At 40.5% G+C, this 72,089-nt stretch overlaps 2 protein-coding genes across 3 annotated transcripts; one reads left to right on the top strand and one right to left on the bottom strand.

Annotated features, from left to right (window-relative positions):
• Nucleotides 1–7,407: 7,407 nt before the first annotated feature.
• On the top strand, nt 7,408–11,336 carry LOC134674839 (uncharacterized). The gene is made up of 2 exons (XM_063532992.1): nt 7,408–7,530; nt 9,816–11,336. The coding sequence occupies exons 1-2, from the start codon at nt 7,408–7,410 to the stop codon at nt 11,334–11,336; spliced, it is 1,644 nt and encodes a 547-aa protein (XP_063389062.1).
• Nucleotides 11,337–21,745: 10,409 nt separating this feature from the next.
• LOC134674673 (uncharacterized) lies at nt 21,746–64,608 on the bottom strand. 2 transcript variants are annotated; one of them, XM_063532797.1, is made up of 2 exons: nt 64,456–64,608; nt 21,746–23,862 (listed from the first exon to the last, which is right to left on the bottom strand). In XM_063532797.1, the coding sequence occupies exon 2, from the start codon at nt 23,857–23,859 to the stop codon at nt 22,234–22,236; it is 1,626 nt and encodes a 541-aa protein (XP_063388867.1). In that variant the 5' UTR covers nt 23,860–23,862; nt 64,456–64,608; the 3' UTR covers nt 21,746–22,233. The 2 variants fall into 2 exon arrangements, with proteins under 2 accessions (XP_063388867.1, XP_063388868.1); XM_063532798.1 differs by lacking the exon at nt 64,456–64,608 and adding an exon at nt 24,254–24,440.
• Between the last annotated feature and the right edge of the window lie 7,481 nt (nt 64,609–72,089).

The raw sequence follows: 72,089 nt of genomic DNA, 5'->3' as shown, positions 1-72,089 counted from the left end.
GACCCCCGAGAAAACGAACTGTTGCCAGAAAAGTGGGTTAGGTTACGTTAGAACTGCGATCCCACGAAAACAAACTGTTGCCAGAAAAGTGGGTTAGGTTAGGTTAGAACTGCGACCCCACGAAAACAAACTGTTACCTGAAAGGTGGGTTAGGTTAGGTTAGAACTGCGACCCCCGAGAAAACGAACTGTTGCCAGAAAAGTGGGTTAGGTTAGGTTAGAACTGCGACCCCACGAAAACAAACTGTTACCTGAAAGGTGGGTTAGGTTAGGTTAGAACTGCGACCCCCGAGAAAACGAACTGTTGCCAGAAAAGTGGGTTAGGTTAGGTTAGAACTGCGACCCCACGAAAACAAACTGTTGCCTGAAAGGTGGGTTAGGTTAGAACTGCGACCCCCAAGAAAACGAACTGTTGCCAGAAAAGTGGGTTAGGTTAGGTTAGAACTGCAACCCCGAAGAAAACGAACTGTTGCCAGAAAAGTGGCTTAGGTTAGGTTAGAACTGCGTCCCCACGAAAACAAACTGTTGCCTGAAAGGTGGGTTAGGTTAGATTAGAACTGCGACCCCCAAGAAAACGAACTGTTGGCAGAAAAGTGGGTTAGGTTAGGTTAGAACTGCGACCCTACGAAAACAAACTGTTGCCTGAAAGGTGGGTTAGGTTAGGTTAGAACTGCCACCCCCAAGAAAACGAACTGTTGCCAGAAAAGTGGGTTAGGTTAGATTAGAACTGCAACCCCCAAGAAAACGAACTGTTGCCAGAAAAGTGGGTTAGGTTAGGTTAGAACAGCAACCCCCAAGAAAATGAGCTGTTGCCAGAAAAGTGGGTTAGGTTAGGTCAGAACTGCGACCCCACGAAAACAAACTGTTGCCTGAAAGGTGGGTTAGGTTAGGTTAGAACTGCGACCCCCAAGAAAACGAACTGTTGCCAGAAAAGTGGGTTAGGTTAGGTAAGAATTGCGACCCCACGAAAACAAACTGTTGCCAGAAATGTAGTAAACAAAATTACTACCTCCATCATTGAACTGCACATCTCGAAAAAACTACCTACGTAACGAAATAAAATGCTACTGTAATTTGTACCATGAGTAGTTGAGTACTATATTATTAGGGTATTTAGTAGTATGCATCACAATATTAGGCGAAAAATAATTTATGCCTATCAATACATTCGACATAACAATAAAAGACATTTTGAAACATGACCAACTAAATATTTTGCCATACAATAATATTGTAAATAATCATTTGCGACATGTTATATATGCGAAACATTGGTTTGCCATCTGATAGTTTTGCCAAATGATACTATGGGAAAAATAGTTTGGGAAGTGATAATTTGCCATACAATTTTCGGCCACATATTAGTAAACCAAATAATAAATAAATAATTTGATAGTGTCCCAGACAGAATATAAGCTGAAGATCATGCCTAAATTAATTCAGATTTATTGAACAGTAAATTCAATCAATTACTGCCCCGGACACGTAAAAACGGCCCTCCTGAGAAATGCCCATAAAATAGATTTGTTTCAAAAAGCAACGATCTGATTTGAATTTTCCCGTCTTCTATTGCCCGTAATAGTACAGTCACCTGCAATAATATGTTATCTTGCATGGCCGCAAAAATATGTGACACATTCTTATGGTCAAACTTAGAATAAAATAAGTAAGTTCAGTTCAAAAGATTTTCGATGGCCTCAAATATGAATGCGGAAATGTTCCGTTTTACTACAGAATAAGTACTTAATACTTGTAAACAAACAATTAATAAGAGATAACGAAGGTAGCTCGTATCCGGGAGCATCTTCACATCGCGCACTTGCCATTGCACATAACGAGTAATAATTATGTCAACTAAACACATTAGAGATAACCGTGGAATGATATCGGCCACAAAGTCCGCAGGCCACGCAAACAAACATCAACTATCCCAATAATTACGAGTGCTAGCTCGATAGCTCGCCAATATCAAGGACGTATATCTATTAGTTCTAGCGCGGAAAATGCCAGGCTTTTTGGCTCTACTTGTAGTTTAGTAGGAGTACAATTCCATTGGCTTAGGAAACTTACTTTCATGTTTCACGTAAGTATTGTATTAGACAAGTACAACAACCTACATATCTTAGCCCCAGGAAAAATATTTTGATACGCGGTACCTATGTAGTATGTCAAGCCAAGTTTAAGAAAAAGGACTTCACGTCACAGCAGCCTTGTTTACTTATTGTGCGCATAAAGGGAAAAATACAACGTTCGGGGTTGAATGTGTTCAAGAAACAGGTGCTAACTACAAGTAGGTAATCCAAAAGGGATACCTGCAGCACAAAGCCCCTGACATCGGGGAATTTAGGGATTAGGAGCGCCAGGTAGGTACCTACCGTAATACGGTAATTTAACGTTCAATACGTTCAATACTGAAATAAAAAGGCTATGTCCTGAGACAAAAGAAGAAACTGCTTACTATTCTAAATTAACACCTTTGATTCGTGGGGTTCCACAAGGGAGCATCCTAGGCCCGTTGCTTTTCTTAGTTTATATAAACGACTTGCCAACACACGTTCAACATCCCATGATACTATTCGCAGATGACAGCACAGTTTTAATAAAATCAAACGACCCGACTACATATGAATCTGACATAAACAATACACTTAAGACTATCATCAACTGGCTGGAAACGAACAGACTAAAAATAAACATTGATAAAACAAAAATTATGCAATTTCATCAATCAAAATCAAAACCATTACATCTTGACGTAAAATATAATGATCATAATGTTGAACACACAGACGTAACTAAGTTTCTAGGCATTGACATAGATAATCATATAAGCTGGAAAACGCATACCTTAACGTTATGTAAGCGATTAAATAGTTTTGTATTTGCCCTTAAAAGAATCGCTAAAATTTCGGATCGAAAAACTGCGTTATTAGCCTATCATGGATATGTTGGATCAATTCTTCGTTATGGTATGGTTTTCTGGGGCAACTCTACAAACAAAAAACTAGTTTTCGGTGCTCAAAAAAATTGTGTTCGCGCCATCTGTGGTGTAAAACGAACTGAAAGCTGTAGACCTTATTTCAAAGATCTTAATATAATGTCAATGACCGGTCTTTATATTTATGAAGTGTCAGTTTTTGTTAAATCAAACCCCGATTTATTCCCATTAGTATCAGAAAACTCCAGGAACAGGCGTTTCAAGTACAAAATTAACCCAGTAGCTGGCAAAACTGCGTTATTGCGAAACGGCATACTGGGTATGGCCTCTAAAGTATATAATCATTTACCAGAAGAGTTAAAAGAGTTACACCTAAATCTATTTAAAAGAAAATTAAAGGCAGAGCTAATTGAAAAAACATATTATAAAATAGAACATTTTTTTAATGATAAATTTTAATGTAATCCTATTTAAAATAATAATTCAATAATGTATTATAACGACATGTAAGATGGAAGTCTATTTTGTATTAACTCTCTTCCTGTTTCATTATTTTTTTTTTTGACTATATAACATTATGCCTAATTATTTTTATTACTTATTTAAATCAGTAATAATATGCATGCACTAGATTAAGTAGTTAACTAGGTTAAACATACTCTAATTTTCACATGCCTAACGGCCGAATGTATTAAGGTTCAATATCATTATTGTAACATCTCATGTACCATATGTTCTTGTGAATAAATGACAATTCAATTCAATTCAATTCAATTCAATTCAATTCAATTCAATTCAATAGAGGTAAGCTTTTGGGAAATCCCGTCCAGGTTGGTCGGGATTCAAAGTGTTTACCTGCGTAGGTACCTTTTGTTCTTAAACAAAAATAGAAATAGTGGTATATCGAGCCAAGAGATGCTGCTTGAGGTGCTTATATATAAGCTAGGTACAGTCAGCATCAAAAATACACATGCCCTTGTATAATCTGTATAGGTACATATATCAATTGAAGTATTGCAAATACTTTTATTTAAAAAAATATTAAATGCGAACTGTTGAGCATAATATACATATATTAGCTCAGCAGTTCGCATTCTATTCTAAAATGAAAAGTATTCGAGGGTGACAGATAGGTCCTTTTGTTGCCTTGTTTCATAGGCCACAACATTGAAGGCATTATTAAGGTGTCTGAATGTGATGCATGAAAGGTGGACACATTATTACAGATAAAGCAATGTTACCTGCGAGTGATGCGAGAGGCGACGCGGCAGCGAACTGCCGGACCGCGGCCCGCGGCCACGGGGCCGGCCGGGCGCCGCGCGGCGCGGGCCCATTGTCTGCCAAATACAGACTCAAACAAGTACATTGTCGCTAGGGCTGCCGATGCACCATCTCTATATGTTTACTATATTTGCATGACCCTTTAAATGCCATCTTCTCAATATATCGGGTGGAACAGAATGAAAGACTTTTATGAAAATGGGGAATTGTTTACTACGTTACGACTTATCAACTTAAACTTATTTATCAATGTGTAAACTTTTGTTCATTTGAGTAAATAGGTAAATGTGATAAGCCTGTGTTGCCTAAGGGGGTGCGTCTATTTTAAACAAAATAAGTGTACAATAAGATGTGATATATAGATAGATACATTGAAAATATATGCATGATAACTGCAATTATAGCCCGAGAAACAGGATATCACCCCTAGCTATAACTTTAATTGACATTAGAAATTCCGCTGTCTGCCTCTCTACCTATCTCTCGCATATTATATATCATACATAGTGATAATTGTCAACGTGCAGTTTACCTACCAAAGTATGGTTGGCAGTAAAAATACAGATCTGCTCCTCTACAGGGGGCTTAGCCAAAATTACAATCGTTTGCACTACGACAACGAAACGCTTTCTGTATCTCTATCACGCTTTCATATTAGTGAGATGGAGAGTTTCGTTTCGTTGTCGTAGCGCAAAGCGCAAACGATTGGCATCTTGGCTAGACCACAGAATAGATAATAGTACTAGGTACAGAAGTACGCGTCTGTTACGATCAGCACAGATATGGCCGCTAGGTGGCGACAGCGTCTTGCGCGGCTTTTGGCCGGACTGGAACTCTATTTTCAACTCCTTTTGCTTCTAATATTAGTTGTAAATTGTTGTTCAATTCAATTTTTGCGGGTCGCCACTCGAGAGACATATTATCTAGTATCGAGTAGCGGTACTGATAATTCCGCTACTCGATGCTAGATGTCGACTATGAAAATACTAATATTTTTGGTACCAAAACTGATGTATGGAGTGAGCACTCTATTATATATACGGACGGGAGACAGCCGGCCCTGTCCTGCGCCTGCGACCTACAACAGCTGATGTCAATGTCGGAGCATTAGTGAATCACTGGAGCCGTGCATTGGTACACAATTAAGCACTACCGGGTGTTTATGTGTGAAGCCACTGGCATAACAAAGCGCAGGGGCACGGCTTAAGTACGCCAAGAACACCAGTCTCGAACTCTCGACGGAATACCTAATATTAATTATGAAATAAGCATAATTGTTTTTAGATATCACTCCACGGTTCCTACCTGTATAGTCAGCATCAAATAGATATTAGTGACGGCCAAAGTGGCTAAATACAGGGTGGAATTTTTAAGTGGGACACTGAGGGTACTGTCTTAGGAAACCTTCCCTCTCTTTTTAATTGACATTTTCTTTTTTGACATTTTTACATTTTGGAAAAAAATTACAGTGCAATAATGTGTTGACTGCTTAATTAACATTACATATTATATTCATTCATGGTCATTACTATTAGTTGTGTTCCTTGTAAGTAGATCGATAGATAGAATACTCTTTACTGGTTCTGTAACAAAGGAAATCCTATCTAAGGACCCATAGACATGTATGTATGTATAATGTACCTACATATTTTCTACTAGGTAATGAATATTTATATTCCCATTTCTACAGTCAGCAAGGAAATCTTTAATGTTGACATTATTTGTTAGATGCCAATCGATTCCATTTCTGATCAACTAGCTGCACAACCCGTATTTCGCAACTCATTCTTATTTCTTTGGTAAAAAAGGTGTGTTAAAATATATTTGGCCACTTTAGTCACTATTTATTTGCCACTGACTGTAAATGTACTTATCTGTGTAGGAATGCTACGTACTGTGAACTTGGCCGGCAGCTCTACCCGGCGCCCCACAGTGTGCGTGACAATGGTTTTCCTGCTGCCAAACATTATTTAATGTAGGTACTTACGTTGTGTGTAGGTACGTACAATGTATGCTTATGTGTCTACCACAACCAAATACGTATGTGAAGTACAGTCAGGATCAGTAGTTAATATTAGTTATTGTGACATTTGTGACCTTTCATTGAGACATTGTCGTTTGCGTACTTTTGCTGCTGACTTTATCTATATTTGGCTTATAGTCTGTTCTAGGTACGGAAAACGGTGAAAAATATTTTATTTTATTTTATTTTATTTTATTTTATTTTATTCGGGATGCTTACTGCCTAATATACATAGGTTAATAGACTTATCTACTATATGCAAATTACAAGCTTCCATATAGATAATACTCCTAAAAATACGTGTGATACCTCATTAGATTCGTAATGATGTCTAGAAAAATGTATTCGAAGCGTGTTTTAGCACACAAAAAATTACAAAAGTTAATAACAAAAAAAGGGAGAAAAAAGTAGATTTGTCTTATTTCCCAAATATCTCAAAAAGTATTAATATTTAAGAAACCAAAATTAATATTATAAAAGAGGAGGATATTTCCAATCAAACATTCTATACTTGCAGAACTGTATCTCCATTATTTATACTTGTTTTTCAACGCTGAACACAGCCCTCCGCGCCTCATTTTCGGGAAACGCGCGCGGCGTGGAAAAGCGATTACGTAACATTAAATATAATTTTAAAGGTATTAAATATTCATTGAAAAATTTAAAAAAAATATGGTGTATTTAAAATATGTCAACAATTGTAATACTAGTAGAAATGTATCTTAAAGTTATTTTTTCAACAAGTTAGGCAATTGTTAATGAACAAAATTTTCTCGAAATTCCTTCTTCATTGAAAACGAAAAAAAAAATGTATAAATAACTATTGTAAAATTTTGTGACTTTCTAGAGCCCTTCTCATATACATGCTTAATAAGATTACCTATTTAATGAACCTCTACCAGGCGTGGCTCACTCCGCGATTTCGTCGCTTTGCTACAGGTAGCTAAAAGTACATCCGTTCGACCCCAATTTTGGGGTTTGCCATAAGCCGCGTGTGGCGCTGTCGCCACCTATTAGCGGCCATATCTCTCGAAACGTTCTTATGCTGCTACTGCTGCTAAGCCGCCTGCTGTGTCCAAGCCTAAGCAGCGGCCGAAGAAAGGGGTGCAGAGCCTTCTTGAACCTGTTCACAAGGACCAATCACAGCCGACTCTAAGGGAGTCGCGATGCGACGCGGACGGTTTCAAGAAGGTGGAGAAGAGAAGAAAACCGGCTCGTCAGAATCAGTGTGGTACCGCACCGACTGGACCCAACCATTTGCTGCGTCCTGCAACACCGTCGACGCTGCTGTATGTGTCCCGTCTACATTACCTTACGAAGGTCGACGACATCGTAAAGTATGTGAAAACGAAGACCGGCTTCATCCTGAGGGTCGCGAAGTTGGAATCTCGACACAATGCGAATTTTAATTCGTTTGTGGTGAGCGTTCCGACTGATCATCTAGCGACCTTCACCAAGGAGGAGTTTTGGCCGAAGGGTGTCAGTCAAGTTTCGGCGGTTCCGCGGCTGGCTTCCTGACACTGCGGGGTTGCGTAATGCATCGCAGCCATAATGTGATTTGTAGTGTTTAGTTTTAAAATATATTTTTATAATATGTATGCTAGTTTTAAGGTATTTATGTATGGGCCACTAGTTGCCTGAAATAAAGATTTCATTCTTTCATTCATTCATTCATATCTGTGCTGATCGTCACAGCCGCGTTTTGTTAGAGAGTGAGTCTTCTGTACCTAGTACTATTATTTATTCTGTGCCTCTACTTAAGATATATATAGAATATGTGCTCTAAGCACCTCTACCCCTAGCCAATATGCCAATAGTTTACGCTCCGTAGCGTAGCGTAGCATAACTCATAAGTAGTCATCTCAGTGCGACAGTAGAGACATTGGAATGTTGTTCGCTACGGAGCGTATTAAATGATCTTGGCTACGCACCTTGCTCCGTCTACGCTAAGTTTGGCAGTGACAATGTATGGCAATGCTATACTTGGCAAAACGTAGCTTGTTCATAATGTACTTACTTTAGTGGTTGATCGGATATAGCTGCCGACTTGCGTATAGTACTGTAGGTAGGTGCTATTTACGCCAAGCGCCTGCGACTGCACGGCGGCAATGCGATCGGACGGCGGAGCCGAGCCGGCCCGCGGCATGCAGACGCAGCGCGCGAACGGCGTACGAGGAGTTCAGTGGTATACAGCATGGAGTATATATACCTTTACCTTCCAATCTCCATAGGGTACAGGGTGAATCAATTTTGTTTTATTCTGTCCCGTCACGGTCAGCGAGTCCAGCAACTATACATTTTGGCTAGTAAAGTTACATTTTTTATTAGGTACCTAATTGAGATGCTTGTTTACAATTACTTTCTTCGACATTAAACTAGTTAAATATTGTGAATAAAGCCCCCTCCCCACTCTTACTTTACTCTTTGAGTTAGTCCAAAAAAAGTCTGCAGAGATTTTGATAGCCAACGCAGCAGTGCAACTGTTATTATCAAAGAGCATATAATCACTTGGTTCTTATGGAAGTTTGACGTTTAAAATAACATTTTACATAATACATCCGTGTTCGGGACCATTTCGTGGTAAACAACTATTTATTTATTTTATGTTTTACTTTCTTTGTTCTTCTGTACTTGTGTGTAAATAAACTCTATATCACGAATAAATGCGATGATGATGATGATTTGCACTGCGTGGGCAAAATCGCTGCAGACTTTCCTTGGTGTAACTTAAGTGTAACTCTAAAATTATACTCATTGGTTTGAAGTATTCCGGGCCTCTTTAAATAGTAAAACTTTTTTTACGGGGCTTGACACTTTACTGACATGTACCTAATGTACGCCGGACAAAGAGAATATAATCGCCCAGTCTTGACGCCTTACGATACGCCATCCATGTGTAGTTGATTCTAAGTTCTAGTGTGATGTCACATTCGAATGAAAACAGAGTACTTTTCCCTGAATTCCTTACTGCCGAAGTGTCCACGACATCTCGAGTACTCTGAGTGAGCTGTAACACTCCAGACCTCCGACACCGAGCATATACTTATATGTATTCGCTGTCGAGGGCGCGGGTCCACTGCGAATCGAACAACTTCAGAACTTCACCTCGGTATTCATCACTTTTATTTTAACTAGTAGGCGTGTATAATACTGTGTAAAGTGACTGTGAGGAGATCTAATGTGCCCTACTAAGTAGTGAACGTTTAGTACCTAGTTATGAAGTCCTCAAATATTTATTTTACCGCTCTTGGGATATAGCTTGGCAGAGGTGGGGTGATGGAGCAAACTAGGGTTGAGTGGGGTGTCGGAGGCCAAGAAAAGCCCGCGCGGTTTATGAGGTAAGCAGTGGTAGTTGGGCTAGGCCAGGCCGTGTCACTGAACATTTCTGAAAGGTTTACATTCAACTGATTCGTGTGGAAGATTAACAAAAGTAGAACAGTTATAACCTACTAAGATTCTCAATTGATACGGTTGATTTGTTAGATAATTATATATACTTATAATATCAGTCCGAAGCTTGTCTGTAATAACTTAGGTATATATATGTATTGTGATTCACATTATCATGATGTAGGTGATGGTGCGAGCAGGCGGGCTCCGGGGGCGGCTGAGGCACCTATGCTGCGTGCGCGCGCTGCTGCTCGTGAGCTGGAGCGCGCTGTGCATGCTGTGGGTGCCGCGCATGCGCGCTCCGCCCGCCGCGCGCCCCTCGCCGTCCACGCCCGCCGCCGCCGCCGCCGACCTCAGCCAGCCGTACGCCGACACCGAGCGCCAGCTTCCATCCCTCCCCCTCGCCTACTTCTACAAGCGCCGAAACGATACTAACAAATTCTACAAGACGAAAGACTGTGCGCCGTTGCCTTCAGTGTTCGAGCTCGAGTACTGCAGCACTTATTGGCAGACGTTGCGTTCGAGCCGAGGCGTATTCCACCTGTACGGCGCTTATCTTGATATCCGCAGTGCGTCCCAAATCGGCCCCGCCGTGCGGCTTCTGGTCGTGCACGACCGCCTCGAGCCCGGCAAGGCGCACTGCCAGCTCTGGTTCGAGGAGCGCCCCGGCCCCATCGTCGTGCGCGTGCTCCAGTACACGTACGTGTGGAGACGCGATTGGGGCAACAACGTCGACGGCATGCTGCAGCCGTACCTGCTGGCGTGCGCGCTGCCGGCGGACGTGCGCGCGCTGCGGCCCGCCGCCGTGTCGCTGGTGGAGAAGCCGTGCGACCGCGCCACCAACTGCCTGCGCGTGCACTTCGACGAGCCGCCCGACCGCGCGCAGAAGGAGTTCGCCGTCTGCGTCAAGGGGCTCGACTTCCAGCACGAGGACCTGTCCGTGCGCCTCGTCGAGTGGATCGAGCTCGTGCGGCTGCTCGGCGCCGACAAGGTGTTCTTCTACGAGCTTCAAGTTCACCCCAACATCAGCAAGGTTCTCGCGTACTACCGCGCGCGGGGGATAGTGGAGAGCACGCCCATCACGCTGCCGGGCGGGCAGCCCAACCTGCCGGGCCTGCAGCACGTGTACTTGAAGAAGAGATTCCGTAACAAGCGGCATATGGAGCTGGTGCCGTACAACGACTGCCTGTACCGGCACATGTACCAGTACCGCTGGATAACGTTGCTGGACATAGACGAGGTGATCGTGCCGATGGAAGATCCCGATTGGAGCTCGCTGCTCAAGCGCCAGCCACCGCACATCACCTACTACGCGCAAAACATATACTACCTAGACGAGCCGGCCAGCCGGAAGCCGGGCGCGCCGCGCTACATGTATATGCTTCAACACGTGCACCGCGCGCCCAACTTCTCCATGCTCTACTGGAACGTTAAGGCCTTCCACGAGACGGGGCGCGTGCTGGCGGTGCACAACCACTACCCGCTGGCGTGCCTGGCCGGCGCGTGCTCGCAGCACGCGATGAGCACTGCCCAGGTGCGCCTGCACCACTACCGCGCCAACTGCGACGCGTGCGCGGAGCGGGGGCTAAGCGAGGAGATGCGGTTGTCGCCGGTGCGCGACGCCACGCTGTGGCGCTGGGCCGGGCGGCTCGTGCCGCGCGTCAAGCGCGCGCTGGCCGCGCTGGCGCTGCTGCCACCCGAGTAGCACGCGCCCACCACCTCCCCCTCCACGCTCACTGCTGACTTTAATCAGTACTTAGTCAAGTCACCTGCCTGACACCCCCGAAACTCTCACTAACTTTTACGTAAGTAACTACTTCTGCGCTAGCGCGTCATTTTTAGGGTACCAGTACCCAGTACCATGTACTAAAATTTGGTGACGTTTTCCGGATTTTATCGGTGTTTCTGTAAAATAAATTAGGTGGTGGTTTGTTATATTTATTTGCGTATTTATTATTGCGGTGGAAGGGTGATTGACTACCAGTGGCGGCGCGTCCATAAAAGCTGATTCCCACCGGCTTGCCTGTTTTTGGACGTTTGAGCTGAGTTGTAAAATAAATATGTAAGCCAAATTAGCCTCGGCTTACCTATGGATATGTTTGACGCGCCGCCACTGTCGTTGACTACTGACACTGATTGACTAGGACTTTATCTTTTCGCGGATTAGCAAAGTAATATTTTGGTTTTAATTCATTGTTTACGTTACATGTCCATCTCGCGTCATTAATTTCCATATGTGTACCAAATTTCCATGGCATTGGTCCAGTAGTTTCCTAAGAAAATAGGCTGTGACAGACAGACAGACGCATATGAGTGATCCTATAAGGGTTCCGTTTTTCCTTTTATGGTACGGAGACCTAAAAATATGCGGCAACAATTTGGTATTCGGCCACTTTGCCGAATATTCGGTATTCGGCCGAATGTTGCCTAAGTACTATTCGTCTGAATACCGAATATCTATAGCCACTGTTGGACTTACCTAAAAAGAAAAATTACACAATTAAAATAACAAAAAACTAAAAATAGGTAGGTACTTACTCGTATATTTCATATTTCAAATGTAGTTCTTGGAAAGTTGTTTAATACGAAGACCCTTTTTTGAGCTATTGTTTAGGTATTACAAAATATTTTATTCTTATCATGGGCCTGGCCAGGCGTGGCTCACTCCTTTCGTCGCTTTGCTACAGGTAGCTAAAAGTACATCCGTTCGGCCCCAATTTTGGGGTTTTCCATAAGCCGCGCGTGGCGCTGTCGCCACCTAGCGGCCATATCTGTGCTGATCGTAACAGACGCGTTTTGTTAGGGAGTGAGTCTTCTGTACCTAGTACTATTATTTATTCTGTAGCCTGGCTTGATTGACTCTGACTACATTAGTTAATTCTGTTCAACAAAAAATACTTAATATCTTAGCAAACGTTGTGCTTTGTTGGCGAACAGTTTTCAAAATAATTTTGATTCAAAATGTTCGCATGTTATTGTTAGAAAATTGAATCTTGTATGTACACCCTTATAATACCAACCAATGAATGTACGCATGTGTGAATGACACCTTATGTTCTTTAGTCTATGTTGCTACTCTATTTGCTCCCTCTCTCTTTGGTTTCGGCTGCGTTGATGGTCGGACGCGTAAGCTTTAGCTCCCATAAATTGTATTAACATATATTATTTACTAGATAATAAAGTTCATGTGCATTGTGCGAACAGTGAGTATTCTTTCTCCACCGCCCTGCTGCTGCGGAACCTCGTATCCGCGTAATAGGTTCTGGGCACAGTCACGATTGATATATATTCACTGTTCGCCATCACGCCATCCACACGTGGGTCATCATCCTATGATCGCCGGTAAGCGCATTCATCATGGCCGAGGTGAATCAAAACCAACCTCTCAGCTACTCTAACCATTCGATCGAAAAGCTACGTGGCTCGGAAAACTACCAGACATGGAAGTACCAGATCAGGATGCTGCTGACCCTGGACGGTTTGTGGGAGACTGTGGAAGGGACGGACGTTGACCCTTCGCACGTCAAACGAGCATTGGCTCGCATCGGCCTCAGCGTTTCGACCGCGTGCCTACAACACATCAGAAAGGCGACGACCGCTAAAGAAGCGTGGGATAACCTAAAAACTGTTTTTGAAAACAAAGGTTTGTACAGGCGCGTGCTGCTATTGCGGCAGCTGCATCGTATAGAGTACAAGCAATATAACTGCATGTCCCGTTACCTGGAAGCGGTGATGTCGCTCGTTCATCAATTGGCGGATATTGACAAGAACATAGAAGATAAAGAAGTGGTGGAACTTCTCCTTAGCGGACTGCCAGACGAATACGACGCGCTGGTAAGCAACCTCGAGACTGCAAATATCGCCGACACCAACCTCACCGCTGATATGGTGAGATCTCGCCTTCTTCAAGAAGAATCGAGGAAAATGGAAGGATCTTCCTGTGTAGATGAAGCCGCCCTGTTCTCCAAGGCAAGAAACACAGTACCCAGACAACAAAAACAGGTTACTTGTCACTACTGCGGAAAATCAGGCCATATAAAAAGCAAGTGCTTCAAATATAGGAAGGACAAGGTGAAGAATCGGTCGCTTCTGGCTACCGAGTCATCGAAAGCGTTCTTTGTGAAGAAGTCATCCTTTTACCTGGACTCTGGATGTTCCAATCATCTTTGCAACGACAAGACAATCCTGAAGGACTACAAGGAGCTGCCGGGCGAAGGAAGTAAAGTGACTTTGGCCAACGATGACTCTATATCGGCTGAAGGCGTCGGGGAACTGCCAGTGGGAGGCGTCATCGATAAACTTAATAAGGTATTATATGTTCCAAACTTGACCGCTAATTTATTATCTGTTAGTAAATTGTGTGATGTAGGCTATACTGTAGTTTTTACCAAAGAGAAATGTAATATATACAATAGTTGTAAAATTCATGGCAACCCTATTACCTCAGCATTTAATAGGAATGGTTTATATGAATGGGATGGGTGTAGTCAAGGAAAAGGAACTTCGCAAGAAGTGCACTCTTCCATGTTTTTGCATAATAGGCAAGATACACAGAGTGCTAATGTAGCTGTTTCTTCTCTGCCGGTTCAACTTCTGCATTCCCGTTTAGGTCACCTCAGCTTTAAAAGCATGTGTACTCTAAGGGATGATCCTGCAACTGGTATACAATTTCAGGAAACTTCTGGTGCGAAGTGTGAGACCTGTCTGCTTGGGAAGCAAGTTGCCTTGCCGTATCCCGTGGGCGAGGCTACACGTGCACATGTACCTTTGCAACTAGTGCATAGCGTTGTAGCAGGTCCGTTTCAAGAAGACAGCATTGGAGGTGCGAGGTTCATGGTTACCATGACTGATGACTACACCAGGAAGTCACACATCTTCCTCATGCGTCATAAATCCGAGGTAATTAAACATTTTATTACTTACAAGAATTTAGTAGAAAAACAATTAGGATTGCCAATTAAAACTCTTCGGACAGATTTTGGGTCTGAATATTGTAACAAAAGTTTTGCTGATTTTCTTAGAAGAGAAGGTATTGTTCATCAGAAGAGTGTTCCTTACTGCCATCAGCAGTGTGGTGTTGCTGAGAGACTGAATAGGACTCTTCTTGACAAGGCTAGATGTATGCTATATGAAGCTGGTCTCAGCAAGTGTTTTTGGGGTGAAGCAGTTATGACTACTGCATACTTAAAGAATAGGAGTCCAACAAGTGCATTGTCGGGACGTACCCCTGAAGAGCTCTGGACAGGTTCTACACCAGACCTCAGGCATCTTCACGTCTTTGGCTGCATTGCCTATTCCTTAATACCTAAAGAAAATCGTCGCAAACTTGATCCTAGAAGCAAACCTTATATTTTTGTTGGTTACAGTGAAACGACAAAAGGCTATAGGCTTTTGGATCCGTTGAACCCTAAGAAAGTGATCTTGTCTCGAAATGTTGTGTTTTTAGAAGATAAATTTTACAACAATTTAGATAAATTAAGTTTTAACCAATCTGACAATGAGAATATATTTTATGAATTTGAATTTATTTCTAATGATAATGATAAATCTAGTCATAATAATATTGGAATTCCTAATCAAAATAATGAGAATCTAAATAAGAATAATGTAATTGAAATCCCTAGTCAATGTAATGAAAATCTAGTCTCTAGTGAAACTGATGTGGATTCAATGTCTATTCAAAGTGAGCAAATTCCAATCTGCAACCCAGGAAGCAAAAAACAAATGTGTACTCAAAAACCTAATGATTCTTCCATGGTGTTTTCAGATTCGGAGGAATTCTGTACCGGAAGCGAGAATGAGGAGCCAGGGTGCTCTACTTCGGGCTCAGGTGACTCGTCGAGCGAGTCTGTAGTGCTGTCGCCGCGACCGTCACATTCAGGGGAAGCCCTGCCCCCAGCTGATGCGCCGGCTATACATTCCTCGCGTCCCGTACGTACTACAAGGTCACAAAAACCCAAAAGGTATGCTGATTACACGTCAGACTACTCCATGGTAGCGCACGATGCTGCGTCTGTCCACAGCCTAGACATACCCTTATCGTATAAGGATGCTGTCACTGGTCCCCTTAGTGCAGAATGGTCTGCCGCAATGAAATGTGAGTTTGACTCTCTTATAGCTAATAAAGTTTGGAGATTAGTTGATAGGCCGCATAATACGAACGTAATAAAGTCTTAATGGGTATATAAAATCAAAACAGATGCATCAGGTAACTTTGATAAATTTAAAGCGCGTCTTGTTGCCATGGGTTATACACAAGTCCCTGGTGTGGACTATAAAGACACATTTTCACCAGTTGTAAGACATAGTACAATGAGAATATTGTTTGCTTTAGCTTGTGAGTATGATTTAAGCATAGATCACATTGATGTGACCACAGCTTTTCTCAATGGAGACCTTGAGGAAACCATTTATATGGAGCTTCCACCAGGTTTTAATAATAACCATAAAAATAAAGTTTGTTTGTTACAAAAAGGGATCTATGGTCTTAAACAAGCTAGTAGAATTTGGAATAACAAAGTAAATAAATTACTGTGTGAAAATGGGTTTGTTCAAAGTAAACATGAATCTTGTATCTATATAAGTAAAGATAAAAATAGTTTAGTAGTAGTAGCGCTTTATGTAGACGACTTTTACATTTTCTCGAATAACGAATCCTGTAAAAATAATCTTTTTAATTTACTACAGAGTGAATTTCATTGTAAGAATTTAGGAAATTTAAAAAGTTGTCTGGGCATCAATGTTGTAAGGGAGGGAAATGTATTAAAGTTAGATCAAAGCGACTATATTATGAAAGTACTCAAGCGGTTTAATATGGAAAATTGTAAACCTGTCTCTACACCTATGTCTGTAGGTTGTAAATTTGAATCTGAAGGAGAAAATTTATGTGATGAAACTTATAATTACAGAGAACTTATTGGTTCCTTGATGTACTTAGCTGTTTGTACCAGGCCAGACATAGCATATGCTTGTAGCCATTTAAGTCAGTATAATTCAAAGTTTAATAAAAGTCATTGGCTTGCAGCAAAACGGATTTTAAGGTATTTAGCGGGAACAATTAACTATTCCTTATATTTCATAAAGAGTAGAGAATTGAATTTAATTGCATATGCTGATGCCGACTGGGCTAATGATGTAGATAGACGCTCTTATACTGGTTTTGTAATAAAGTTAGGCTCGAATTGTATACATTGGGAATCACGCAAACAGCGTTGTGTAGCACTCAGTTCTACTGAAAGTGAATTTATTTCAATTAATGATGTATGTAAAGACCTATGTTTCATCAAAAATATTTTGTTTGAAATTTTACATGTGAAACCTAACATCACTGTGTTCAATGACAATCAGAGTGCGCACAAGCTTTTACTTTGTAAAGAATATTCACATAAGCGTACCAAACACATAGATGTACGGTATCATCATATAAAAGATTTGGTACATAATAACGTGTTAACTGTAAAATACTTACCAACAGAAGTAATGATAGCCGATGTACTTACCAAACCGCTGAGTCTTTATAAACATTCCAAATTTATTCAAAGCATGAATATAGAGTTAAATGAGTAGGCATGTTTGCATTATGTGCGTGTAAAATCATTATATAATCGTTTATATTGTTTACAAATGTACATGTGCAATCGTAAAAATAGCATGCATTCTTTCTTCACTCAGTCCATGTTTGTGTCTCGTGAAAGCATGTTATTATACGAATGTGTATATGGATAGAGTTAGTCTCTACTTAGGGCAAGCATTATTGTAAATGTTAACTAATATAATTGATATTATATTAAGTTCAAGCCTTTTATCAGGGATGTGCCAATACACATTGACAACATATGTTAGTTTTGTATAGTGTTCTGTGTACTTATGTTGTGTTTAAGCATGAGACATTTGGTCTTATAAGTGTGAGGGGAAGTGTTAGAAAATTGAATCTTGTATGTACACCCTTATAATACCAACCAATGAATGTACGCATGTGTGAATGACACCTTATGTTCTTTAGTCTATGTTGCTACTCTATTTGCTCCCTCTCTCTTTGGTTTCGGCTGCGTTGATGGTCGGACGCGTAAGCTTTAGCTCCCATAAATTGTATTAACATATATTATTTACTAGATAATAAAGTTCATGTGCATTGTGCGAACAGTGAGTATTCTTTCTCCACCGCCCTGCTGCTGCGGAACCTCGTATCCGCGTAATAGTTATGCCTAATATTCGGCGCTTTGGAGGTGAGAGGTGCCGAATATTCGGTATTCGGCCAAAACCACTATTCGGGGCATATCTAATGAAAACTATAGCACAGAATAAATAATAGTACTAAGTACAGAAGACTCACTCTCTAACAAAACGCGTCTGTCACGATCAGCACAGATATGGCCGCTAGGTGGCGACAGCGCCACGCGCGGCTTATGGCAGTTATGGCAAACCCCAAAATTGCGGCCGAACGCATGTACTTTTAGCTACCTGTAGCAAAGCGACGAAATCGCGGAGTGAGACACGCCTGACTATAATAGCGCATGATCAATTAAGCCATTTTTGAGCTATCGCAAAACAAACGCTATCTGCCTCTTTATCACTCTTCCATATAAGTGTTTCGTAGTCGTAGCGCAAACGATTGTCCTCTTGGCATTGTGTGTTGGCTGGGAGTCGCTGGGACCCGACTATAGGACCCCATGTCAAATATCCATTTTGTTGAGGTGAGAAACAAGAACGTTACCTACGCTACGTACGTCGTTAGAATCTTCATGCCTGTGCTAGGCGATTCTCTTTTAAATAGCTGTAACGTTGTATTGCCCTGAATTGAAAGAATAAAAAATCCTTAAATAGAGGCAAAAGAAAAGGGACCCACCCTTTTACTGGGAAACCATCACAGAACTATACCATTATAAATATTATAATATATATTACAGTCAGCGTCGTAGAGTAGGTAGCATCCAAAGTATTCAAATAGAACTTTCGGTACGATATATTATATGGTGTTATACCTCGTTTTTTTTAGCATTAGAAAAAAGGTAAACAGTCGTGATGTGTCTTTTAATTGAAAAACACATTTTAAAAATAAGTTACGGCAAATATGTAACAATTATGAATTTAATACGATCATTTGTGTTCTTCTGCTTTCATAAGTAATAGTTTTTGGTTTTTAAAAAGCATTTTTCAATTAAAAGACATGTCAAGATCGCTTACCTTCTTGCAAGTTCTTTTTAATGCTAAAAAAACGAACTGGTGTACCGAATTATTTAAATACTCGTATTTTGGATACTACCTAATATTTATGACGCTGACTGTACCTATCTACTTGTATTTTAAAAACTCCATATAATGTGGTTGACTACATGGAAATTTTGGTTTTTTTTGCCGTGATTGCTCCTTTAATTGACCTTTGAATAAGATATCATAGTGATTGCTAGTATAACCCTACCCCTGCACTACCCTTGGTGCGGACCCTGGCCACAAAACAGATAAGTACAGAAGTCAATCACATGTATGTACTTTACTTTTCATACCTACGCTCGGCGGTCGCTCTAGGGTTGCGATTGTTGCGAACTATGACTTATGCACAAAAAACTATCGTGGTAGTGGCACTCGTATCCATCGTATCGTATCTCGTATCTAGTTGTTTGATTTATTGTTGAGGATGAAACGGGAAGAATGGAAATATAAATAAATAATAACATTAATAACTCAAATAGGTATTTTCATTTTAATGTCATTGTTATATTACAAATTTGCCACAGAAAATATCTTGCGATGATTTCGAGATTGGCGAAAAGCACGATTATTATATTTTAAAGTGTAATAAATTCGCATTCTCATGTACAATGTAATAAATTCGCATACGCATTCTCTCTGAAACCACTGGTAGCTTAAAAAACGACAATTCACCGGTTAATGTTGAATTTAAACAACCGTCCACTGTACAGTTATAATAACTTTTTGTTTTGTTTCTCCATTATTTCACAAAAAAGTTCACAGACGCGTGTCTCAAGCGGATGGCACTCGCGCTCGCACTGGTCCCAACTGGTCCGAGATATCGTGTCCGTGAGCAGTGTCTATGTGTGCGTTGCTCGAGCGCGCTTTGTATGTAGATTGATTTCTGTACCTATCTCTTTTGTGCCCTGGCGCTAGGCCGGGAAAACGCTAGGTCGAAGAAGAAGGAGTGATTGCTAGTATAATTCTACAGGCGTTTGTTTTTTTTGTGGGACGTGGGTATTATGTGAAGTCTCTAACCGGAGCTCTAACTTCTATACGGTAATTAAACCAAGCCAGTCTCCATTTTCGTCATAACACTAAGCTCAAAATTATAGTCCTGCCCACCGTTCTCAGTTTGAGTCATAAATTTTAAACCAAATGATTTGGAGAATATAATTGATTTTCCTTTGTTTCACGTTTTAAGTAAAATAAAAGAAGTTTCAGGGTAACCTCAACCTATCCACGCTTTTCATTCATAACTTGCTAAAAATGAAATATGTCCTTTAGGAATCACAATGGGCAGGACGAGGATAGACGACTTGTAAAGATAAAGTAGTATGTATTATACGATTGCTGTATAGATTAGGTACACTGACTGTACTGACTATTAGAAACGGGGGCTCTTTAAAACCATTTTTAGTGCGAACTAAACGATGAACATGTAATTCTTGATGGTTACTTAGGTAGTTATAGGTACCTCAATAAGCCTTAGGTAGTTAAGTACACCTCCGTCTCTCTGCTCGACGAATACAGTCGTTGTCAGGTATATCGGAGCGGCCAAGGCACTAAAAATATCGGAACAATACCTACACTAATGTCTTGATAACAGTAGCTTTGTTTACTTATTTGTGAAATTGACCACCACTTAAAAATGTAGCTAGCTAAGTAGGTATGCCGCGACTTGGCAGTGCAATGCACAGGTACCCAAACATACATACCTACCTACATATTCCATACAGGCACACAGACACCGCATTATGAAGCGCTTACAAAAGAGCACGAGCACCACACATAGAGTCGGACCAAGAAAAGTCTGCAACGGATTTGATAGCCCACGCAGTGCAAGACTTTTCTTGGTCTGACTCTAGGAGCAATTTTACTTGTAAGTTGCTATATACGATTGGAGCACCGCAATCTATTTGTATTTTACTCCATTTTATAGCAGAGTTTCTTTAATTTCACGAGTACAAACGGCAACACTCGTAACTGTCCATCGGTGGACCTTATACATACCTCTTGTCAGTTGACAGTGTGAGCGATGGTACCGATCGTAATCGTAGAGTTAGACAAAGACAAGACTGCAACCGCTTTTATATTACAGCACACGCAGTGCAAGTTTTATTTTAAACGTCAATCTTCTACATGAAATTATGACATAACACTTGCACTGCATAATATGCTATCAAAATCGTTGCAGACTTTTCTCGGTTTAACTCTAGGCACAACTGAAAGAAACGATCCCGCATCCATACTAAATTAGTACGGGAGCGCTGTGTGGTGACCTCGATGTTCATGTTCTCCGTCTAACGTCTAGCACCTATAGTAGTTGAGGTGGTCTGTGCACTAGTCTAGCTGTGCATATAGGAGTAGGCTACCATACCATCGTAACAACTATTATATAATCTGTGACCATACTCCACGTAAAACTTGGCAGGAACATTAGAGTGGTTGGACTCTACCAACAACAACATAATAGATGGTTGTACTTAACCCCTCGAACGCCCGTGTCTAAAATTTAGTATTGAATTAATAACCTTGAAATTGTAAATTAAAGTTCAAATTGTCTGTGACGTAGGTATACGGGACAAGGCAGTCGACGGGTTAACTAACCGCTGGTAGATGTTATCTCGTTGCAATAAGGTTTACTATATGGAAATTTTGGTTTTCTCTATGTTATTTTTCCTGTTTTGTTCTTATTTTTGTACAATATAAGTGTTTTACTACTACTACATACTACTACTGCTTACTAATAGGTGTCGGGGATGGCTCATTTAGGAACAACCATGGAACTATGCTACAACATGGACTTGTAGATGACTTTTCTTTTCAGGAATCACAAGTTCGATTCTTTTCTTTCATTCTCACTTATGAGTGTCACTACTATGTCAAGATAAATGTGGACGAGGGGTGAATTAAACAAATTAATGTGAGGATTTACTTTTTATTTTCAACTCCTGCCGTTCCGCTATAGGATCTATTTCAATATTCACCTAACTAATACTTAGGTATTCAATCGCAATTGCATACAAAATGCTGGCATACATTTGTTCTTGACTGTTCTAAACGCTCGGCATCGCTCGCCCGAGCTGCGGCCGTCCTCGGCGTGGACGGCCCTTCTTCCTATAATTGTATAGTCCATTTTCTGTCCATTGCGCCGGTGCCACCCCGCGGACGCAATTATAATACTTAGGCATACACAATACTCGAATATCTCAACATTCACTTCAAGTCACAAACAATGTGTCACAAGTCACAACGCAAATATGTACGTCACCGTCTACGTCTCAACTATTTACAAATACAATAAATAGGAATAGAAAATAAATGCTTACAAAAATATAGTTAGAGCACGGGGCGTACTGTACGGGGCTAGTTTAGTGTGTGCCGGGAGTCGCCGGCGTGACTAGAGGGTGTCACCGCTGCGGCGGCGCGTCGGGCGGGACCAGTCCCAGCTCGGTGAGCACTTGCGTGACGCGCGGCACCAGCCGGTCGGCCCAGCGCCACAGCGCGGCGTCGCGCACCGGCTCCGCGCGCAGCTCCTGGCACGACTTGCTCAGCGCCGTGACGCAGTCGGCGCGGTAGTGCTGCAGGCGCGCCTGCTTCGTGTCCAGCGCGTACGACGAGCACGCGCCGCCCAGGCACGCCAGCGGGAAGTGGTTGTGCAGCGCCAGCACGCGGCCCGTCTCGTGGAACGCCTTCACGTACTGGCCGGGCTTGGTGAAGTTGCGCGTGCGGTACACGTGCTGCAGCATGTGCATGTAGCGCGGCGCGCCCGGCTCCCAGCCGTGCTGCAGCTGGTCCAGGTAGTACACGTTGGACGCGTGGAAGGACGACCGCGGCGGCTTGCCGGCCGCCGGAGCGGCCAGCGGCATCACGCGCTTCAACAGCGAGCTCCAGTCGGGGTCCTGCAGCGGCACAATCACCTCGTCTATGTCCAGCAGCGCCAGCCAGCGGTACTGGTACATGTGCCGGTACAGACAGTCGTTGTACGGCACCAGCTCCATCTGTCGCTTGTGCGTCGTCTTCTTCTTCAAGTACATGTGCTGCAGGCCCGGCAGGTTGGGCTGCCCGCCCGGCAGCGTGATGGGCGTGCTCTCCACTATCCCCCGCGCGCGGTAGTACGCGAGAACCTTGCTGATGTTGGGGTGAACTTGAAGCTCGTAGAAGAACACCTTGTCGGCGCCGAGCAGCCGCACGAGCTCGATCCACTCGACGAGACGCACGGACAGGTCCTCGTGCTGGAAGTCGAGCCCCTTGACGCAGACGGCGAACTCCTTCTGCGCGCGGTCGGGCGGCTCGTCGAAGTGCACGCGCAGGCAGTTGGTGGCGCGGTCGCACGGTTTCTCCACCAGCGACACGGCGGCGGGCCGCAGCGCGCGCACGTCCGCCGGCAGCACGCACGCCAGCAGGTACGGCTGCAGAACACCGTCGCGGTAGTTGCCCCACTTGCTGTTCCACACGTACTTGTATTCGAGGACGCGCACGACTACAGGGTCGGGTCGTTCTTCAAACCAGAGCTGGCAGTGGGTGGGCAGCGTCGGTTTGATGCGGTCGTGCACGGCCAACAATCTCACGGCGGGGCCGATGCGCGAGGCGTTTCGAGCGTCGAGATAAGCGCCGTACAGGTGGAACACGCCCTGACTCGAGCGCAACGTCTGCCAGTACGTGTTGTGGAACTCGAGGTCGAACACGGAGGGGAACGGCGCGCAGTCCTTCGACTTGTAGAACTTGTTCTTGTCGTTGCGGTGCTTGTGCCAGTAGGAGAGCGGCAGCGAGGGCAGCTGGCGCTCGGCGTCGGCGCGCAGCTGGTCCTCGCTGAGGTGCGCGTCGGCGGCGGGCGTGGCGGAGGGCGCGGGCGTGGAGGCGGCGGGGTCGGACTGCAGCAGCTGCCGCGCGGGCGCGTGGCGCGGCGCGGGCGGCGGCGCGCGCAGGCGCGGCAGCCACACCACGCACAGCGCGCCCCAGCACACCAGCAGCAGCAGCGCGCGCGCGCCGCGCCAGCCCGCCAGCCGCGTCGGGACCCCGCCCGCACACCGCATCACCTGGAACGCACAACATGATCACGTTAATATGGTTATTACTTCGATAACTTTCGGGTAAATGTTTAGGTAAATTGTATTAAATATTTAATTAAGTTTGACCGCCCCGCCCGACCAGGCAGATAATTGAACATGTCTGTACATGTACGCCCCTGGGATGCGTGTTAGGCTAGCATACGAAGAAGTGAAATGGAATGCTTTCAGTGTGGGTGGATCCGATGGATCGCAACATAATTGTATTGATGAAATGTAGCATAACGAATTCTAACGACGGTATCGTTTAGCATAAAATAATCCTTATAGTAACTTATTCATGCAATGAACATTCGGTCACGGACGCTTACATCAACCTGCCTACACAAATTATTTAAAAATCCTTGGAGCGACGAGGTACCGGAAAATATTTCCAACCGCGCCCGACGGGCAGGGCCGGCACACCGGATCCGACGTCGCCATGTTTGTCGTTTATCACTAGCGGAAGACAGGCACTCTCAGGATCGAGGTCCGTGATATCAATCGCGGCAGCGCGTTGGTTGAAGATCACGTTTCTTACAGGAGATCAATGGCATCATGCATTACACTTTGGCGCTAATAATGTCACGTCATTGTCAAGTGTCAAGAGTTGAGAGAAAAAAGATTTTAGTAAACAGGTCAGCCTTCTTCTAAACGACTTTTAACTAGATCAAGTCATAGAGTTAGACCACGAAAAGCAAGAAAAGTCTGCAACAATTTTGATAGCCCACGCAGTGCAAGTGTTATTTCAAAACGTCAAACTTCTATGAGATTATGACGTATAAATAACACTTGCACTGCGTGGGCTATCAATATTGCTGCAGACTTGTAACCGTTTTAACAGTTTTAACTCTCTCTCTATTGCACCGATTCATGGTGATTCATGGCAATGATAATTTGGATCGATCATCCTTCATGTAAGACGTAGCAGGCGACTCAATGATAGTATGAGGCTCGGTGTAAATATGAGGCGACTTTAGCGTGGTCAGAATCCATTACCCTGATTTTTTTAACAAAATAGTAGAACGAAAATGTAACGCCCCCTCCACACTCGTGTACGAATCTGCGAAATAGAATCCACTCTCGCGTTCGCGGCTTCGCACTGCGATTCGCGCGCGAGTGTGGAGGGAGCTTAAGGAGACTTGTCAGTGTCTAAATCGTCTAATGTGACGTGTGACGTGTTTATTTCACAAGCATTTCTCTTGAATATATTTAACCAAAACACGGAGCTTGACGTGATAAATGAGCTGAATGTAATCCGGCCAGTCGGTCAGTGAGCGGGATGAGATTATTGTTAATTATTGTGATTACCAGCGGCGGCTGCAGCCGGCAGGTACCTACTCGGTGGACATGTAAAACAGTCCGGCCGAGAAAGGCCGTGCACGGCGTGAGAACTGTACACGAACTATATTATCTCTTCACACTACAAAAGAAACAGCAGGGTTTATCGCGTGATGAATACTCGTTACCTAGGTCTATAGGCAGCTGTTATATTTAAACCATCTTAATTTAACCGGCCCTCTTCTCCGCTGTTTTTGCCTTTAGTTTTTGCTTGCGACTCGCTTCTTGCTGCGCCCGCGGCGCTAACGGCGCGGCCCCCGGCGCAGGCGCCGAGAGGAATGCAACGGTAACTGATCACTGCCCAAGTGCCCACTATCATATCGACACATTGACCGCTCGTCAATCTTATCACGACGAGGTAAGATCTATCTGTGGCCACTTATGTATTCACTTGCTTGTATATCGATGTTGACCATTCCTCAATCTTATCACGACGGCATAAGGTTGACAAATGGTGTTGCAGTTGGTGCGTGACGCGTTTCGCTGACGCGGGGTCAGTATTAATTAGATCATAGATCTGGTTATTATAAGGCTTTCAAATAAACATATCAAGGTCACTCGGTGCACGGATAAATTCAAAATGTACCTAGACTTGAGGCACAATCACTGGTGCTCAAGATTACTTGTTGTTGCACCCCAGTTCAGCGGTCGACAACAAGCGGCCCGCGGGGCCTGGCTAATTTGTATGTAATATTGACAAACGACAATGTCTACTAAAGTCACAAATATTACCAAAGTGCGTCCCGCGTCAATGTCGCTAACTACTTCGTGGCCCTTGGCTGCACAAAGGTTGCTGACCGCTGCCCTATATAGTTCATAGTTAAGTTTGCAATTTGCACTTACTTGCAGGTTATCATGTTGACATGAGAAAAGTATGGTACCGATGTATTTTACACCAAGTGTCTCTCTAAAGTTTCAATTTCAATAAAACAAAGTTATTAGAGTTCGATTCCCAGTGTGGCTACTAGACTGGGCTAAGTACCTACACAATTATTCCTTGTGTGATGGTATAGTTGAAAATTCCAACTATAATTGTATACTCAATATTAGCGTAAGACTCCTGTAAGTGTAGGCATATACATATTAAGCATACGCAGTACGTAGGCCTTGCTCAAATGCTCAGTAGCCTTGACGTCAGAGTTATCCTGATGATCATCGCTCGGATCGGAAGCTCGATGGCACGTCGCAAGACGTGCGTTGCATGCACGTATATACTTGAAGCCCATGCGCAATTGCGCATCTTAAACCACTATACGATTGATACTACTGGCGATAAAAGGGCCGCAAAACTGACGCGTTTCGCGGACAGAGTAGGTACGAGAGCTACCATCTTCTTTCTCATCCAAAATAACGCAGTTTTTACAGCTCTTTGCAGCTCACAATATTGGTGAATGGTGTCGTAAGAAGGCTCAAAGGGCAATGAAATGGAGAGAGCTGTGCTCTCTTAACGAAATTAAGCAAATTAGAAAGATTTTGTGATATTATTACGGAAGATGCTAAGGTAGGAAGATTCTCGAGAGAAGTACCGAACGAAAGCAATGTGGGACGGTTTAGAAGCCCCCGAAAAATAGGCCTACCATCTGGTCAAAGATCTGAGAAAGCCGTTCACAACACTTATACTTATCTTCATCTTCTTCTTGCATCAGATGATGTTACCTTGATTGATATAACTTTTTCCTTGTTAATCCCTGTCTAAAGCGTTACGAGTCGTTAAATAGTTGCAATTGTCTCCGTGTCACACTCGCGTCGCGAGCAACAATAGACGAGGAAACTAAGTTGCGTGGCAGTGACTGAGATCTTGAACTGATTGTCACAGCAAGGGCAACTTAGTAGAGGACGTGGAATCTAGTGTTTATATAAGATTTCCGTTTTAATTTTAACTAAGTATTTAATATTGATGTCCACATTAGTTAGAGGAATCACTAGTTTCAAGGCAATTCTAAATATCTGTCCTTTACGATGCTTATTGTAGGATTGGATTTTCGTTAATCGTCAATTGCTTCGATATCGTTGCAGGAAATTGCTTGTGTGGAATTATGTGGATAGAACAGACGGTCAAGTGGAGTAATGGTTCCGTCACATAGGCGCGTTTTCCGGGCGGGGCGTGAGCGTTTTATATGTGCGCCCCGCGCCCCGCTCACGCGCCGCCCAGAAAACGCGCCTGTGTGACGAAGCCTTACGAGAAACAAGTTTATTTTGCGCGAAGCAAAAGAAACCGTATCAGGAAAGTCCTTCTACGAAAGTATTTTAAAGTGAATTTTAGTTATGGATTAGTTTTATTTTTAATACTTTATGTATCTTATGTATCTTACTGTTTATTATACCTAGAAGCGTTTATTTTGCTCCATAGTTTATCTTACCCCACCTAATCTTAATATAACTGAAACAGTGAACTGAAATCATTTGTAAAACCTACATTGGATAATTATTTTTAGAAGATCTTATTTTAGATACAAACAGCAACACTCCTTACACATCGCTGGACCTTATTACAAGAGGCATATTAAGGTCCACTGATGTACAGTTAACAGTGTGGGCGATGGTAGGTACATTATTTTCTTCATAATGAGAGTCAGTCATGCCTTAATTTTACAGAAAGACATCATTTACTTGAGTGTTTGTATTTAAACCTGTTCTTTACTATATTATTCACAATTTTGCTCATTATTACGAAACTCATCAGCCTTGAGGACCTATCTAAATAAGCAACTCAAGCAAGCCTAATGAAGATGGCGTGTGATTTGGCAAACATATTGAAACAAAACAAAGGCGTCGTCTTGATTGAATCGATCATAAAGAGCCGGTAATTACGTGCATGTGTGCGCGGGAGCACTCGGGCCATGGACTAACCCACATGGGCTCCGATAAGTGAAGCGTTCAAAAAGGCGCTTATTTACTTCCTGGAGAACACTATGTACACCGTGAGCCATAGGTCCACTCGGTTGCATCCTACATTATTTTATAGGTACATATTATAAAGCAGCCCATGTTTAAAGTATTTTTGTAGTTGTTAAGTAAGTACAAGCTGTAAGCCTCCCCGAACCTGTTCTACCCGTCCGGTTGGCCAGTCGATATAGGGCTTTATAAGCTCAGTCTAAAACGCAGGTCGTCAATAGTCGGACAGACGGAAGTCGCGTGATGCATGCGCGCGCGCACGGCGCAGGCGCAGGGCCGCGCGGCTGGGCGCGGGTCGACGCCCGCGAACCTGTTCCACTCCACCAGTCCCGTCGGCCCTCCCTCCCTCCCTCCCGGCAGAACTCGATAGGACTCTCTGTTATTCTTATGATTACATTCATCAACATTGCTTTCAATCTGGAGGTCGCGTGTTTAAACCCAGACTCTTCGAGAATTTATGTACGAAATATCATTTGCAATTTACCTGTCGATTTTCAGTGAAGAAAATGTCGCGATTACTTGCCAAGTGGACCTCTCATCCAAGGCTCTAAGGCGATGCCGCTAAAAATGTCACTATCTGTCACCTTGGTGGAATGAGTGACGAAATATATGACCATTCTAATCGCGGCAGCATTTCGGCAACGACAATAACGTTAGGCACCTACCAGCTACCTATACATATAACAAGGAAATTGTCAGTCACCTGGTCCACATCATCGTCAGGCAGCTATGCTGCAGCAGCAACGCATTGCCACCCGAATGTGACTGTTATAAACCCAAGGCTGATGGTTACTTTCTTAGACACCTATTTCTGTTTTTAATGGATCCTAGGCCTGTTTGTCTTCCGTGCAACACTCGCGGTGTCACGGCAAATGGCAATTATCACAACACTGTTGCGCTTGCGTCCAACCAAACAGACCGCGTTTCTATAAACATTACCCGCGTATCGGCATCGGCGCCCGCGCAGGTTACACAACGGAGATGTGCTAAAGGTCGCCTTTCTCCGCGTGGCGTGTGTCACCCCCACACATAGATATCTCGTGGTGTGTGTCACCAGTCACCATCATCACACGAACAGATGGCGTGAGCGAGAGAGGTCAGTTCAAAATGTCGTTACGCTAATAATCGTGATCAATCGATTTAATAGGCATGCGACCTATTTTAAACAATTTTTCGAGCATTAATGTCGTCTTGGATTCGTCCCTGTCTTTACTGTTAGGAGATTACATACTTTATTATTGCCGGATTAGTGCGCATTACGTGGTGCTATGACTCGGCTGCGAAAGGGCCTCAGTCTGCCCAATGCCTATTGGAAAAGTGTGATATAATAGTTAAATCCCTCCAGATAGGAAGTCGAGCCAAGCAGTGGGACATTTAAAAGAATGATCTTGTAATATTGTGTTGCTACATGAATTGGACTGTGTGCTGTATGAATTTACAAAATACAAAATTTCTTTATTAACCAAGTAGAACAAGTAAGATTGACAAAAGTAGGTAATTATACATGTATAATACACACGTTACATTACAGTTAGATTAGCAGTAGCCCTCACACTAGGTCGAGCCGGTGTCGTGAGGACTGTGGTGAGACAGTAGTAGCAAAAAGAATTAACAACTATTTGGTGCTATAATACGAGTACATGAGATGGTATAATTTTACAATACAAGTTAATTATGATTATATACTACTTTAATTTGATGTCATAACACCGATGAAATAGCTGCTAGTTTCCAGGATAACATTTTCGCAACCGTTTGTCGCATTGCACTTGCAATAGAAATTGTGGCTGTAGCTACAAGTACGACGAGAAGAGAAAAGAGTTTGTGCGTATAAATAACAAACTGACCCATTTGAAAACTGGGCTGCCAAAAAATAAAGCATTTGTGTAACGAAAAATCATATCTCCGGAACGGACGAAAAGAAAGTGCAATGTCATAAATAATAGACAGTTTTCTTGTGCTTACTTCTTGCCGAATAAAAATATTGGTCTTATTTATCGCACGATGATCCAGTTGAGGTGCATTTACGACATACAGATTGTCAGTCAATTTTAGGCTGTAGCAGTCAGTCTCAGTAGTTAGGCACGAAGACTGAAGATTTCTCATCGTCTTCGTAAAAACTCGGTTACTCAATTCAGGTACACGTAATTATGTAGGTAAATATATAAATAGCATACGCCCCTTTTTGCCGATGATCCTTGAAGGGATTAGAATAATTATCTATGTCGGTAAACATTTTAACATGATTGAGTTTCACGGGAGTTTTCTAGTAAAAATTGCTGAATAAATTATACAGCTAAAGCTGCTAAAGGAAGGATTATTCCTATTATGGTGGTCCGGTTGTTTGTATTACATCGGCGCGGCATCGCTTAGAAGCGGCAATTAACTGAATTAGAAACGGATTGGACTCACTCGAGATTCGTGGAACCGAACGTGGAAAGAAACGCCGTCGCCCATTTACATTCACTACACTTACTCAACTAAATAACCATGGGATCTGTAGATAAAGCCTGTCTAAGCTAACTCTGCACCGACTGTGACGTGACAAAGTGTGGAAGAGCTATAAGTTCATCCTCAGCGTTTGTCCCGTGCTCTGTGACGGGGTCCTTCTACTGCCTTTTTCCTTCCACTTAGCTCTATCTAGGACATCGTCTTCAGCTACTTAATAAATAATAATCGTTATATTTTCATAGATATTTGATGTTTTTGGTGACACTTTAATTGAACACTGTCATGTCAGTCCGTGCTCGGCTCGTTATTGCCAATTCTTTATCACATTATAATGCATCGCATTTCTCTGAACTCAGCCATGGCGGATGCAGAGACAATGGACTCTGTTGGCTATTGATACTATCAATAGCCAACAGAGTATTATATGTATGATTATGTACACATTGCATATTATAATCATTATTATCGGTGTGCTTTTCGCAATTAACTTGACATACAAAGTTTCGTCAAGTTCGTGATGGGCTAATAACTTTTGGTTTAATTTCGTGTTAGCATAGTATGTCTCATTTTCAGCGACCAACATTATTAAAGTAGTTTTAGGCTTTTGAACTCAGCCGATAGGTTAATGAACACTTGATCAGTGCACATAATTATATCAGTAAGTAGAAGGTTTCATTAAGAACCACAAAACTTTTATTGCTCAAGTCGGAAACTTGGAATTGTTTTTATTCAAGTCTGATAACGTTAATTAAAGGAAGCAGGCGATTTCCTGGCGAAAACAGTTGTTTAACCTGTCTTAGCATTGCCATTGAGTTCACCTGATAACGTATCTTTGCTCTGCGTATTCCATTATCTTGGGTATCTGCAGAATCTGAGCTAACATGAGCAGTGTTATTTGTCGGAGTGTCAACATTTGTTACGTATTTTGGCGTAACAATAATTATAAATTATAACATCACGCGGCGGGAAAACCACGTTCATTATCTACAAATATTTGCCGATATGTTATCTTGTGGAGATAAATGATGCCTAAAATATGGGAACTGAGAAAGAATCTTCGACTGCCGATCTAGGTATGTGCTGCTGCCTATCATATCAATGTCCGTATAATTATTGCAGGTAGTATGTATGTAGTTGGTGACGATGGATAAAACGGTAAACCCAAGATTACTATGAAGTCTAAACATTGTTGTCTTGTTGTCTAAAGTGGGTTACCACATGAATACTATTTCGAGAACTTCTTTCTGTCTGTTGGCGTTTAAATTCACTACCAATTTGAAAACCACACGTTTTATCGTCATCAGGCAGGCCACCAAATTTACATCATATTACATATTTGTAAGAATATATGTTTCTGTAAGAAAATGTGTTTTTTTGCAGCATATAAGTACCGCATGGTGTCTCGGCAGATCGTGTCGGGGCGGCGGAGCGTGCGCGCGTATCCGGCTGCACACTCTGCTTTAATGACTGTTTTCATAACAAGAGAGCGTGTCGCCATCGCCACCACGCACCTTCCGAGACTGCGAGACAGTAGCCCTGTAGATAGTAGGTAGCCCTACACGTAAAACGATTACTAACCTCCCAGAGTGATATCCGCAAGAGATAAGATCTCTAAACTCTGCATATTATGAGGTCAGAGGCGCTGTAGGAGTGATCCATTTGCCCAACCATCCTCCTCGCTCAAAGTTTGTGCTCGTATATTCTGTCAGTCATGCGTGGATACCACCGCACATGATAATTGATAATATTTAACTCAACTGAAACATAATAATTATAGATAATTCGCACTTTTACATTTGGACGTTGGAATTTATCTTCAAAAACCATAATATAATAACAGCCGTCAAACTTGTTCCAGAACAGCTAGTGCTGGTCCACCATGTTGCGCGATAATACGGTTAACAATTGAATGCGTTTTCCAACGGCTGTTATGCATGATGGGCTGGGACAGTACATCTCGTGTTCACTGAAATTGGGATTTTAAATTCGAGTAGCCCAGGGAGCGGCGTGGGTGTGACATTGTTTAGATGAGCTTCCCGTGCTGGTTGCAACAGTTCGGGCGGTGCAGCGGGCCAACTGTGTCAGTGGGACGGTTTGCCAAGCCGTGGCCCGCTGCCCGACGTGACGCACCCACGAGACGGGTAAACACGTTTGGGACAAGATAATTATAAACATATTATTCGAGACCGAATTTAAAGCGAGCTTTTGAGAGAAGGGATGGATGCTAATGCTGGTGCTGTCATATTTCACGTTTATCAGTTCGTTGATTATTACGTGGTGCAACACAGGTTGGGTTTGACATGACAAAACACGATTACTTTAGGAGAAGAGCTGGTTTGTCTCATTAAAATCTATAGGTAATATTGTTGTCCATATCATCACGATATTTTTCGTTAAATACCTCGGTCCTTCACAAAAATATAATGCATAAGTTCCGTGAGCCTTACCTATTGGTTTTGAGCCTGAGTTTGAACTCATGACCTCCCGATGTGAAAGCCACGCGCTTCACTCAGATTCAGTTTTAAAATAGAGCAAAGCAACATTTATCGTGTAGTATGTCGTCACTGTGTCCTTTCTAACTCGCGTTGCATTCGCGGCGTGAAAGGATTGAGATAGCGTGTCTAATCATAGCTATGGCGGTATATAACTATATACCGTGACGTAAGTCTAAAGGGAAGTGTTTCTGTGTTGCATCGTATTGTCTGCGATGTTTGATCGTGAGATAGCTTGAGCGTACAGAAACCTATTTGGTTTGGTAAAGGGCAAGCTTTCACGGCAAGCGTGTCTGGGCAAACCAAGAAACTGCATAATGTTGGAGTTTACACACATCAACACCAACAACTCTCGAGGAGCACAAATATTACCTTGAAGACGTCGCGCATATGATTTCTCCCTTTTATTAGGGTGATGATGATGAAACCTTGTTATGCCTCAATTGCCTCATCAGGGCTTTCAGAATTACCTGGAAAGAAAAGAAGTAAAGAGTAAGTAAGAAGTTTAATGTAAATAGTAAGCAATATGAATAAAAGTTGCTTTAAAGTTTGTTTCAAGGAAATAATGCTAAGTTATTTTTAAAAGAATGCAGTATTTTATGGGCGAATAACCTTCTTTCAAAAGTTTACTATAACATTAAATTACAGTAACATTCACTTTGTTTACTCGTATAGGCGTCTTGGGGCAATGATTGAAGCACATTATGCTATTAATGCATAAATTTATATATAAGTAAGTCTCAATTAATTTGTAAGCAGTCCGGTAGGTACTTTAATTTGAACTGCCCAGGATAAAAAGGATTTAGAAGATGAATCTAAATTGAGTGACACTTGGAAAACGCAGTCGCAGTACCCTTGCGCGTGTCGACGGTTAAATGACGAAGTTAGGAGCGTGACGCGACTCATCTAATCTAATGTTTAAACGTCATAATGACTACCCAATGGAGATTTCTAGAAGCGATAACTGGTACCTGACGCTCTCATATGTATGAAGAAATTTCTGCGATTGAGGGGGAGTTTGGTGGAAGTATTATTGTTTCTTGCCAGCTACATACCTAATGCTATCTGCAATCTATTTACGTTGTCCGAATGAGTAGTAAGATATCTAGCCGCAGTCTATACCTATGTCAACGATATAAGGATAGGATAGGAAGTATGTATGAAGGCAGGATCAGTCATAAGAGGGACAGATGTCCTGGAGCAGTTGAGTAACAAACGTATCCGACAGTCCACAAGTATTGGTGTAGTAGAGTAGCCTTGACGCGCGGCTGCGGCCGCGGCTTCCGTCGCGTCACGCCGGTCATTACCGAGGCCTTACTACCGAGCCTTCGACACCGAAATACGCTGGAACTATATTGAGTCATATAAACGGAATAGGTCCATTTGTCTTTCCTTGGGGGTTATTAAGATAAAATCTCTACGATGCCATTAAAATCTAAAAATTTGTAATTTAATGGCAAAATATAACTTTTTTAGTAGTATGTAAAGTTGTATCACCATAGCTCACGTTGCATACATGCTTCACTGTACTTTAGAGAAAAACTTGTTTTGTTTTTCAGTCCATTTATCATATAATTTCATCATTGGTATAATCACACGTGTCATCATAAGTCATCATGGATCCATAACTGGTATCAACTGGACAGTTAAATTTAAAATCCACTTTAAATATTAATAAATTTACCTACCTACGATACGTAAGGTTCGCGCATGCGCGGATGTCTTGCGCACGAACACCCATAACTAGAAGCATTAGTTTAATGTGCATCATCATATACAGCCAACCTATTACGGACCTTAATGCAACGAGATTAAGCCTATTAAAGGTTAGTGGGATTTTAATCCCGCGGAGATGCGCGCCGCGCGCAGCATAATGCGCTGAAAGGTCGCGGGCGAAAGGTTAAATAGAATAAATGTCAGAGAAATATATTCAAACATTATACCGTATAAGTCGTATAACCGTTACTAACATCTTCCGCGATGTATAGTTGATATTTGTACACCACGGAAATTCCTATGAGGAAGTCGACAAAATTGTGTATTGCCTAACTTATTGTGCTTAACAGATATGAAACTGGTTCTACAAGTAAACAGGTTTCTGCTGTGCTAACAGCAATACTCTTAACTGAGTCTCGGCGGTAGCGTTACCATATGAAACTTCAAAACTTCAAAAATAATTTATTCAAGTAGGCTTAATAATAAATTAATAAGCACTTTTGACATGTCATACAAAGTATACGTAAATATTACAATCATTGTTTAAAACACAAATAATAATAATAAAAAACAATACAATTGGTAACAATTAACAATAAATAAAAACACAATGTCAAACACAAAAAAAAATATAAAAGTCAGCGGAAACAATATAAATAATAGGAGTGCGTAAGTCAACCCAGTCCCTCAGTATGAAATAATGGAATACCTATCCTCCAGGACGGTCATTTCTCCCGAAATCTTCCATCAGGCAACTCGAAACTTTTATCTAGCTTCTACTTAATTGTTGGTTGAGGTTTCTAAAATATCCTGACATTCGCCATCAAGTTCTCCCGCAATCCTGACAAAGGACCAAACACCCAGATATTTCAGGGGAAATGCTGTTTAACGATTTGTTATTTTGTCACTTAATAGTGTGGGTGATATTTAGTACTGAATTTTGGAATACATATTTCCTAGTTAAACAATTGACTGAGCAGCACGGAGAACCCTGCGACGCAGACGAGCCGAGAGGAGAGAATTAAATTCACCGACAGCGTTGGTTGTAATCCACATTACTAGATGGGTAGACGTGGCACGAGTTTAGACGTCACCTCAGCATCAAGTCGCTAAACGAGCTTTATTGATAAAGCAGTACTAGCATCTGGTTGGTTTCGACCTGTTTCATTTTCTTCTGTGTTTCAGGATTCCAACAAAAGTATCAAGTATAAATAACAAATTGGAATCTAAATCTGCTAATAGGTAATTGTTTATCAGCTGAACAGCGATGGTTCCGGCGCACGTGGCTTTGATTTTTTCCCCGCTCATGTTCCGCGGCAATTATTAAACCGTAGTGATTACCACAGAGAGTAGGCAAGTAGACCGAGCACTCGAGCGAGGAAAGCGACACACACTGACGACTGATAATTCGTTAAACTCATTGCAAAGCTCAAAGCAAGTAGTATACTATAGAGGTGCCACATGCGTGCGCCCGTGAGGGACAGGCCCCTGTTTCACCACTGTGTCAATTTTCTGAATTGTCACTTGACAACGACAATTTGCCGCACATTGCTGGTCCAACCACTAAATATGTTTTGACGGCAGTAATTGTCCTTTCATATTGACCTGGAAATGTATAGAAAACCAAATGGGGCATTAAAATACCAGAAATTTCTATTTCAGCCATAATAAGAATAGCATTTGTTGTTAGTTATTTCGAGATAAGACAAACCGCAATGAACAATGATCAGAAAACCCAGCCGGGAATGAAGCCGGGTAAAACCTGTAACTAACACTGGAAGTCGTTATTTTGCGGATATTGGTAAACAAATTTAAAGTTGAGGATATAAGGAAAGTTATGCTAAAAAATAAAATGAATTGATTTGATTTGTTCCCTAGCTGTATTTGCGAATACTTAATATCATTGTCGGCAAAATACCACGACAACTGAATTGAAGGTTCCGCAAATATATCACATCCAGCCAATGGAAAGGTCAACACAGGGTATAGCTTAGACGAAGTCATAGCAAGACGTACGAGCACTTCATTTTTATATTAAGTAGTACTTAGTATTCTACTAGTGGTCATCCAAGACGCGTGAGCACCGAGCCACGTCGCTCAAGGCTGCAGGAGCGTCGTTACATATAATTACGATGATACTTGTTTTTCCGAACCGAAGCTGTGTTTACGAGAACAAAAAGTACAATTGGCCAATTACAAAACGCTCAGAGGGTATCATTTGAATGTTGGGTTGGGACCGAGCGAGGCATTAAATCGAATTAAATTTGCTGCCGCTCATGTGAACTGCCGGCATATATGTATAAGTATATACTGCAGTGAGTGAATTGACCGTTTTTATTAAGACTTATGCTTATTTAGTGAAATAATGAAAAACACATTATTTGCTTAATCCGATAATCTTCAGAACTGTCCCCGGCGGTAGAAGATAAGTTTCCTATCTTCTTCCGCGTATCTTGTTGCGTTACAAAACTCACTGTCTAGTATCTACCTATCTTCGTTGTTTTACGTACTACATATATGGATGTACCTACTGATGAGCGAAAAATCCGTACACTTTAATTATATTAACAAACCGTGACGTGACGCCTGATGCCGAAGTGAAGGAAAGGCCCTAACAAGGGAAAAAATCTATTACGGTTGGTAAAATTGCTGTAGTGTTGTTCTGTTTACAATTGAATCGGGCGTTATTTTACGGAAGTTCACATCATCAATTAAATCATAAATATTACTTTGCTAATCATTACAGTTTAATTACAGTTAAATCATATGACTATTACTCATAGTTGGTACGTACATGTACGAGTAAGCAGATTCTCTGGTAGGTTTTGTGATGCTGCAGCGGCGGTGGGAGCGGCGCGCGCGCAGGCGGCTTCACTGAACTTTGCATTTCTATTGGAAAGCGGACGCTCATCGGCAAACACATATCTATCTTTTTTTTTTTTTTTTTTTTTTTTTTTAATTTATTTTAACAAAAGTACATACACAATTACAATTATATGGTTTCGCCAAACTGCTTGACAGTTTGTTGGCGAAATACAGCACTCTTTACTTATAAAACTATAACTTATATGACTTATATCTATGTATTAACTAAGGTCTAATTTGGGTATTCGCAATGTTTTTTATACACTTTGTATTTTAACTTAACCTATTTTCTTTGAGAAAGGATTTCATTAACCATAATTTAACTTTATTTTTAAACGTATTTACACTTTTACACTCATCTTCAGATGTTAATTTATTGAAAATGCGAGGTATAAGGTACTTTCTCGTCCTTTGCCCGTAGTAATTACTCGACATCGGTTCTAAGTACTTTTTAGGAGGTTTTAATCTAAGATTGCGATTGTAAGTTTTAGTTAACTTAAATACAGGACATCTGTACTGATCTATAGCTAATAAGTATTTAAACTTGGCATGAACAGGTAATATATTGCATTGTTTAAAAAGTATATGATAGTTTCCGTTACATTCTTGTTTCGTTTTTTTATTCACAATCGTTTTAATCAATCTCAGTTGTAAATCGTAAATCCTATTGAGATATGTTTTAAAAGTACGGCCGTATGCAATAAGACCGTAGCTGAGTATTGAGTCTGCTAATGCATGATATAATATGTGTAGTATAGGTCTACTTAATACACGCTTTAGGTTTTTGAGTTTACATAGTATAGCTCTGAGCTTATTACATACGCCGTCGATATGACACTTCCAGTTAAAATTATGGTCTATCGTAAGTCCTAGATACTTATAACTGTTTACAAATTCCAGAGGGTTACAGTTACATAATGCTAGCCCATTGTGTAAACATTCGTAGGTGTGTCCAATAATTTTAATACTTTCTTCTGGAATTTTAATTTTTGGAGAGTTTATAAGCATGCACTTCGTTTTGGTCACATTAAGTATGATGCCATTGTCGTGGGCCCATTTTAATATATTATTTATGTCGGATTGCATTTTCTGTTCTATATAGCAGCTACGTCCCTGTCGGCGCACACCAGGCACGTATCGTCCGCGTACATATACGTGGAACAGTGTTCCACCACGTTACTAATACTGTTTACGTGCATGGTGTACCCGACCGGGCCGTACACAGAGCCAGTTGGTACCCCGTAAACAATATTTGCCTCCTCTCCTGTGTCCCCATTGATCATTGTACGTAATGTTCTGTTTTCCAGGTAGCTACGGAACCACTGATTCATTGGACCACGGATCCCACACTCTTGCATTGCATTGAGTAGCATTTCGTGGTCCAAAGTATCAAAAGCTTTTTTGAAGTCTAGAAACAGTACTACCACAAACAATCGACTATTTAATTTATCATTAATTTCATCAGCGAACTGCACCAGAGCGGACGATGTACTTTTACCCTTTCTAAAACCGTGCTGAGTAGGGGATATTATGCTATGTTTGTCTAGAAATGAATGAATCCTCTTAATAATTACTTTTTCAACTATTTTATTTACAACCGATAATATAGCTATAGGGCGGTAGTTGGAATACTCCATGTGGCTCCCTTGTTTGTATATAGGTCGAATAATGGCTTTTTTTAGCGTATCTGGGTACACACCCTGTTTAATGCACATATTCACAAAGTTCGCCAACACAGGACTTATATCTTTCTTTATATACTTCAGATCTTGCACTCTAATGCCGTCAACACCCGGCGATTTACGCGTGTTTAATTTATCAATGGTTTTTTCGATCTCGTAAGGCGTTACCTTTTCATATCGCAATGATACGGTACTCTCGGTTACATACGTTGAACGATCTAAGAATTTATAATCACAGTTATGCTTAATTGAGCTTATTTCGTCTGTAAATATTTTCGCGAAATTTGTGCATATGTTCCGTACATTGTCAGTTTTTCCTAAATATTTCAATACAACACTATCCAAACTTTCTTTTTTATTCCCTACCCAGCTATTTATAGTTGCCCATATTTTTCTATAGTCGCCCTTACATTCTAAAATTTGTTTTTTTCTATACTTATTTCTAGCCACATTTATTAATTTATTAGTTCGATTTCTATGCCTAGTATATTCCAGCCTTAAACACACACTTTTTGGACAAGCCTTCCACCTTCTGAACAATTCATCTCTACGGCTTATCATTGTTTTTAATTTATTGTCAATCCACGGTTGAGTTTCACGCGATTTTTTCACTACTGCACTGGGTTTACACACACTATAAATTTTATTAAACACACTACACAGCTTATCGTATAACATTACCGGACATTCTGTTGCTAATAAATCGCTCCAATCTATTTTACTTAACTCTAACCGCACGGCTTTATTATTCAATACACATACCTTATTGTTTTGATTTGATGTTTCATTCACTGAGCTACACTTGTCGTCGATCAGGTTTACCCCTACCATGTAGTGGTCCGATATCTTGCAGGTGAGCATGTGTGCCGCAGCGCGGTCCCGGCTACGCACCCACACATGGTCAATGCAGGACTTAGATAACACTCCGGCAACTACCTCTTCTCTCGTACACTCATTAATAGCGCACTGCAGCCCGTGACCACACAAGGTGTTTTTGTACCTTTCGACGATGCCGTCACTGCTCAATGTGTTTATATTCGTGTCCCCAATAACTACAATGTCGTGGTAGTCTGGAATTTTTTTTAATAATGCATTTAATTCTTCTATAAAGGTCACCTTATTAGTGTTTGGTGGCCTATATATAGCTATAATATTGACTTCTCCCGTTTTGTTTCTATTCCGACTAGTTTTTTTAATCTGACAACATAGTACCTCCATTGCTGTTGTTTGCACACTGGTAATTTCCGGACATAAACTGCTTTTTACGTACATAAGTAGGCCTCCTCCTCTTCTTTCCTCCCTCGTGAATGCAATCATTTCGTATCCGTCGAGCTTATAAAAAGATAGTTCCTGTTGTTTTATGTTTATTTCGCTAAAGATGATTATGTCTATCATGTACTGAGAGCCTTTCAATAATACAAGTAGTCTATGATATATCTTATACCTTTTAACGAGCAATTCTTGTATATATATTTATTTATTTATATTTTGGGAATCTCGGAAACGGCTCTAACAATTTCGTTGAAATTTGCTATATATATTGGGGTTTTCGAGGGCGAAAAATCGATCTAGCCAGGTCTCTTATCTCCGGGAAAACGCGCATTTTTGAGTGTTATATGTTTTCCAAGCAACGCTAGGTCTCCCAGATATTATCTAGTTATGTCGCTCACCGTAAAATTATAAACACTCGTCAGTTTTATAATGATTAATCTCGCTATTTAAATTATAAACTGACTGTATGTTGATTACAAACTAACCTAACGTACGGTAGATTGTAACCTTACGGGGCACAATATTACACTCTAAAAAATGAAGACCAACTAAGAGCAGTTTCTTCTTAGTTGACGTTAAGTTAATTACAACAATTACGATCTTATATAAATCAATGAAAGCTGATTACTTAAAACAATAAGTGTATCTGTGATTGAACTAATAAAGTAGGTATTGATTAATCCTAACAATTGTATACCTTGCATCTATTATTAACTTGTTGACATAATTATGTAACGTAGGTTGATTCAATAAATATCAAGCTTAGTTGATCTTACTAGGGTCAATTAGTTACCATAATTCTTTTTCATGTATATATTGAACAAGATCTTAGTTGGCTCAGTTACATAGCAATAGTAAGATCAATCAGAATTACCTTATTTGAAATGTCGAAGTCCTTGTTAGGCTCGTATGGAATCAAGATGCTTGATTACGACTATCAAAATATTGATAGGGCCAACCAAATTTTTTTTAGAGTGTACGGTGTCGTATACATTATGCAAGTAAACAAGAGTGATACGAAAACGTTTCTGTAAAGCCTATTACACTTACCTGTTGAAGTTATGTATGACTATGATGATTAGCCAAATCATACCAGAATTGTACGATTAGATTATAGTAGTGGACCCTATAATGGACGTGGAACCAGTAATGGGACAAATAAACATAATTCCTCTAAAATAAGTATCTAAAAGTAGTTTATAAACACTGGCTGTATATTATCATAAATAAGAGTCCTTGAGCTGTTTCAGTTTGAAGTTTTATTAAATTTGGTTGTTTTTTAAGAAATTGGCGTCAACCTAAAAGTTGTCGTGTCACTGAAAAAAAATACCACTACGAATTCTTAACAACTTCTTTTTTATTTTTTTATTTTCTTTATTGGAGAAACAACAGAAGTAAGTACATAATAGTTAATGGTAAGTTATATAATTCAAAAGATGTGCACCTACCTCCTAAAACGCTCTCACTTAGAACTATACATAATATAGGTAAAGGTATGCTACGGTAAACTTAACTAAGCTAACGCACACTAGCGACAAGATGCAATGAAACCAGCTAAATATACAAAGAAATTATGTTGTCTCAGCTAGAATATCAAGAATTTGTTTTTGGAATCGTGCTCTGTTTGTGTTGAAAATGTCCACGGCCGTGAATAATTTATTGTAAGTATTGCAAAGGCGGCGCAAAGGTGCGCGGATCCCAGCGTTAGATGAACAAGTTGGGACGGCGAACAAGGCATTAGAGCGGGCGGTACTGCGTGAGGGGACCCTAAAGCAAATGTTGTCAAGCAGCTCTGAGCAGTCGTACCTGTCATGGCAGATGTTGTGGAGAACCATCATATCAGAACACATGCGCCTTGAGTCGAGGGAGGGTAGCTTATAATGTTTTAATAAATTACAATAGGACATGCGTTTGCCAGTTAAGCGTCTATGTGTAGCCCGCAAAAACTTTTTTTGGACCATTTCAATTGCGTTCGAATACTTGGAGTAAAATGGGTTCCACACAATTGATGCATATTCCAAATGCGGTCTAACAAGAGCTTTGTATAATAGAATGTACGTGGATGATTTTTTAAACACTTTTGCTGTTCTTAATACAAATCCTAACATTTGATATGCTTTAGAGATAATTCGTTCAATGTGACTGTTAAAATCAAGTTTATTGTCACTTCGCTAAGAGAGGTGAGTTAATGTATTAAATTTTAATTAATTAATACTTGATGAAAACTAGAATGTGTTTTGTTAATTGCATTTACCATGAGATAAGGTATACAACACACTATGTTGTGACTCCACAGATGTAAAAAAATTGTGGTATTTGGCCCAATCCCATTATAGGAGCTGTAAAACTGCGTACCTCCTATGATGGGACAAATGACAGAATGATGCTTGCTATGCCATAATTTCATGTTTAAACAATACAGAAATAAAATGTAGTTAAGAAATATGTCAATCAGGAGGTATTCTCGGACTTCGGATAAATTAATATCGTTTTTCCAAACTTTTATTTAACTTGCCCTGTTAGTTAGTGTGGGTCCAATCTTGGTAGCTGAATTTGAGCCACTTTTCGATTCCGATTCAGTTGAAATTTTGTGTAAGTACGTAATTAAGTATGCAAATCGGATGATAATGCAATATTATGTTAACATGGACCTGATCTGATGATGGAGACAGGAGGTGGCCATGGGAACTTTATCGCATTAAACCCTAACTAATTGTGTTAGGGTATATTAGAATTGTCTCGATGGATCTAATACAATAATAATTGGCTGTGAAAAGAAAAATACATTCATCATACAAAAAAAATTGTTTTATTTTGCCGTAGTTTATTCCCCATTTCAATATTTTATACTGATAGAGCAACGTCCATTATAGGGGGCCCATTACTGGATCCACGTCCATTACCGGGGGCCCATTACTGGAACTTTGGTGTCCATGACTGGAGAAAAAAAGCATAGTTTTAATTTGTTAAATATGTCGAAACTAATTACAGTATCTTTGATAAAACACGCCTAAAACATGAAAGACGGATAGGACTTTCATCTTTTAACACGCTAAGCGGTAGACCATTTACATGTATAAGGGAAATATCATAAATACTCCAAATTTCCTCTTAAATGTCCCATGACTGGTGCTGTTACTATAAGTACCTAATTAATTTGATTTACACGCATTTCCGAGTATTAATCGCTTCACGCCTACTGTACATAATTGCTAACATTAGGTAAAAAGCTGCTTATCGGGAGAAGTTAAGAGGCAAGGGGACGACCCGACCGCTTCACCATACAATACAAGAGTACCTAGTCTGCATTTTCCTCTTGGATATTGACATGACTCTCTGGATAATTTAAATCTTAAAATATTTACCAAATATGCAAGCTTTGCAGGAAGTTTTATCAGGCAGTTAATTTATTTTTGACGTGACAACATCTTCTAAATCGATGAACACCGGTAGCATACAGCCATGCACGAAAAAGAGTCACGTTGTGGACGGATCTTCATTCATGGTAACTTATGGACAGATCTCCATGGTAACGTTACGTAATGTAATGGTAATGTTTTCTTATGACGTTATCACGCAAAATTATCGTCCGTACCTGAGTCTGCAAATTTTACGTACGTGATAAGTACTTATTAAAAATTTCAAATATAACATGTATAATACTTCATTATAATTTCACACAAATAAAATATTTTAGCTCAGATTTGTAGATACCAATAACCACGGTTATTTCCAGTAGAATGCTCAATTAAACTGCAAAAACCCATCCTGTTTCGCGCTCGCTTAGATAGGTAGGTGTATAGGTAGTCCTTATCCCTAGGTAATACAGGTGCTCCTGCGCCTGTAGGGGGGAGGAGATGGGGAAGGGAGGGGGAAACGGGTAGAACAGGAATAACCACAAGTGCATCCTGTCCTCGCCCTCCCCTCCCGCGCCTCGCGCCCCAAAAGTCCCCTCGCAGATGAGCCGATGAAAGCAATTTGCGAGTGTTTCGACCGTTTACGATGTTTGTGCTAAAAACTTCCTTCATTATGTAGCTTGCTGAATGAACTCTGACTTATACTTAGAATTTGATAGCGGTTTGCAAGTCACGATTTAATTTGCAATGCCACTATCATATGAAAGGCTTTGTTATTATTTGACGTTAATTCATGATTGTTTGTTTAAAAAATATCAATCCATTAAATTATTACGCGTTTATTTATACACATTCGGAACGTGGCCAACGTGGGCGGTAAATTTAAACTTATATGTGTTTAGTTAATATCGGGTATTAATTAATATTTGGGATTAAAGTAATCCTAGCAAACTTTATAGGTCTCTCAGTCACTCAAACAAGACCCACATTTGTTGTAAATATTCTCTCTTTGTGTACCTACTTACTTGTTATGTGTAATGAAATGTTTTATTATTAGGTGTAGGTACTACCATTTAAAACGGGTCACTATAGCATGGAAATTGCCATATAGTGTGAAATAATCGTTGAATCGAGACGACAACGATCACGTTGCCGTTAATTAAAGTCGTAGGTAGTAGCCGCACGCCCAACGTACCCCGGGTGCTAATTAGCGAAGTACTTGGAGGAATGGCCCGTTATTATCTAGGTATTTACTTCATAATAGGAGCAGTGGCGAGACTGGCGAGTAGGTATACGATCTACTGCCCCACCGGGCCAGTCATAACAGCCGTAACACCCATTGGGAAACGCATTCGATCGTTTACACTCCGTCTGAGCTAACTTTGCACCTATTTGAACTGAACTGAGGAGTTTCATAAGAAGTCTTAAATTCTTAATGTGTTTTAAAATTAGGGTGACGGCACCAGTAATGGACACGGCACCAATTATGGACATTTTTTACGTTGATCGAATTTATTAAGCAACTGTCCCAACATTTTTCAACTGGCAACACTAAAGCATAACCAATAGACGTTTGAGCTGTCATTTTGACACATGTCACCAAAATCAGCCGTTTTGTTCTAAGATGGCTGCGAAGTAAAATCTCGTTGCGGGCGGTGGTCATAAAAATCCGTTATTGTTGTTGAAATCGTTAAGGAGGTGAGTACATATTTGTGCATGGTGTTATCTTGTGTTATGTTGTAATGAGATTTAATGTTATTTTTACTGAATAATACTATATTGCAAGTAAATTGAGCTAAGTTGAATATGTCCAATCACAGCAATAAGTTTTTTGTGGGGTTTGTTCATTACTGGATTCGATATTTTATGAAATTCAGTAATGGACAAGTGTCCAAGCTTAAGCTTTTTATTACTTTTTTAGTTTATTGTGTTAAATTATTTAATTTATTGCACTAAACATTTGAGTTGGGTTGATTTTGTGATTGCTCTTTATTTTCCAATAATAGACGATGTCCATAACTGGGTATTTTTAGTTGTCCATAATTGGGCTCTTTGTTTTGTCTTAGATGGATGGATAAATGTGGTCGACCACTTTTTTTTTACTGTCCCCAAGGTCAGGTATCCTACCATACAAGTTTAATTCCATTTTTCGATGAGGTATTTTTTTGATGTTTTTTTGTCCAACGTTTTTGCCATTTGTACAAAATCTGCCAGGTTAAGCCTAGGCCGACCAAGTGCGTTGGAAGGTACTAAATGTCAGGTACCTCTACAGGGTAGGTATATTCTATTTTTTGATCAGGTTTGTTTCATGCAGCCGGCAACCGGATTAGTCCTAGAACTCTTATAGTATAACTTAGAAATCTAAATGAAAGTTCAAATAGCGTTAATAAAAGTTGATTTGTGACATTATTTGTTTCATTTATGTGTTCAATACAAAAGTGTCCATTAATGGATGTTCATAATTGGGTCCATGTCCATGACTGGGTGTCCATTACTGAATTTTTGATGTCCATCAATGGTGATTTCGTAAATTTCAATTTATATATTTTTTATTAATTATGTATTAAACATACAGAATTTTTGGTTTTGTTTAAATGTTCCTCATGTATTTAAGTGCCGAAAAAAAAATCACCATTTTTGTATCGTCAAAAAACATCCCATTTTTAAACGAAATTCTAATTTAGTGCGCTTAACATGTCCATGATTGGTGCCGTCTACCATGGCTAACTCGGAAGGAAAAACATTTTTTACAATGTTATAAAGAGGTATAAAATTGTTAAGAAATACAGTTGGAAACCCGTGTGGTCACAGCTAGGTAGGTGCCTAAGCTGAATTCAGTGGAGTTGCAAATCTATTACGTTTTACCAAAGACAATAAAATAATTCTCTTTGGTTCTGCTTATTATATGCTTTTTGATTTAATCATACCATAGAGACATTAAATTACGGTAATAATTTAAGCACCTTTTAAGAGGTGTTGAAAATGCGTGCAATGTCGTCAGAGGTCAGAGTGCTTTAAGAGGAATGGATGATTATGGCTACTTAAAACAGCATTATTGCTTAGCTGATCCGCGTTTATACTAGTTTATAGTAACGTGCTAGTCAATCAGAACTAATCCTTTATACGCGTACTTGTGTATTTTACATGCAATTAATGTTAGACGGGAGGGTTTACCGCGGTAAAAAAATAAATATAGCAAACCACCACAAAAAGTGCAAAACTCAACACGGGTTTCACCGCCTTCTACGAGCTATCATCAGGAGATGCTGGAAATGTTGACGGTCTGGTGTTGATATGGATTTCCAGAAAGTAGGTACGCCTGATTTTATTAATGAAACATAAGATTCCAAGACCCGTATCATAGCAGGAGCGTGCACGACAAAGCGGATGTAATATTATATGTACTACGGACTCGTCACTTGTGCATTAGAAACTAATGAGCCAATAGTGATTAACGTCGCTACCGATTACCGGCGCACGCGCATGTGCTGCGTAGCTTTCGCCGCATGAGGGCATTCCAATCGCTACAGACTAGACATAAAGCTATACCGGGTTACATACCTTAGCATATTCCACCCAAATCTCTTCAGCCATTGCTTGACTAAGTAATAAACATCTAAACAAGCAAACTTTCTCACATATAATATTTAGGATACTTGGCACCCGGCGCGCGCATGATGCAACACTATGTCCCTCACCGCGTGGGACGGTTTTGGAACTCATTGTCGACAGCAGAGAAGCTCAATTATCTATTATGCACGAGGTTTTGCAACCCGTGACCCCAACAGACTCGTATCAATCTAGGAACTGCTGAGGTTGGGAAACTAATTGTTTAGATGTAATTACAATTATTTATAATTTATACGCTGACGAGCGATGATCAGAGACGCTCGGTGCGCACGCAAACTTACAGTGTCGTCAGCTCATAGTCATCAGAGATGAGAGGAGACGTGCGGAAATAAACCAATGGCATAAGTTATAATCAAGCGGAGGAGGAGCAGACAAGAGATGAGCATTACAACCAACTCTATTGGTTAATTTCCGTAAGCAAGCAAAGTTCGACGTATAGATGGCACTATAATCGGATACATCAGTACGGGTCACCGTTCATGAGTTCAAATTACACAATAGGTTTAGAATAAAAAAAGTTGATAAGTTTCAGTTGGCAATCTATCTAAATACAGTCTGCAATCAAAATTAGCATCCCAAAAAAAGTCTTATTTCATTCCATCGCAGGTGACTAAACATCGCAACATTCGCAATCTCTTAAATTATGTAGATCCTTAGAACAAGATAATAGAACTAAGTCGTCATTCAAAACGTGTAAAGCTATCTTTAAAAGCATTGTCGAGGACTCATTCGAGGTTTTCTATGTTATTTATACTTTTTATACATTTTGTCTATGTTTTTATGCTATTTTGTTTTACCTTTTGTTTTTTACACTAGTTGTCATTAAAAATGCTGTTTGAAAGCCCAGCTTTTTCGTTTGCTCCCAAATTTTAGCTATCGAAGTAGTAATTGTCCTGGATTCCGGGACAAGCATCTTTCAACAGTTTCAACAACGTATGGTGAGCGGTACAGTGAGTCAGTATTATTCTTGGCATAGACCACTTCACTGATTGACTATCGATATCATTTACAACTATATTTACACGCAAATCATAATGATAGTGCAGGCATTTCTTCAAGGATGCAACCATGCTCTTATAAACGATCGACATTGGAGCGGCCAAGGCGCTCACAAAAATGATTGCTCAGATATTTTTGAGTGCCTTGGCTGCTGAGATACATATATCCGGTGGCTATATATTACGCATAAACGATTAGCGTTGAGCACTTTCACGTTTCACGTCATTACGGGTAGAAACTGATTGCAATGTCATTTGTTACTTGTTAAAACATTAGGTACTGTAAGTTCAGCATCGGTATATACGAGTAGTAATGGATGAGACGCGTCAAATCTATCAACTAGAGATGCACCGGATATCCGGTTACTATCCGGTATCCGGCCTATCCGGCAATTATTTTACTATCCGGCCGGATACCGGATAGTGACCTTCTATCCGGCCGGATACCGGATAGTAACATTGCTTGATTTCGGAGTAAACAAATTGGATTTAAGAAACAGACACGGTCATAATCGTACTTGTTTATTATTTTAAAACAATTTAATCATTCCACTGACTTGCACGCGCACTCATTTCGAACCTAGAAATGAGTCCGCGCGAACGTTTAGTAGTAGTAGAAGAGCGGACCGCAAATTTTCTAACCGACTTGATACCACGATGAAATGCACAATGGTTTCCCATAAAAGTGATGCTAAGTCCGAATTCGATAGTCTGCCACGGCGGAACTTGCCGAAAGTACGAAAAAGAAGGCCACTTCCGGTGCCAAAAAAGGGGGTTGATTTAACCCATCTGATACCGAAATAATAATTATGGGAAGGACCCCCGACGGGCCCGAAACATGTCGCCAATAGCGACTAAAAATTCAAGTGAGTGAAACCGTTGTCGTATAAACAATTTAAAATATGTCTCACGAAAGTTTAATATCGATTATGGCAGCAGTTAGAAATTTACATGTAGACCCATAAAAGCGAAGTCTGCCAGTATGTTTTTTGCCGGAAGTGCTTGGCAGACGCTCTCAAAGGTGGCCACCGGGACCCCTAATTTAACCCATCTGATACCACCATGAAACCAATTCCAGTCGGTAGGTATGAACCCTCATGTCAGGAATATATAAGTCTGCCAAGGCTTTTCCTGCCGAAACACCTTGGCAGACGAGATTATGTGAGCAAGGTAACCATCGGTTACCGTACACTAACCCATCTGATACCACCATGAAACCAATTCCAGTCGGTAGGTATGAACCCCCATTTTAGGAATATATAAGTCTGCCAAGGTTTTTCCTGCCGAAACACCTTGGCAGACGAGATTATAAGCAAGATGGCCATAGGTTACCGTACACTAACCCATCTGATACCACGATGAAACCAATTCCAGTCGGTAGGTATGGACCATCATTTCAGGAATATATAAGTCTGCCAGGGCTTTTCCTGCCGAAACACCTTGGCAGACGAGATTATATTAGCAAGGTGTACATCAGTTACCCTACATCAACCCATCTGATACCACCATGAAACCAATTCCAGTCGGTAGGTATGAACCCCCATTTCAGGAATATATAAGTCTGCCAAGGCTTTTCCTGCCGAAACACCTTGGCAGACGAGATTATAAGCAAGATGACCATCGGTTACCGTACACTAACCCATCTGATACCACGATGAAATCAAGTCCAGTCGGTAGGTATGAACCCTCATTTCAGGAATATGTAAGTCTGCCAGGGCATTTCCTGCCGAAACACCTTGGCAGACGGTAACCGATGGTCATCTTGCTTATAATCTCGTCTGCTAAGGTGTTTCGGCAAGAAAAGCCTTGGCAGACTTATATATTCCTGAAATGGGGGTTCATACCTACCGACTGGAATTGGTTTCATGGTGGTATCAGATGGGTTGATGTAGGGTAACTGATGTACACCTTGCTAATATAATCTCGTCTGCCAAGGTGTTTCGGCAGGAAAAGCCCTGGCAGACTTATATATTCCTGAAATGATGGTCCATACCTACCGACTGGAATTGGTTTCATCGTGGTATCAGATGGGTTAGTGTACGGTAACCTATGGCCATCTTGCTTATAATCTCGTCTGCCAAGGTGTTTCGGCAGGAAAAACCTTGGCAGACTTATATATTCCTAAAATGGGGGTTCATACCTACCGACTGGAATTGGTTTCATGGTGGTATCAGATGGGTTAGTGTACGGTAACCGATGGTTACCTTGCTCACATAATCTCGTCTGCCAAGGTGTTTCGGCAGGAAAAGCCTTGGCAGACTTATATATTCCTGACATGAGGGTTCATACCTACCGACTGGAATTGGTTTCATGGTGGTATCAGATGGGTTAAATTAGGGGTCCCGGTGGCCACCTTTGAGAGCGTCTGCCAAGCACTTCCGGCAAAAAACATACTGGCAGACTTCGCTTTTATGGGTCTACATGTAAATTTCTAACTGCTGCCATAATTATTATTTCGGTATCAGATGGGTTAAATCAACCCCCTTTTTTGGCACCGGAAGTGGCCTTCTTTTTCGTACTTTCGGCAAGTTCCGCCGTGGCAGACTATCGAATTCGGACTTAGCATCATTTTTATGGGAAACCATTGTGCATTTCATCGTGGTATCAAGTCGGTTAGAAAATTTGCGGCCGGCTCTTCTACTATAGGAAACAGGCCAAACCTGCAGAATGCGCACCTGAAAAACCGAAATGTAGGTATAGTTCCGCCGGCCGAATATCCGGCGGCCGGATACCGGATATTCGGCCAGTGTCCAGGCCGGATATCCGGTATCCGGTATCCGGCCAAACAACTATCCGTTGCATCTCTACTATCAACCATTCTCTAATAGCTTTACAACAAAAAGAGATATGTCTCACTGTGTTAAACAATTAGAGTGTGGAAGAAAGTTTTGACCGTGAACTGTGCAGATAAATATTAGAAACAGCAAGTTGGAGGGCGTCAGATAATTTTGGCGCGTTGTCTCATCTGCTACTCTCGATGCTGACTGTCATTGTGACATCTTGAATATAGGCAGAGATGTGACTTATTTGAAATACTTGTATTTAAAATGCAAATACAAAATGCAAAATACCTATTTTGTATTTTGTATTTAAATACCTTTTGAAGAAAACTATTTTGTATTTTATTTGAAATAGTTTTTGGAACCTATTTTCTATTTTCAAAATACAAAATACTTTAAATATAGTAGGTAGGTAATGTAGGTAGGAGTTACAATCTCTTCTGATGTTACAATCCTGGCAACTCTCTCATTATTTTAACATGGAACTGTTGAATCTGTTTAGTAACGTCGCACATGACCACAAGCGTAGCGAGTGGTTAAAAAAGTGGAATCTTGAGTGTTGGGAGGATTTCAAGGCTCGAGAGGGGAACAAACTTTTCTGACCTGGTGAAACACAAACGAGACGTTTTCATCACACTAACGAGAGGCATTATACTAGCTGTGAAATATTACAAATTAATGCTTTAAAAGTTGGTCGATAAAAACCATCATCCATACCTACATCCTACCGGTTAATATGAGCAAACAACTAGAAATTTGCACTTTAGATAGAGGATTGATTTCAAAGAATAAAGAGTCTTTTCAACTCGGAAATTCCGAGTAATACTTTTTAATTCAGACAAACAGGTATTCACTACTCAGAGTACCTTTTATCGAAAAGTATTTGTATTTTAAAAAAGTATTTTGAAAATACCTATTTCGTATTTTGTATTTAAATACAAATTCAAAAACTATTTAGTATTTTGCATTTGAAATAGTATTATCAAGGAAATATTTGTATTTTGTATTTAAATACTTTTTACAAAGTATTTTTCGCATCTCTGAATATAGGTACTCAAGGGTTAGCTGAAAGAGTTCCCTCAGAGCGCCTTTGAGTTGCGCACATGTCGGGTAACTGTTGGAGCAATGTTCTTGTATAAATAAATGTCATCTTCTCTACACAATTTATCAATAGAGTGTTTATATTATATGCTGTAGGACTTGTTACTAAACGGTTTTATGTTCAATAAAATGCATACTACTACGCCAAGTGTAATACATATGTTACGCAAGCAACATTGTATTATAATTTACTACTCCCATATACATAATGTTTACAATAATGTAGGTACCTATGTGTTATCATTTCATTCACGGCAATTTACCTGATATCATTTATTAAATACGCATTTTAATGATTATGAAATAAAAGATTATAAATAATCATCATTTATATGTAGGTATATTGAAACAAATGGTTATGCCATAATAAATTAAATTATAACTATGTATAGTTAGGTATGTAAGTATTATTAACTTTTAGCTGCAAATGCACAGGCTAAGGTACATTTAAATTTCCTCTTTCCGGTTTTGTTGTTATAAAAATAGACTGAGTATGTATAGATTTAACACTGGCAGGTTGGTTTTTCATGTTATTATGAATAATACAAATTATCCGACATATATGCATGTATTATGGTTACTTATACCTTTTTGAGGCCCCGTTTCAGCTTGACCATACCTGATGCTCCGCTGTTCTCTTCTGCAGAACGTATAATATCTTTATACTTACCCTTTTTGTCGTATCAGTTTTTGGAATAGTTTCAAAATGTCAAAATCAAATTCGCGAGGTCTGCTACTGACATAAGCATGTGTGAGTGGCATAGGTAGGTTTATATGTATGTATTGTACTTATAGCATAGGTACTTCAAATATTTGTCCGTACATTCGCTTGGCTCGATTCCGCCGTACTCGGTGACCTTAATTTAACTCTTACCTACTGAATGAATTAAGACACTCGTGGAGTACAAGGGGAGCCGTAAATAGAGCAACGAGGCCGGTGGGGACCATTACTGCCCACGTGCAGTGGTATATATATATACCTACTGTTATAAGTAATAGACGTATCTAGGCACATTTAGGGTTACCAGACACAAATTTAGAATTTCCTGACAAAATTCCTGATTTCCGAATATTTTTCCTGACATTCATATTTTTGACGACGACGACGGATGGGGGGGGGGGGGGAGTCTAGAGCCAATCAACGCGGTACGCGGCCCTAAAAGAGCAATTGCATTATTTTGGTGAGTTAGTAGTTAAGTTTAGTCCGATTAAACAAGATGTTTTACCTACATTATTTTTAATCACAGAGGCAGAGGATACTCATTTATATTTTTTTAACAATATTTTTGGATTAATTTAAGTAAATAAAAAGGTACTTTATAAAAAAGTCTATCAATTTAAAAAAATCCTGACATTTTCGTGTTCCGTCCCCATTCCTGACAAAAGGCCAAAATTCCTGACATGTCAGGAAAATTCCTGTCATCTGGTAACCCTAGGCACATTACTTTATAAAAACTGTAAACAATGAAAACACCGTAAAACATATAAGACCTTTCTTCGTGTCGCACAGTGATCACAAGTAATTGACGCTTTTTCAAAAACGCATATTGCATACAAACTGCACCATGCAGTCGGTTTAACCATTGGTGGGTAAAATTATAATTCATGTTTTGTAAAAAAATTCTAAGTTTAGTGACTAGAGTTATTCTGTGACCCAATCTCGCCGCGTGCGCAGACTCTGAGGGAGAGGGAGAGGAGGGACATTAGCTAGAAGCAGATCTGATCAAGCCACGATCAAACAGTCGCCTTCGCAATCGCAACAATGGCGCCGCCGCAATTCTCAGACTGCATCTGTTATCAGATGTTGCGGTGACGTCATTCGTCGCAACCCAAGCCAAGTGTGTTATGGGGACAGACAGTAGCGGTGCCTCCTCGGAAAAAATATTGACCTTATTTCCCACATTACGAAAGGAAACGATAATGAAAATGAAGGAGCTGACTCTAAGGGCCAGTTGCACTAACCACATTTAGCGGATTGATCAACGTCATGCAGCAGTCAACTACGAGTATGAATCTTCCCATACAATAATATTTAGCGAACGCTTTAACTTTGACAAACGGTTTGGTGCACCCAACCCTAAGGATGGTATTCCACTTGTCCAATTGCTTGGTCCAATGTGCAATCTCACTCTCTCACTTAGCAAAATGTGAGATGCAAATACACAAAGGGAAAATAAATTGGACAGGTGGAATACCACCCTAAGTGACGAGACTGACGAATAGTTGGCCAGATCACACATACCAAGATTAGCAGACCAAATTTGCGGCTTGTAACGACTGCAACACGGTTTCACAGACTACATATGTGCATCTGCTTCAGATTGATCATAAATACATGCAGGCAGTTAGGCGCCCGTGAATAATTTTATTGTTTAATTTATTAGGCAGTTAACCGCTTAATTGCCTAATAAATAAAGGCTACAAATATAATGACCACCAAAAAATACTTTGGTACCCTAAATAAAAAAATCATGCTTACCAAAAAAAATTACTGAACACCAAAAAAATAAGGCCTAAAATTACAAATGTACCACCATTTTAATTACGACTGCACTTCAAATTGTATTCGAATACCAAATATATTGAATGATTACCAAAAATCATTAATGATCACCAAATCTTGAAGACCAAATAAATGCGATATTTTCACCTAAATAAACCACTATGATACCAAAAAATTTATACATATTACCAAATAAAGTAAAATGATGCCAAAATTACTAGCCCCTCCCGCTCAACCCCCGTACCCCGCACCGCATAACTTAGGTAGGCATACTGAAATGCTACTAGAAAAGTATGTTAGGTTAGGTTTGTACTGCTATCAGTTAAGTGGGCTAGGTTAACACTGCGACCCTTACAGAAACGAATTGCTACTAGAAAAGTGGGTTAGGTTAGGTTTAAACTGCGACCCTTACAGAAAAGAAATGCTACTAGAAAAGTGGGTTAGGTTAGGTTTGAACTGCGAACCTTACAGAAACGAAATGCTACTAGAAAAGTGGGTTAGGTTAGGTTTGAACTGCGAACCTTACAGAAACGAAATGCTACTAGAAAAGTGGGTTAGGTTAGGTTTGAATTGTGACCCTTACAGAAACGTAATGCTACTAGAAAAGTGGGTTAGGTTAGGTTTAAACTCCGACCCACACAGAAACGAAATTCTACTAGAAAAGTGGGTTAGGTTAGGTTTGAACTGCGACCCTTCCAGATAAGAAATGCTACTAGAAAAGTGGGTTAGGTTAGGTTTGAACTGCTAACCATACAGTAAACGAAATGTTACTAGAAAAGTGGGTTAGGTTAGGTTTGAACTGCAACCCATACAGAAACGAAATGCTACTAGAAAATTTTGCTTTGCTTTAATAGGATAGCAAGATTTAAAAATTTGGTTATAATTTTACATTAAAATGGAGTTCTAATTTTGGTGGTCATTTACTATTTTTGGGTTTACAATGATTATTTTGGTGTCATTTTATTTAATAGGATAGCACGATGTAAAAATTTGGTTCTCAATTGACATTAAATTGGGGTTTGAAATTTGGTAATTATTTACAATTTTTGGGTTAATAATGATTAATTTGGTGTCATTTCCTTTAATAGGATAGTAAAATGTAATAAAAGTGGTAATCATTTCACATTAAAATGGTGTTACAATTTTGGTGATCATTCATTATTTTAGGGTGGTAAAGTAGATTTTTTTGGTATTAAATTTTATTAAATCTGGTGATCAGTTAAATAGCAGCCATAAATAAATACGATTGACGGCGTGAGTTTGATGTAGAATCTGACTGTCGAATTGGACACAACCCAAACGTGTCAGATAGGGTTCAATCAAAAGTTAAATGTATCATCAATCTTCATGCATTGCATACCAAGTCAACTATCGGTTGCTTCGAGCTGTACACAAAGTTGGTACAACTCGGCTATTATTATAATAATAATGCGTGACCTAAAGAAGGCGTATCGAAGGCGATCTCAGCGCACATGATGTGGTGTGATACCAAGCTCCGCTTTTAGCAACGCAGTGTCATTAAAAGTGAAGTGTCTGCCGGTTTCGCGGGTCGCGATGTCGCGGTGTCGGGTGTCAGATGTCAAAACACCGGCATGTTTAGTCTTCGTTACGATAACATAGGTACGTACGTCTAGGTTCACCGCTCGTGATAACACAATATGTATAGCTTAACTTATTGTTTGGAGAATGAACCACATGCCACATGGTTGCATGATACGGTGCAACAGTTCGATAACGAATATTTTTCATAATACATAGAGGAGCACCAACTGAGGTAAAATATTTATTATTTACAAACGTGACCATAATATCCACACGAAGTTGATGTAAATGTAACAGAAAAATAATATGATATCAAAGATGTACCTCCATACGAACTTAGGCTTTTTTGGTCACAGACAGAAAATAATTTCTGATCCTGATAGTACAGGTGAAGATAGGGTTTTTTTTAAAGATACTATGTACCTAAGTAGCTTAGTTACAGCTATAGCAATAAAAAGTTCTACTAGGCTAGTTACAGCTACTAATAAATAGTTCTACTTTAGTTAGAATACTTAGAATAGATATGTACCTACATTTATGACACTTTGCAAGCAGATTGACGACAAAATAGCAATAAACAATAGGTAGGTCGGTAGGTATTGCTTCCTTAGAAAAAATAAGCCATTGAGAATGATTAAAGTTTTAACTAGATAGAATTATAATAAAAAATGGAAATGATCCATATTGCAATAATTATCAATACTAGTTGAGTTGTTACACAAATTGACTTTAATAACAGCAGCTATATTATTATTATAAAAATGCCGTGTCGGTCGGTAGGTAGTTTAAAACCTGATTTTTATAATGACGTTATCTTGTAACTAATCAAATACGATCAGGTTTTAAAATAAACATTATTTAAGTACGTTATAAATCATTTTACTGCTAATAATGTAGGTATATAAAACAGGCAGTCAAATACATATGTACAATGATGATTTGTATAATCTATACATATAATAAAGCTGAAGACGGTCGAAAGTCTGTACATGGAAGATATTTGAAAAAAAGTTGGCTGGGGATACTTAGAATCGTTAACAGAACACGTTCCAAAAGTTTTTAGAATTTTTGTCTGTTTGTCTGTTTGTCTGTTTATCTGTTTATCTGTTTGTCTGTTTATTTGAACGCGCATCACGTGAAAATGGCTGAACAGATTTTGATGAAAACTTTACTAATCTGTCAAGAAAATTCCCGGCCAGGTTATAGGCTATAAAAATTTAACCCCTAAAGGGGGGGTAGCCACAACACGATTGACTTAAGTTTGCCCCTGAATCTTATGGCGCTACTTAGGAAGGAGGGGCAAACTTTTTTCAAATATGTGCTACCACTATTGAGTACCATGGTAAACTAACAGATGGCGCTGAATTTAATACGTTGTGACATGAATAAGCCACCGAGGAAAGATTTTGCCAAATTAACTCTAAGTTTAGAAGAGGGGTTACGGATATCAACAAAAATAATTGAATAATTATGTTGATTTAATAGATTAAAATACAACAAAATTGAACGACAGTAAAGTAATTGCCTCTCATTGCACAGTGCCATCTTTTGGGGAACTGAGTAAACATTAAGTAATCAAGAAAACTAAAAATGAGTTTACATAGTTACGTAGTGGTAAAATAAACACATATCAACACGCGTATAATTGCATAATAAATTTTCTCCATCATGAAATTATACCTAATCGTAATTATATCGCACCCATATCAAATCCATATTCATACGGAGGTATCGCCTCGCACTTAATAATGGCCACGAAGGTGGGTACTTTGAAAAAAAAAAGCATTGACCTCTGTCATTTGCAGTGACGGATTAACCCTTTTAAGCAAAATAAGTACTTTCTTAGGGCACCATGTCTAGGGGGCACCAAAACCGTAGGCAAAAAAACGCGCAGGCTGCATCAGCATTGCAGTCGTCGTGGAGTAGGTACCTACATGAAACTTTTATACGTGTACAATTACCCATCTAATAACGAAGGGTCGTAGGGATCAAGTAAGAGAGTGAGGGTACGTAAGAACATCTCCAACGTAGGCTTTTGATTTGACCTTACACGGAGGCCCTTAAAGTCATGGAAAAAAATCTTGCTTTCGGGCTTGCGGCCAGCCGATTTTTTCGACATAGGTTACCGTATTTATAGCGAATTTTGCTCTCTTGCACGCCAGATTTGTCGGCCAAGCCGAGTTGCTCCTTAGCCGCGATCCTGAGACCTAACTGTCAAAGTGTTATAAGGGTCCCCGTGAAAGCCGAAAACTAAAAGCATCCTATCAAGTAGCGCTTTCGAGTGAAGCCACAGAGCGAGCAGTAGAAGAGACGTGATTACATGCATAGATTCGATTTCAAGCCACTCTTTTGCAGTTCGGCGTTAGGTCTTATGCGAGGCCTTCTACCTTACGGCAAAGTTGATCTTCTACTTTAATTACACTTGGGCGTGGATCCAAATCCAAGCTTTCCTCTTTGGCAGCTGGGCCTTCTGCCTTGCTCACACTTCGCCAATTCAATTCACTTGGTCAATTCCAAGCTCTGCTTTCTTCCATCTTTTCACCTCTCTTGCATCAAACAACCTCGCTGAGACCCTTAAATATCGAGCCCTATGCGAAGCTAGGCTAATAAAAAACTGTTCCATGCCTTCTCTGTATGAAATCCTGGATTCGCGCCTGGTTGGGACTAAAAGTAAAAATGTACAACTGTCTACCTAATAGTGTTTTTTATATCGAAAAATTTTCGCGCTCGCTTCGCTCGCGGTTTAATGACTTTATAAGGTCTGATAAAGGTGACATTCGGTTGGCGACTGCAGCAGCATTACTCTGTTACAACGTTACTGCTGCAGCACTGTCAATTTTCGTGATAAAATGATGTAACTGATTTCCATACTAAGAGTAAAAATCTACAACTGTCTATCAAATTGCGTTTTTTTATCGAAAAATTTTAGCGCTCACTTCGCTCGCGTTTTCTATCACTTTCTAAGATATGATAAAGGTGATATTCAGGTGGCGACTGCAGCAGCATTAGGTTCTCTGTTGCAACGTTACTGCTGCGGCACTGTCAATTTTCGTGATAAAATGATGTGACTGATTTCCATTCTCAGCTGTAATGCGGCAATGAACGTCACTCAATTTACCAAAAGAATTCAATGTAATCTTGATGGCCCTAGGGAGAGGGGGCACCATGGTCTAGAAATGCTTAGGGCATCAAAATATCTTAATCCGGCACTGGGGACCGATTTTTGAAATTCGACCACTCGATTTCGTGTATTTCGTTAAATGATATCTCCACTACTAGGCGTTTAAATTCTACTAATAGAATTGAAATCGAGTGGTCAATACCACTAGATTCCAAATTTCGATCACTCGTATTTCAAAAATTAGCATTTCGCCGTTTTCCACCGATTTCCGAGTAACAAAATCGACCGATCGAAATTCAAAAATCGGCCCGCTGGTCGTTTGCGGAGTCAAACGATTTGGGACTCGCATATTTTATACGCATTTCCATGCCTTCCCGAAAAAAATCGAATCATTCGCAAAAGTCTCGCAACGCATTGAGGTTACAAACGGCACGCGGTCTTCCTCAGGAGTCTGAAGAAGACCACGGTGAGTGGCGCTCTAGCCAGGCAGGCCGCTTCGCCGTATACCTTACTGTATCGTCCGATATACTATACACTCTGTCGTTAAAATCACGTGTAAAATTTTAATAAGGGCGAAAAGAACCCCGAAAAGGAAGAGAAGATTTTAATAAGGGAGAAGAAGAAGGTATTTTGGAGTGTAGTTTTATTTAGTGGTACCTATCTGTAAAATATTTTATCTGGACTACAGTCCTCTAGCATATCCATCTGTCAACTTTACTTCAAGTTCCGCCTCCAGGGGAGAGGGAGAGAAATTAGGATTAGAAATTAGCCGCTTACTGACACAGACCGAATTCCACGCGGGCGGAGCCGCGGGCACACCTAGTTTATAATATATACAGAATATATCGATCTGCGTCCGAGAAAGACAGATAATCGACTACTATTTCATATACATAAATAGGTATATTAAATAACTAGAGGAAAATCAGTAAATAAAAAAACGCAGAATTATCCCTGTCCAGTTAATTACTTATATATTATTAATGAACAAACCGCAAGCAAGTCATTCTGATACTACCTATTTTAACAAAGAAAATTGGGACCTGTGTAGTGATTTACTTTTAATAACCAAAATCGCCAACCAAAGCAAAGTGCCTATTTTGCGTGATTATATTATATTATACACATCATATATCGATTGAGTCGGAAAAACACGACACTATTTGGTATAAATCGGCCCAATTCGAACTTTAAGATACGTCATCGTCAGTTAATAGATCTAGAAAAAATATGGATTAGATCATGTCAGTGTCAAAATATGTGACATTTCTTCAAACAAATACGTCACTTTTGACACTGACACATCTAATCCATATCGTTTCTAGATCTATTAATTGACGTATCTTGAAGTTCGAATAGGGCCGAATATATCATTATATCAAATAAATAGAGGAAAATAATTAACAACATATGAGTACTTGATCAGTCCTGGTTAATTAATGACTTTATTAACGAACAGGAAAGTCACGAGTAAGTTATTCGGAAACCGTTTGACATGCATAACTCCGCCAACCGCGCATCCCCTTATAAGTGATGTTGGTGTTGTGACGAGTTTGGCACGATTGGCACAAGCCTGTAACTGACTAACTGTACCTACAGTGCGGGCGGGTAACGGTGCGGGGCTGCAGGGATCTCCTGTTTTCGCACTCTCTGTCTTCGCACTGTCTGTCTTCGCACTGTTGAACGCGAATCTCGCGAATCGCGACAGTAGAGCAATGGTAACTCTTTCATTCTCTTTAATCTTGGCTTTTACGTGTATGTTTCAACTTCAGATACTGTTTGAGATAATTGGATTTGAGTGAAAAATATATTACTATACAAACATACACGCTGAAAAATGGTAGGATTTTGTGCTCCACCATGATTAATAGTCTTAACAATAGGCTAGATAACCAGGGTACCAGTCGATCCGGTTTGTTTTGAGGAAATAATGTCTAATTAATCTAATGTTTATATGTTTAATTATACAACTATTAACTAAACAAATTAAAACTAATAATATAAATAAATAAAAATGTTTAATGTGCTACATAACACTACGGAGACATAAGAGAAAATAATACATAGTTCGGTGGGAAGTCGTGGAACTTCCTGTAAGGGGGCTTGATACGGGGAACTTTAAATTGCTGTCTGCAATATTTAAATGTTATTTGGTTTTTGGTTAAAATATCATTTGCGTCCGATTATAACACATTTTAGGGTCCGGCTAGAAAGCATCTCATATCTGCGAAACCAGATGATGGACAACAATTATTGTCTAATTGTTATCTAGTTAAGCTTCTATAATTAGTCATGTCATGTACTTCTTTAAATCACCGCGACAACCCAACAATCCATTAATTCACCGACCCATTTGTTCTGAGTCGACTTTTTCAACCGACGAATCACATTACACACGATTGAATTTCCATTATTTGTCATTTATGTCTGACGGTGGAGTGGAGTGGAGGTAACTGAAGCGCGACGGCTCGAAAAGATTATAATTTGTTTTCTAATCGGAATACGTGTACCAACGTGTACCTACTCTAGGTATTGAAACTTTATGAACTGTGTAAACTAGTACTTCGGAGTATTATTGCTAAATCGTCGATGATGGCCACCGCGACGAACGCGTACCTCGTATTACGTCGAAATCCGATCAAATAGGTGTAATCTTTGCCTACTCAAGTCATCATGCATGATGTAGATAAAATTGTCTGAAACTCGAAGATTTTTGCACATATCTTGAAAAACAAAACCGGTGGTAAAAGAAATTACTTTTTTATGAATTTACGTTTATCATCTAGTTAGGTATTATTGAAAAGTATTAGTAAGCGGGATTTACCTGTATGCCACCTGACTCATCTTTTATGTTTCAAGAAGTTTTAGGTGCTCAGTGCTCAGTGTAGTGTTTAGTACTCTTATCAAAAACCCTCAACAGAATATGTTTTCCACAAGGTCCTAAGCCGTTAGCAATAACTTCGTGTCATTGTCAACTCTTATTACAGTCATTTAATAACAGCACAGATCGTTACGCAATTATATAACAAATTACTTAAAAATTATATGCACGATGTCCGGGCACTGTGTACCATTCTTGATCAGTTGATCACATTCTATCACGAGGAAACCATTCCTTCACATGATTTGTCAGTTTCCTAGTTACACGCCATTTTTATTGTTTGTTTATGCTTGTTTTTCGGCTTGACTATCAGGGAAGAGCTAAAACGAAGGTTTGTGGATTCGTAGACCAGTTCTCGACTGTACAACTTATGCAAGCTTGTGCTGGTGCTGAGCAGTCAGTCACACAGCAAATTCCTGACAATATGTAACAACAGAGCGGATAATACGTAGCATATTAGTGGATGACGGAGTCGGATTGCTAACTCACCAGGGTTCTAAAGCTGCCTGTTCACAGAGGCGGCGATGAGCAGAGATGAAGCGATGAGGGGAAAGGGGACGCGCGGGAATCAACCAATAGCAATGGCCGCCTTCTCCGCTAGCTTACATTCATCATCATCGTTCATCTCTGTCTCAGTAGGAAGGCATCCTAAGCCTGTCTAGTCAGATCAGGCAGTGCTTTTGGCGTGGTGCAAGCTTCAGCCTTCATGCAGCACTAATAGCAGTGTCGTGCGCAAACTCAGGAATGCGCACGGCGGCACATGGATGACTGAGCCTACCTGATTTCTACAGAGTCCGTTTGTCGAGACACTTCTATTAGTTGGAAGTCTTGGAAAACATTTCGAAAAGAGAATTTTGCGAGTTTAAATGTAGCTGTGATCCATTGTTAACGACGGAACTAAGCAAGTAAACACCCTTAGGGCAGTGTTAACAAAAAAATTTACAAACCAAGGAACATTGCTCGACTACCTGATCCGAAGTTTTCTATAAAGTGATAAATTCTTGTCAGGTGAGATGAGGGACGTACCTATAGCAAAAAGGTGGTGTTGTAACAATATCTTTTCGAGGTTCTTAAAAGGTGGTTTTCAATTAGAACACTTTTTTTAACAGAATGGTTTAATTCTTATCAGAATTTGCCGGATCAGTGATGTGATCCTTGATAAATTGATGTAATTTCTCAGAAAGCTTCTTAAGAGCCCTTCAACGTGCACACTATAGCGCCACAGCTAAATAATTGTAACTATTTAAATTTAACGAAAGATATTGAAAAAAGGGGGCCGCTACGGACTGTATTGTATATTTAAGTAACTTTTGAATACATCAAACTAGTTTTTATGTTGCTGGATTTGTCAATCTGTGCGTCCAAAGTTAAAGCGGCCGTTTTTGTTTTGAGTTCCTAGATTGACGAAACCAGCAACATAAAAACTAATTTGATGTATTCAAAAGTTACTTAAATACACAATACAGTCCGTAGCGGCCCCCTTTTTTCAATATCTTTCGTTAAATTTAAATAATTACAATTATTTAGCTGTGGCGCTAGTGTGCACGTTGAAGGGCTCTTAAGCACACGTTATTGTATAGGTATGCGTAAGCACCAATACAGCGAATTAGCGATCATAACTGAATGATCTCAGGATTTACCTGACTAAATTGGTAGATAATATTCGATCGGATCTGATGGAAATCAAATGGCATATATTTTTTTTAAATTTTATGGGTTGTCCAAACGACTGGAATCGTTTGGACAACCTGGGATTGACGTTTTGTCGTCAGTCCCTCGAAGCTTCGTCGCGGGCACCTCTAGTCTGAGGTCACCCATACCGCCGGTGACGTTAATTTGGGAGATGTTTACCGTTATCGGAATAACTTTGCATATCTTTACTTATCTAGTATGCCATTGGGGAAACCCGGACGCTGAAAGCACCATAAAAGCTCTCTAGGAAATGTAGCTTTTAGTACCTGTGTTGTTGCTTGGTGTTAAAGGAGATGCGCGAGGCGCATGTCTCGCTTGCAGGCGGTCGGTTCTCGGGTCGGGCACTAGCACTGTCACTGCACTCACAACGACGCGGCCTCCCGGCGGCGCTCGCGACTCGGACTGGCGCGCCGGCGCCCGCGCCGCGCCCCCTCCCCGCGCGCGGCCTTGACCGCCCCCTCCTGCGCGGACGCATCCAGCTGCAGCAGCCCCCCGCGGTTCTTGCGAGCTGCGGTGTAGTGTAGCCAGCCCTCCCAGCTACAGCTTCTGGGCAGCCGGTAAAAGCACGCATTTATACTTATACTTACCTATTTACTTATGTACCTACATATCTAGTTTTTGTATGTGTCCTGGGCCCTATTTCACCAACGTGACAGTTGCGACATACATACCTTATTTCTAATGCTAAAAAAACAAACCATAGGTGATCTGATAACAAATTTTATTAGTCAAATTACTATGAATTATGTAAGTAGGTACTAGATGTTTATACTTGAATTAAATAAACTAATTTAATTGAATTGTCTCCGTTTTTAGGGTTCCGTACCCAAAGGGTAAAACGGGACCCTATTACTAAGACCTCGCTGTCCGTCCGTCCGTCCGTCCGTCCGTCCGTCTGTCACCAGGCTGTATCTCACGAACCGTGATAGCTAGACAGTTGAAATTTTCACAGATGATGTACATATTTCTGTTGCCGCTATAACAACAAATACTAAAAACAGAATAAAATAAAGATTTAAATGGGGCTCCCATACAACAAACGTGATTTTTGACCAAAGTTAAGCAATGTCGGGAGGGGTCAGTACTTGGATGGGTGACCGTTTTTTTTTGCTTTTTTTTTTTTTGCATTATGGTACGGAACCCTTCGTGCGCGAGTCCGACTCGCACTTGCCCGGTTTTCTTTTTAGCGGTAACGGCCTTGGCAACTGCGTTTAGGTTTCTTGAAACTAATTGAGCTATTACGAAGCTTCTTGTAGGTACACTTGCCCACAAAGACCATGTGTTCGGCGTTTGTAGTTGAAAGAGGTACTCGACTCGAATGATGAAATCTTAGCCGGGGTACTTCCGGTTCCGACGAGATGAGCGAACAACAAGATTTTATAAGCAGTAGGTACAATGACAGTTGGTGTAGAAGCCACCCGGAAACACGTACTGTACCGTCTGTACAATAGGTACTACATTGCTTTGCAACTCCGCTAAGATTTAGTGAAAGAGATAGCTGAAGCTACGAGTGGAAGAGACGTGAAGATAATTAAGCCATTTCTACATGTTGTAAATTAAATTGATTCAATTATAATGTAAGCGTTCAAGTACGAGTATAAGTATTACCCGCTTTTGGGAATATTACCGGGAAGAATGGTAATTTACTGGTAATATTCCCAAATGGTAAAATACCGGTAATGGTATTTTACTCTCGGCACAACACTAGTACCGTCTGTGCCTACTGTCATGCTCCGAGTGTTTTCCATGCGTGATCTTCATTGCTGTAGGTAGTTGCATTGCGTGCATTGCATTACAACTTGAAAATCTATATTTTCCTAATCCCGACTGCGGGGTGAGCTTGGATTTTCTACTATTTTGTGTTTATCGTGGAATCTATGAAATGAAACAACAGATTTATTATCATTGAAAAACTAAAAATCATAGTAGTACCGGAATACTTTTCAAGTAAAATCAAAAATAAACTGTTATTGAGGTTTGAACTTCGGATTTGTCCCAACACACCCCATTTTACGGTATTTATTTTCCTTAAAGTGTAGTTTCCTGATTAAACGGGGCGGTTCAAATTGTGAACACATTGGTTGTGCGGCAACATTGTTTCCTTCGACCCGTCTGTTGTGAGCGTGTGAGCATAGATATAAACTATGGATGCGCGCATGCATATGAATTGCCCGTTGCGATCTTCATGTCAGCAAAAAAGCGCCATCTGTTACACACTGCGTACAACTACGTGAGCTCGACTCTCGCGATAACTTTGTACGGGCGTACAAGGCTTGTTAAGTTTATTCGCGGTTTATATCAGAAGAGCGTCGATTAAGTTTATGGTTAATCAAAATTATTTGTTGTATTTGTTGGCGTTGTTTGATATCCGTGTCGTCGACACTGACGCTCCTTCTTACCTCTCAAGACCCGTGACATCTGTACTAAAATCAACTGAAGACGAAAAACAGAGAAAATATTCCACGGCCTGTGAAATGCGACATGCAACTTTCACACCACTTGTAACATCTGTTGACAGCGTCTATGCACCCCAAATGTCCTCCGTTATAAAACATATGGCAGAAACCATATCTCAACGTTGGAACCGATCTCTAAGTACTGTACTGGGCTGGCTGAGATGCAGGATCAGTAACGCCGTTATACGTGCCACCACCATGTGCATCCGAGGCACACGCCACCGGTTTAAGTCCCCCGCCTGGTGGCTTGGGTTCGACGACGGTGCCGCCCTTCCACACATCGACTGAAACCCCTTTTCTACCCTACCTACATATGTCTTAACCTAACCCTTTGCCTATGTATTACTTATGATTCTCGTAATAAATGCTTTAGTTAACATATTTATTGTATTAAAATGGGCGAACTTATCCTTATAAGTTTCCGTTCTTCTACGTTATTTCGTGATGTCATTATCGTCTCAGGTGGCAATGCAATATTTTAAACATTCGCGCAGTGCGGTGTGCCGCCCTGTGTAAGCCGGCTCTGTCAAGGTCGACAAGTTGGCCGAGCTACTAGCTACAGCAGTACAGTTCGATAAGTACCTCCCGAGCTTTCGCGAGTAAAATGCGGCGAACAACTATTTCTGTTAGTTTCTTGCTTGCAAAACAGGTAGAGTAAAAAAGAAGGAAACAGCAATACAAACTAACTATTTTGGCTCAGTGATCCAAAGAGAATCTTGGCCTCCGAAACGAGAGCGTGCCACCTGTCCACAAATATGATGCAAAAATATAAGTAGGTAATGGAAAGTATTAAATACAGCGATGTGAATTAATCGGTGTTTGAAAATGCGCGCTTTGTTTCTAGCGCTCACCTGTTAATTTTTTTTGAGTTTTACCTACAGTTAATTAAAAACTTTAACCTGACAAGAATTAATATACTAGGTACCTAAGTCAACGAATAAAACAATAACAAATACTTGATCTTGTTATTTCGAATGTTTTTAATAATTATGTAAAAGAAACGGGAACAAACTCTGTAAGACAGACAATAGGTACTTTAATTTCGGTAATTATATCCGGTAGGTAATCAACTAATCATATTTAAGTAAATTTACCTATACAAATCACGCAGTATGCATTTCTACTTCATAATAACTTCCAAAGAGAAATGACGTCCTTACAAGGTTAATGCATTAGCGCTATGACGTACGAGCGAACATTAGTTGCTCGTGAGAATGAAATAAAATTATCGTTTAAAATTGGTTTTAAGCAATAAATAAACCTAATTGGAAATTACTTACCGATGATATGAGATCCCATTTTTTTTCTTATACTTCCTATAATGGTTTTTGCACCCTTTTACAACGCAATAAGGCATTTTTGTGTTATGCTGCGTGACAACTTTCTACTGCGCAATTCGCCACACGACTGAGCGCCGGGGTGTGATAAATGCAAATATCACACCCATGTAGCGGCCCCCTTTTTAGTGCTCGTTAGCCGCGTCCTTACGAAGTAATATATATGTCCATGCGTGTGAGACTGTGACACATGTGTGACACTGTGAGTCACCGTCGGCTTCGACAAAGAACTCCATGTTTAAAGTATTTCTATGTATTTAAGTATTTGTATATTATATATATCGTTGTCTGAGTACCCACAACACAAGCCTTCTTGAGCTTACTGTGGGACTTAGTCAATCTGTGTAAGAATGTTCTATAATATAATATAATAATATAAAGACAACTGACCATTCGTAATGACCCTTTTACACTAACCCCCTTATTCATAAACGTTTACTAAAGTTGACAAGCCGATAATAATCGTTTGTCCCTTTCCATCATACCAATACGTCGGAAAGGGACAAACGATTATTATCGGCTTGTCAACTTTAGTAAACGTTTATGAATAAGGGGGTAAGACATTAACCAAGATAGCAAGACATGTTACACATAAAAATGGAAATGAATAAAGTTACTTTCGCATTAGTACCTAGATATTCTCTGGAAATTGCAATGATTTGTACCGACTCGACTACTCGCAGCAAGCTGAGTAACATAAATGTCCATATTTAGATGAGACGTGATTCGGCCGAAGTGCCGGCTTCCGCGTCCCGCTCACCGTACACCGTCCGACCGTTCCATTCCATGCATTGCGTGCGTCATGTCATGGACTACTTACCTAATATCTTATTTTATTTCCTATTTATTTACAATCGTGGTAATCAATCATTTATCGTTTACATCAAGGACGAGTTTTGTTTTATTATAGTTAGTGCTATTTTGCAAGTGTTTATGGATTTTGCAATCCTTGCAACATTCTGGTAGGTAACTATTAGATTTTTCTTAATAGTTAAACGGACTTTAAATATTTCTGTTAGAAATTCTATAATCATTGGTGCAGATACATCAACTTTGCTCTTTAGACAAAAATGAAACCAACGTTTAAAACAAATATGGTACTGCTTAATAAATTGAGGTGTCCGACAACGATGCCAACATGATGTTCACCGCAGACTGCGGGACGCCCCGCCGCCGCCGCCGCCCCCGCTGCATCAGCGACGTGCTTCACGTGCTGACTGCTGAAAAAACCCCGGCGACCAGGATGACGCTCGCCCGGATGTTCCGGTTGCTGGAATCAGATATTATTGCGTATTTAGGATCTATCTTTAATAATTTAGACACTAAAAGGCGCTTAAATAACCACCATGGTTATGGTTGTGTAAGCCAATCTGGGACTACCTAAATACCCTCGTCCTTTTCAGTAATAAATACATAAAATATAGGAATGTTGCACTGCATGAGTTGCCATTTTAAACTTAATTGATTGCCATAGGTATGTACATTGGACTCCGCGTAAGATCACTTCAACTTTGATTAAAATATTTAAAGGGGTTTAGAAGGCCTTTCATTTTATGTCACATTTTTGACAAGTATGGGTGAGTACTACATAAATATAACATACATAAATAATGTAAGTGCGAAGGTGACATTACATGACGAATGTATCAGATCCAGCCAGCACGTCCGGCTCGTGGCTGCAGTGTCTCGCCAGCTCGCTCTCCTGCACCATTACCATGCCATACGGATTCGACTATCACCATACGAGACGTGCCGTTATTCGAGCCCGAGCAGACGCTCACATGTGATACTATCAGTCGCTATGGTAAGTTATACTTGCTTTAGTACGGATATGAGACATCCACTCGATGATACTAATATCATTGGCACTCTGGCACGTATGTAACTAAATATTTTCACTTCAGCCGGGCTAACACATGATTGGCGCGACAGTATCTCGCGGAGAGGACTACCCGTCCCTCTCTTTTATTAACATAGAGAAAAACGGGTAGTCTATCTCGCCGCGAGATACTGCCGCGCCTTTCATGTGCTAGGCCTACAGCTAACAGCAGAATCCTGTTGCATGTAACACGAAGGGAAGGGGAAGTTCTGTAAACCTAGCACATGATTGGTGCGGCAGTATCTCGCAGCAAAATAGACTACCCGTTTTACTTTACCCCTAAGCGCGGCGAAATATAGACTACCACTCCGGTAGTCTATATTTCGCCGCGAAATACTGTCGCGCCATGCAATCATGTGCTAGCCCGGCCGTAATGCTCCGTTATCACTGTGTACAGGGCTACAGAGTGCAGCACATTAATTTGACACGATCTGTGCACTCTCTGTTGCAGCGTCGTCTGCCATAATCATCAATCAGCTGACCGCTCGCTGCTCGTCGGCGCTAACGACGCCCTGCCCGCTGCTTTGTGGGCTTCATCAAACGGCATTTGTTATCATTCTAGACTGGATTTAGTACAATATATACTCGGCATGAATCTACATTAGAATGAGAAACGAGGAGATCCGGCGACGGGTCAAAATAGTGGACATCGTTCAACGGATGGGCCTGGGCCAGGCTGGGCCGGACACGTAAGCCGCCGAGGTTGTGGAGCTTGTCCTAGCGTGGAGACCTCGTTTTAAAATACGGGATCACCGCAGATCTCCAACCAGATGGGAGGGCCACATTAAAAAGATTGCAGGCCCACTGTGGAAGAGAGTAGCAGCAAAGCGGGCTGCTTGGAGAAGTTGCATAACCATCACCCTCTTGGCAATGTCCACGTACTTTTCCACCCCCGGCTCACGGTACTTGGGGAGCATCCTATACCGGGTGTGGCCTGTAACACGAGCAAATAATTAAAACATAGATTGTACACCTCAAACGGTGACACTTTTGTTCTACAACTTTTAAAAATTATGAAGTATTTAGACTCCCTATTTTTCATACAAAATAAATATTATTTTCAATGGACGCTATCGCCACGCCATATCAGTGTGATTGACGTTGCTTGTCACGCCTTAAACATAACAAAATTCGCAATACATTGCGTCTTAGAATAAACTTTAAACTGTATTAAAAATCAAACCACAAGTAATTTTTAAAAGTCGCTGAACAAATGTTGGTCAGTATGAGGAGTACAGCCTACAGTTTAATTTTTTGCTCATATTACAGGCCACACCCGGTATAGGTATACTTATTAAGAGCGCAGGAGCCTATTTTACCAACTCAACAAATGACACCTGACTCTGATAATTTCCTGTAGACCACCTATCTACATTTCTGGGTCAGTAAATAACGACGGTACAGTGTCCTGCAATAATATGTTACTCTTCGAAGGTCGCAAAAATATGTGACACGCTCACGCTTCTTATGATTAAGATCGTGTCAGATATTTTTGCGGTCATTGTGTAACATATTATTGCAGGTGACTGTACGCTTACTCGTTGGACCAGCAATGGTAAATTTTCAATGTCAGGCGAGAATTGTCAGTGTGGTGAAACAGGGCCCATCAGCTCTTATGGGTGGAGTAACCGCCATTCATTCCGCTCATTTGTCTGAACAATTAAATATCTAATGTCTTCTTTAACCTCAAATTATTCCGTTTATAAATGAAAGACCGTGACTGCACCGTGTAAACGTTCGTGACTAAACCGTTCAATCAATTGAGATGAAAATGAGTTTATATGGTGATAGTTTGAGTCCCGGAAAGGACATCGGATAGTTTTTTTACGATTACACGCTGTACTTACTGATTCTATTTGATTTTAGAAGTAAAATAAGTAAAGGTACTAAATAGTAAATAAGTAAGGTAAATAGTATAGCTATAGTAATTAAGCCTAGACTCGCGTTGATGTCTTTTCAATGAGAGGAATAATAGTGCATTGTGCAATAATTCCGATAACACCAATATTGTTCATCATTTTTAACTTAAGAGTAATTCTCTTGTCGGTAGAGTACTTATCTTCCAACTTTCCCTCTCCATCTATCTATCTTGCGCCAGCTCTTTGGCTTGTTAACGAGACTAATAACTGCCGTATTCGAACTACAAGATATTCACATGAGACGACACGTACTAGATACGTTATAGTTTAGATATCAAATAGTTCTCTTTTGCAGCGCAATTCGGGCAA

Source organism: Cydia fagiglandana, chromosome 20, assembly GCF_963556715.1.
Source record: "Cydia fagiglandana chromosome 20, ilCydFagi1.1, whole genome shotgun sequence".
Taxonomy (NCBI): Eukaryota; Metazoa; Arthropoda; class Insecta; order Lepidoptera; family Tortricidae; genus Cydia; species Cydia fagiglandana.
This window is presented reverse-complemented; position numbering and strand designations above follow the sequence as displayed.

Excerpts from the sequence above, each read along its gene's own strand:
- LOC134674673 (XM_063532797.1), bottom strand. The coding sequence starts at position 23,859 with ATGCGGTGTGCGGGCGGGGTCCCGACGCGGCTGGCGGGCTGGCGCGGC.
- LOC134674839 (XM_063532992.1), top strand. The coding sequence starts at position 7,408 with ATGCGACGCGGACGGTTTCAAGAAGGTGGAGAAGAGAAGAAAACCGGC. Across the intron at positions 7,531-9,815 it reads GCAACACCGTCGACGCTGCT|GTGATGGTGCGAGCAGGCGG; the intron begins GTATGTGTCCCG and ends ATCATGATGTAG.